General features: G+C 38.8%; 1 protein-coding gene across 1 annotated transcript; it reads right to left on the bottom strand.

Annotated features, from left to right (window-relative positions):
- Positions 1-6,390: 6,390 nt before the first annotated feature.
- Positions 6,391-41,117, bottom strand: GLIPR1L1 (GLIPR1 like 1). The gene is made up of 6 exons (XM_068971403.1): positions 40,941-41,117; positions 27,463-27,708; positions 23,820-23,920; positions 17,722-17,807; positions 6,567-6,593; positions 6,391-6,479 (listed from the first exon to the last, which is right to left on the bottom strand). The coding sequence occupies exons 1-6, from the start codon at positions 41,115-41,117 to the stop codon at positions 6,391-6,393; spliced, it is 726 nt and encodes a 241-aa protein (XP_068827504.1).
- Between the last annotated feature and the right edge of the window lie 9,821 nt (positions 41,118-50,938).

Here is a 50,938-nt window from a genome sequence, read left to right as displayed (position 1 = left end):
ATCTCCTATAGGATGGACTGGTTGGATCTCCTTGCAGTCCAAGGGACTCTCAAGAGTCTTCTCCAACACCACAGTTCAAAAGCATCAATTCTTTGGCGCTCAGCTTTCTTCACAGTCCAACTCTCGCATCCATACATGACCACTGGAAAAACCATAGCTTTGACTAGACAGACTTTAGTTGGCAAAGTAATGTCTCTGCTTTTCAATATGCTCTCTAGCTTGGTCATAACTTTCCTTCCAAGGAGTAGCCGTCTTTTAATTTCACGGCTGCAATCACCATCTGCAGTGATTTTGGAGCCCCCAAAAATAAAGTCTGACACTGTTTCTACTGTTTCCCCATCTATTTCCCATGAAGGGATGAGTATTTAACATATTATGTATTAAATTATAGATTATTCATCAGTACCAAAAGATATGTTAGGTTTCTAATAAGTTTTAGGGCTGGTGACTTTTTAAACATTGGAATTTTTGGCTATTCATTAGCCCTCAAAGAAGTTTTTACTTTCTTAATTTTAAAGTGATTTACACATTAAGGTTTTGAAGGCATGAGAATTGTTGGAGGATAGAGACAGAATCATCTATTTTAAAAAGGCATTGTGAAAATTAAATTTCACTATATTCTTTCATTAAAGTTCTTCTGCTGATGTACTTTTTGAATACTCACTTACTTTTCTGCTGTGTCTAACAGCAATATTGCTTTACTTAAAACATCAGGGGAATTTTAGTAAATAGGTTTTAAGCACCTTGTTTATCTCAGTTGGTTTTGGACTTCCTTAAGTTTTCAGTTTCTTTACACTGTTTTTGAAATTTTAAGGGAATAATACTCTAATTCTGTATCATTTCTGATTTTGATAAAAGCTAGCAAGTTCAAAAATACATTCTTTTAATTTATACGTTTGGAGAATGATCAGGAAATAAGGTTAAAGATACTAATGAGTGTGATTTTGTTATCTGTATGAATGTTGTTGGGAAGATATATGGTTTTTACCTTTGACTCTTTTTCTTTTTTCACTTTTCTATCAGTTCTCATTTGACTGATCTTTCCTATAATTCAGAAATTCATATGATGCTAATGGTGCATGAGAAAACTGAAAGGATGCTGCAGATAAAATCCAATGTTCAAGAGTGGAAAGATATACTTTATTAAAATGTAAATAAAGGACAACTGAAAAAGAAACTTGCTACATAAAAATCAAGGGATTAAAAGCATTAATAAATTTCCATTAAGATACATTATCATTTGGGCTTCCCTGGTAGCTCTGTCAGTAAAGAATCTGCCTGTAGTGCAGGGAAGGAACCCAGGTTTGATCACTGGGTCAGGAAGATCCCCTGGAGAAGGAAATAGAAACCCATTCCAATATTCTTGCCTGGGAAAACCCATGGACAGAGGAGCCTGGTGGGCTGCAGTCCATGGGGTTGCAAAGAGCTGGGCATGACTGAGCGACTAACCGTTTGGAAGAATCATTTAAAATTTCTAAGAAAATGAATATCACCATTAGCAAAACGAATGAAGGAGATGAACAGGCAATTGACCACCCAAAACAAACAGACCAAAACACAAAAGTGCCAAAACTGTGTAGTGGAAATATTCATACTGCCATCTATTCCTGTCACATATTTGATAAGGCGATATGTATGCAATCAGATTCCCGCATGAATTTGGGTCTCAGGAAATGTAACTTTCCTCTATCTAAAGGTCAAAGTCTTAAAACTGAGTATAAACCTGGGAATATTGATATAAAATTTTGACTTCTAAATTGACATTAACTCCTGTATTCTGGAGCTTAATGTTTATTTAGCATGGTTGCATGTGTGGTATAACTCCTAGGAATCCTTCCACTGAAGGACAGCATTCCCAAGATGGTCTTAATAACTCTCAAAATACATACGTGTCAATCTGAACATTGTTGTGAGAATGTTTAAATCTACTAGCAGTTCATGTAATGAAAATTAATAGCATCTATGTCACAGAATTACTGAGAGGATTATATAAACTATTACATGTGAGTTGCTAAGTGCTTGGTACATTGTAAACATTACTTAGTGTTAGTTATTACTATTATTAATATTGTTAATAAAAATATCTCATGTTCATTTTCTCTTGTTATATGGACAAGGACTAAATTATATTTTTAACAGCGTTTTACAAGACATAGTGTGCATTCTTAATATATATTTATAAAATTATTCTTATGCTAGTGGTTGATAGCTATTCTTACAATAGCTAGTGTGGTTTCACTAGCTACAAGGAGCAAATTCACCGTATGCAACTCTAGAGGGGCTCCTGGTGGTTTTTGACTAGGGGTAATGTCAAGTGGTATGGAGCTTTCTTGAGGGGAAGATGGGAGTTCCTCTGTGAGGGATGATGATGGAATTTGTTTGTTTCTTTCATTCCAGTATGTGAACTCAGGTGAATTTAATTAGAGATGGTTACGCTGGACTGAAAGAAGCACAAGCTGGAATCAAGATTGCCGGGAGAAATCTCAATAACCTCAGATATGCAGATGACATCACCCTTATGGCAGAAAATGAAGAGGAACTGAAAAGCCTCTTGATGAAAGTGAAAGTGGAGAGTGAAAATGTTGGCTTAAAGCTCAACATTCAGAAAATGAAGATCATGGCATCTGGTCCCATCACTTCATGGCAAATAGATGGGGAAACAGTGGAAACAGTGCCAGACTTTATGTTTGGGGGCTCCAAAATCACTGCAGATGGTGATTGCAGCCATGAAATTCAAAGACGCTTACTCCTTGGAAGAAAAGTTATGACCAACCTAGATAGCATATTGAAAAGCAGAGACATTACTTTGCCAACTAAAGTCCGTCTAGTCAAGGCTATGGTTTTTCCAGTGGTCATGTATGGATGTGAGAGTTGGACTGTGAAGAAGGCTGAGCACCAAAGAATTGATGCTTTTGAACTGTGGTATTGGAGAAGACTCTTGAGAGTCCCTTGGACTGCAAGGAGATCCAACTAGTCCATTCTGAAGGAGATCAGCCCTGGGATTTCTTTGGAAGGAATGATGCTGAAGCTGAAACTCCAGTACTTTGGCCACCTCATGCAAAGCACTGACTCATTGGAAAAGACTCTGATGGTGGGAGGGATTGAGGGCAGGAGGAGAAGGGGACGACTGAGGATGAGATCGCTGGATGGCAAGACTGACTCGATGGACGTGAGTCTAAGTGAACTCCAGGAGTTGGTGATGGACAGGGAGGCCTGGCGTGCCGCGATTCATGGGGTCGCAAAGAGTCGCGACTGAACTGAACTGAACCTAGTTTTAACCTAGCCTGCCATCGCCAAATAATCATATGTCTTGCAAAAATAGCTGAGAAAATATTGCAGATGAGTTACAGTTGTAAAGATACAAGGGCAAGCACGCACTGTTGGTTTTTAGACTCATCTTCCCAGCATAAATATCTCCTTAGCAGTATTTTTATTTATTTATATGACTGCATTGGTTTAGTTGCAGCATGTGGGCTCAGTAGTTATGGTGCATAGGCCCATATGCCCCTCAGCCTGTGGGATCATAGTTCCCTGGCCAGGGATGGAACCCGCATCCCCTGCCTTGCAAGGTGGGTCTTAACCACTGGATCATCAGGGAAGTCCTCTCTTTAGCAGTTTTTAAAAATTCACTTTTATGTCATCCTTTTTGGGTTCAATTTTTGTATATTTTAAAATACTGGATTGGATTAAAACATATAATACTCTACTGTAAAAACACACATGATACATATAATTAAATGATATACTCTTAGCTCAAGCTTAGGGGCATCAACTCCTGATTTATAAGGCAATGTCTTGGGTTTATTGTGTTTTCCTATGTCCTAGGAACCCCCTCAGTGTCAAGGAGAACCAGGAATATTAGTTACTCTGCAATATTTTATTTTAATAATAGGAAAAACTATTATTAAAAAACTACAGAGACTACTGTTTAAACCATCTTTTCACCATCCTTCAAGGGGTAACAATGGGATACAATAGGCCCAGTTAAGACTGATGAGTCTGATCACTTCTGGAAATTTCAAACATAGCTTAGTAGGACAAAAAGATCCCCAGAATAATGCACTGTTCAAACCCTGAGTTAACTGCCCTCGGTAATTTGAAAAGACTGTGTACAGAGCTGTTTGTCTAGTAATTCCAAACTGTGTGAAATTGGAGGGTCACTTATGGTCACTACTAAGAGCAACATCTGCTCAAAGAATTAAAGTGATGCCAGGCCTTTTAAGATATCCTGTCAAGAGCCTATGGTTATGATCACAAGGAAAAGACATCTCAGTCCAGAATTTTCTCTTCTTGTTAATGAGGGGAAGCCCCACTGGTAAGGCAGAGGCATTCCACCTGCCCAGACTTTGCTCACAGCTTCAGCATAGATGGAAATCTCTGCATGTAGAAATCCCATTATCTGAGAATTGCCATTACTTACAAGCTCCTGTAGCAGTGCTAACATAATACTCCCTGACAAATATATATTTTTTTCAAAATCAGAGGGTATAATTCTGTAAAAATTCATTTTTAAGTGTGGCCTGTAGAATTTCAATTCGTCTACCTAAGGAAATTTATATGCTCCTGGATAATTAAGGAGTCTAAAGAAGTAATAGAATAATTATATTAAAAATCAAAAGATATTTTAATTATTGAAAAAAGTTTAATTAAAAATCTACAAACAATAATAAAACAGAAAAGTATAGTATGTATATATGTCAATTTACATTTAGCCTATTTCAAACTGCAAGGGTAATTAACTATGAACTTAAATTTAACAATGCAATAGTAAGGGAAATAGCAATAATTTATTTTACTAAAATGGTAATGACTATCCATACCATGTTGATGCTGAACAGCACGGTGATGGTTAATTTTATGTCTCAGTGTGGCCAGACTGTGGTGGTTGATATTTGGTCAAACACTAGTCTAGATATTGTTGCAAAGATGTTTTTTAGATGTGATTAACATTTACAGTCAGTTGACTTTAAGTAAAGCAGATTTCCTTCCACAATGTGGGTGGGCTACATCCAACCAGTCGAAGGCAGACAGATTTCCCAAAGAAGGAATTCTGCCATTAAACTGCAATGTAGATATTCTGCCTGATTTCCCAATGTCAGACTCAAGAAGGCAGCAGCAAGTCTTGAACCTCCATCCTGCCAGCAGGCTCTATACATTTTGGACTAGCTAACCACCAAAATCATGTGAGCCAGTTTCTTAAATTTCTCCTCTCTGTGTCTTTACCCATGCCCTACTTCCTTACTTGTTGCTTCTGTTTCTCTGGAAAGCGTTGAGTAACACAAGCAGATCTGAAATATAAAATCACTTGGCTTCTCTTTTAAGATCACTCCACTATGTGGAAATTCCTAGATATTCATCAGTATATACAGTGTAACTCTCAATCATGTTAAAAATACATTTACATTTTATGATCATGTAAAAATACATTTACAGCATAAAAATATTATGATTTTTAATATTACAGCTGAGGGAAGTTGGTGGTTGCTTTAGTTGAGAAGTAAAAGATCTAGATCATTTATTTAGTACATGAAAGTGAAAGTGAAGTCGCTCAATCGTGTCTGACTCTTTGCGACCCCATAGACTGTAGCGCGCCAGGCTCCTCTGTCCATGGAATTCTCCAGGCAAGAATACTGAAGTGGGTTGCCATTTCCTTCTCCAAAGTCAACAATTTAACATAAGTGATTTAAAAAACTGAATTAGTTGAATAATCTGTTTTGTTTGTTTCTTCTTTTTCTTCTTTTTTTCTTTTTGTCTTCAGACCAAAAAAAAAAAAAAAAGCCAGAATGCACCAGTTCTTTGGTTTGTAGAGATATTGTTAATTATACTACAGATAATTTTGTACAGGACTTCAAAAGGTATACATACATCCTGTTATGTATACAAGGTATATTTAAAAATAAAATCTCCTAAAAGAGATGAAAATTCCCTAATTCTATCTTTGTGAGATTAACTGCTCACATCAATTTCCCTAACTATTGACTGTGACCATAATATAACATTACAGGCTATTTGAAACTTTCCTTAATAGCATTTTGTTTCTGAATAATAGTTGAGGGAACTCTTAAAGAGAACTACTGCCATTTAAGGGAAATACCTAATATCTGAAATGTTTAATTGTTTAAGTGTACTCTAACTAAAATGATAATCTAGAATATTAGAGAACAAGACTCTTGATACATGTAAAATAATTTTTAAATCACTTGTTTTGCTTTTTTTCTTATTGCTTCCCTTCTATATTATAGTACATCTTTTGAATTAAAAACACATCAAATTTAGATAACAGATAAAGCATTTAGAAGCCTTAGTAATTAAACAGATAAGAGTTACATTTAACCGTAATCTATTTCTTTATTGTCATGTTGGAGAATTTCTCTTGTACATCAAAGACAATTAAATTATTGTCAGAAGAACAGAAATTGCGTACAATGGATTACATGCTATCAGCTGATGTGTCCCTGATGGGTTCCAATTTGGATATCCTGTCAATCAAAACAACATTTAAGAGTGCAGTTTAGTTTCAAGGAAAGGAAGTAATTAAATAAATACTGAAAGATTTTGATACGTACTTTGAGATTTATCACGTTCTTTATTACCTAAAATAGAAAAAAAAATATACATTAAACTCATTCATTTGCTTTTCTGGCTTTTTGAATAAGATAGTCAACTTAGAAAATTATGCTTGGTTTTTTAATTTAAGAAAACTGAAGCTTCCTATGCAAATCCCATAGTACTTAAAAATCTGTATGATGCTTTCTGCCAAAGATGTCATGTCAACAAATATTTCAAGAGCATCTCACATATTGAAGGCAAAAGGCCTGAAACAGACAAAACTATATATAGTAGTGAACTTTATTTTTGACACTGCCATATCCATTTAAAGTCCCTGAAAAATACCATATTTCCTTCATAGTGAGGATTTGGGTATGAGGATTCTGCAGTTTATTATGAGTTTTTTTATTTCATTTTTTAAATTTCTTATTTTTTTAATATAAATTTATTTATTTTAATTGGAGGTTAATTACTTTACAATATTGTATTGGTTTTGTCATACATCAACATGAATCCACCACAGGTATACACGTGTTCCCCATCCTGAATCCCCCTCCCTCCTCCTTCCCCGTACCATCCCTCTGGGTCGTCTCAGTGCACCAGCCCCAAGCATCCAGTATTCATTTATTCACGTTTGTGTGTCTACTATGTATTAAGCATGATTCTAGGCTTTGGATACAATGGTTATTAGGAAAAAGTAAAGTTCTTTTCCTTATAGAAGCATCAGGGGAGAAAATCTATCATCAACTTTAAAATGGAATAAATGAATATAGGAGATTAAAATATACCATCAGAGAAAGTGATTAGTATGATAAAAAGGGTCAAGAGATAGAAAATAATGAGGAACTTAGTTATGGTCATAGCTAAAATTTATTGAGTCTACTTTATTTTGGGAAGATCCCCTGGAGGAGGGCATGACAACCTACTCTAGTGTTCTTGCCTGGAGAATCCTGTGGACAGAGCAGCCTGACTGGCCACAGTCCAGAGGGTCACAAAGAGTTGGATATGACTGAAGCAATTTAGCATGCATGTACTTTAGTTTGGTCCCAAATCACTCTGTATGGTTTATCATATTTAATCCTCTTAGTCACATCCTGGGTTAAGCCATCTGATTCCAAGGCCTATTCATTTAACCATTACACTGTATATCTGCCCCTCAAAAAGGAAGTAAAAAAGATAGATAGAAGTTGACTTTCTATAGAAATTGATCAATAAAAATCAAAAGTCATAGGACTTAATAAGTGGAATACAACAGATATAGTAGTGTTAAAAATAGAATGTCATTAAAACTTGGATAAAACAAAAATTTATGAATCCCCTCAAAACCTGAGTATCATAAAACATTTAAAGAAGCTAAGTTAGTAAACATCTGTAAACACACACACACCACAACAAAATAGTTTTACAGAAAATTTCTCCCAAACATTCAAAAAATAATGAGAATCTTACACAAACTGCAACCAAAGTATTAGTAGAAGTATTGTTCCCAACTTTCAACTTCTTTTATGAGGTTACTACAAACTTGAAGTCAAAATCAAATGAGGAGATATGGAGATGGGAAATTATAGGCCAGTCATAAGTCTGAAATTAAATCCAAAAACTATAAATAAAATGTTAACAAGAATTTAGCCTTCTATAAGGGAAACTTGGGAGTTCCCTGATAGCTCAGTTGGTAAAGAATCTGCTTGCAATACAGGAGACCCTGGTTCTATTCCTGGGTTGGGAAGATCTGCTGGAGAAGGGATAGGTTACCCACTCCCATGTTCTTGGGCTTCCCTTGTGGCTCAGCTGGTAAAGAATCTGCCTGCAATGAGGGAGACCTGGGTTCGATCCCGGGGTTGGGACAATCCCCTGGGGAAGAGAAAGGCTACCCACTCCAGTATTTTGGCCTAGAGAATTCCATGGACTGTATAGTCCATGGGATAACAAAGAGTCGGACATGACTGAGCAACTTTCACTTTCAAGGGAAACATCATGACTAAGTAGGATTTATCATGGGAATGAAAGGATAGTTTAAAATTGGATTCCAGACCTATCACTTAACTCCTAGAATCTCTATGAAAACCTAAATTTCACTGGTTAAGTTGTCTTTATTAACAGATACACAGCTTTTTGTCTGTTGATCACAGTTCAAAAAAAGGTTTAAAAATAACAAAAAGAATAAACAAACTGGAAACAGGTTACAAAATATGATAAAAGATAGATTATAAAAATTTTAAAAAAGCATATACCTACATCTTTAGATAACTTGAAAATATTAGTAAAATGGGTCAATTACAACATAACATTTATTCAAAGAGGAATTTGAAGCACATGTAATTTTTCTTTAAGTTACAAAAATTATGTCTAAAACAGTTTCCAAAAAGAAAAAAAATCATTTGACATAGTTTATAACATTAAGTTATTAAAGGAAAAACATTTGGGATCATTTCAAGAGATGCAGAGAAAAAAATCTGGTAAAATTTAGCATTTATTCAAGATAAAAGCTCACAGCAAAATGAGAAACAGAGAAAATGAGGACTAATTAAAAACAACCTAAAGTAAATGTGCCCCCCTGGAGTAGGAAATGGCAAGAGAGGAGCCTTTTGGGCTATAGTCCATGGGGTCACAAGGAATTGGACAAGACTGAGGGACTGACCCTTTCACCTTTTCATCAAAGCAAATATGCATAATTTAAAGATTGATTTTAAAGTGTGGAATAAGAGAATGATGCTACTGCTACAGCTTATGTGTGACATTGCACTGGAGAATTCACTGTTAACATTGTTACAGTATATACCTGATGTAACGATTAGAAGAACAAAGCTTGCATTTTTTACAGATAACATTATTGTCATGGAAAATCCAAGATGATCAACTTATTTGAAATAATAATGAGATTCAGTAAGATTCCAGGATAGTACAGTAATATTAAAAAATAATTTATATTTCTATGAATCAGCAAAAAATTAATTAGGAAATATAACTTAAAAATCAATCATGATGATGTGATCACTCACCTAGTGCCAGACATCGTGGAATGTGAAGTCAAGTGGCCTTTAATAACATCACTACAAACACAGCTACTGGAGATGATAGAATTGCAGTTGAGCTATTTCAAATCCTAAAAGATGATGCTGTGAAAGTGCTGCACTCAATATGTCAGTAAATTTGGAAAACTCAGCAGTGGCCACAGGACTGGAAAGGGTCAGTTTTCATTCCAGTCCCTAATAAAAGCAATGCCAAATGAATGGTCAAACTACCACAAAATTGCACCATCTCACACGCTAGTAAATAATGCTCAAAATTCTTCAAGCCAGGCTTCAACAGAATGTGAACCATGAATTTCCAGATGTTCAAGTTGGATTCAGAAAAGGCAGAGGAACCAGAGATCAAATTGTCAACATCTGCTGGATCATTGAAAAAGCAAGAGAGTTCTAGAAAAACATGTTTCTGCTTTATTGACTATGCCACAGCCTTTGACTGTGTGGATAACAACAAACTGTGGAAAATTCTTCAAGAGGTCGGCATATTAGACCACCAGACCTGCCTCTTGAGAAATCTGCATGCAGGTCAGGAAGCAACAGTTAGAACTGGACATGGAAAAACAGATTGGTTCCAAGTAGGAAAAGGAGTACGTCAAGGCTATATATTGTCACCCTGCTTATTTAACTTATATGCGGAATACATCATGAGAAATGCTGGGCTGGAGGAAGCACAAGCTGGAATCAAGATTGCCAGAATAAATATCGATAACCTCAGACATGCAGATTACATTACCCTTACAGCAGAAAGCAAAGAAGAACTAAAGTGCCTCTTCATGAAAATGAAAGAGGAGAGTTCAAAGTTGGCTTAAAGCTCAACATTCAGAAAACGAAGATCATGGCCTCTGGTGCCATCACTTCATGGCAAATGGAGAAACAGTGGAAACAGTGGCAGACTTTATTTTGGGGGGCTCCAAAATCACTGCTGATGGTGACTGCAGCCATGAAATTAAAAGACACTTACTCCTTGGAAGAAAAGTTATGACCCACCTAGATAGTATATACAAATGCAGAGACATTACTTTGCCGACTAAGGTCCATCTAGCCAAGGCTATGGTTTTTCCTGTGGTCATGTATGGATGTGAGAGTTGGACTGTGAAGAAAGCTGAGCGCCGAAGAATTGATGCTTTTGAACTGTGGTATAGGAGAAGACTCTTGAGAGTCCCTTGGACTGCAAGGAGATCCAACCAGTCCATTCTGAAGGAGATTAACTCTGGGATTTCTTTGGAAGGAATGATGCTAAAGCTGAAACTCCAGTACTTTGGCCACCTCATGTGGAGAGTTGACTCATTGGAAAAGACTGATGCTGGGAGGGATTGAGGGCAGGAGAAGAAGGGGACAACTGAGGATGAGATGGCTGGATGGCATCACGGACTCTATGGACGTGAGTTTGAGTGAACTCCGGGAGTTGGTGATGGACAGGGAGGCCTGGCGTGCTGTGATTCATGGGGTCGCAAAGAGTCAGACACGACTGAGCGACTGAACTGAACTGAACTGAACCTAGACAGTATATTAAAATGCAGAGACATTACTTTGCCAACAAAGGTCCGTCTAGTCAAGGCTATGGTTTTTCCAGTAGTCATGTATGGATGTTAGAGTTGGACTATAAAGAAAGCTGAGCACTGAAGAATTGATGCTTTTGAATTATGATGTTGGAGAAGATTCTTGAGAGTCCCTTGGACTGCAAGGAGATCCAACCAGTCAATATCAAAGGAAATCAATCCTGAATATTCATTGGAAGGACGGATGCTGGAGCTGAAACTCCAATACTTTGGCCATGTAATGTGAAGAACTGACTCATTTGAAACGACTCTGATGCTGGGAAGGACTGTAGGTGAGGGGAGAGGGGACAGCAGAGGATGAGATGGTTGGATGGCATCACTGACTCAACAGACATGAGTTTGAGTAAATTCCGGAAATTGATGATGGACAGGGAGGCCTGGCACGCTGCAGTCCATGGGGTCGCAAAGAGTCAGACATGACGGAGTGACTGAACTGAACTAAACTTAAAAATTCCATTTCTAGTATCAACACATATAGATCACCACGCAATCTAATTTGAGATGCAAGACCTTACGGAAAAAATGTCAAAGTGTAAAAGATATATAAATGAAAGTGAAATTTGCTCAGTCGTGTCTGACTTTTTGTGACCCCCATGGACTGTAGACCATCAGATTTCTCTGTCCATGGAATTCTCCAGGTAAGAATACTGGAGTGGCTTGCCATTCTCTTCTTCAAGCCATCTTCCTGACCCAGGGGTTGAACCCAGGTCTCCTGCATGGCAGGCAGAATTTTTTATGTGTGAGCCACTAGGGAAGCCTAAAAAAGATATATAAAAAGACCCAAATAAACAGTTTATATTATTTGAAAAGTTCAACACTGTAAAGTTACTTCTTCTTCAATTTATCTATAAACTCAAAATAACTCCATTCAGAATTTCAAGGTCTTCTGCAGAACTGATAAGCTTATCCTAACATTAATTTCCAAGAGCAAAGGGCCAGGAATAGGCAAATGACTTTTGAACAATTTGGAAATGGAATGAGTTGGGGGAATACCTCCTACCAGGTCTTAAAGCTTATTTGTTGTAGCCTTGGTAGCTTTTAAAGTGCTATCTTGGAGACCTACAGAATACAGCTGTCTAAATCTCCAGGATGAAATCATTTGTGATGGACAAAATCTCTCATCAGGCATAAAACATAAATAAAATAATCTTTTACTATTATTATTTTATTATTATTAGAAAAACAATGTGTAAGAGCATGAGACATTTGCCAAAGCAACAAAGACCAGAAGGTCCAGATTTCAGAAGAGAGGATCCATAAAGAGGAGGGTTGATGTTACGAAGGATGCTCTTTTCTTGAGGCCATTTGTTGATTCTGGGCCCAGGCCTAGGGCTTAAAAAGTGGGCTTTGTCCAAGAAGAAGTCACTTCTTGGTAAACAGAGAAACCAGCAGAGTGTTTATTGCCCTTAAAGAACTAGAGAGATAAAATTGGAGAATTGAGTAGTTCAAGATCCAGGTGGGAGGTAGAGGTGGAGGAAATAAGCCGAAGACATGCCCATTTTGTAACTTTGAAACTGTGAGAGGTAAGGGGCTAAACACCTAGGGTAAAGCCTTTGGAAATCATAGTAGCTATTTCAGTAATTTCTCTGTGTTAAAGCAATGAGAAAAACAGAAAAAAAAAAGCAGTAAGAATTGGAGTTCAAAAATCACTAGGTAAAGGCAGCAGTGAACACACCCGTCTCCCATTGGAAAGCCTTGGAAGTCTCTGTTCTTGGAACAGAGCAAACAGAGGTAGACCACGTCTTAGGTAAATTCTAAACCAGCTTTGACCAGGTTGTGTCTGGATTAAGATGACCCACCCTAACTCTATCTGTTCAGTAGAGGAAAAGACAGAACTCTCCTTTTTTTGTTTCACACCATATTATTAGGTATTTAACTTTTTAGGCACACCAAGTGTTTCCACAATCTACTGCTGTGGAACAAACTTCCAAAATTTAATGGCTTAAAATGGTTAACAATTTGCTACTATTTCTCACAGTTAACTTGGGTTGGCAGATTCTACTAGGGAATTTCTCTCCTATATTCAGTGTCATCAGGGTTCAAGGATGTGGCTGCATTTGGCTGTTGCTTGCATTTGGGGTTGAAACAGAAAGATGCCCTCTCCTCATTCAGGGCCTGACCTCTTCAGTGGGAAAGGATGGATTTTTAGATATGCTGGATAGCTTTCAAAAGAGCAAAAGCCAATGCTGCCAGTTTTCTTAAAGGTGTGGCCCAGAAATGGCACATCCAGTCCTTATTCAAGGAGAGGAGAAATAGTCTGGGTTTCTTGATGGGAGGAGTAGTGTGCATGGAGAGGAGGGAGGAATCATTTATGGTCATAATTAAGGATATCAAGAAACAGAACATGTTACCAAAATGGAGAGAAAAAACAATCTTGAAACTAGAAACAGACTCACAGGTAATCTGGATGCTGGGGTTTTTAAATAGGGAATTTGAGTGTGTAATAATGGAGCTCACTGTGTCAGAAGGGGACTGACCAAAGATATTGTACAAGAGAAAGGCAAGAGCCAGATCGCACTTGGGTTTGTTGGCCTCAATGCATAGAATCTGATTTTCCTTTTGTTGCAAAAAGAAGCAATTGAATTTTAAGAAAAGTGGTTTTATTTGATATTTTCTTTTGTTTTCTCTCCACCCACCCCACGGGGACTGAAACAACTTGGAACAGAGTAGGAAGAGAAGTGGGGAGGCTGCACTAGTTCAGGCAAGAAATGGCAGTGATCTGGATCCTGGTAAGGAAGAGAAAGTGAAAGAAAAAGACTATCAGTTTATCTTTGTATCCTGTAGACTAGAAAACTTAGCAGTTTACAAATATAAACCACTTTGAATGAAATCTCATTTTAGAGAGACCATGCTTCCAATTTATTTTTATTTTTTTTCTTTTTAAATTGGAGTATAGTTGCTTTCCTAGCTTCAGTCTTTTCCAATGGGTCAGCTCTTTGCATCAGGTGGCTAAAGTATTAGAGGGTCAGCTTCATCATCAGTTCTTCCAATGAATATTTAGGGTTGATTTACTTTAGAATTGAATGGTTTGCTCCTGCAGTCCAAGGGACTCTCAAGAATCTTCTCCATTGTTGTGCAGAAGCTTTTAATATTAATTAGGTCCCATTTGTTTATTTTTCCTTTTATTTCCAACATTCTGGGAGGTGGGTCATAGAGGATCCTGCTGTGGTTTATGTCGGAGAGTGTTTTGCCTATGTTTTCCTCTAAGAGTTTTATAGTTTCTGGTCTTACGTTTAGATCTTTAATCCATTTTGAGTTTATTTTTGTGTATGGTGTTAAAAAGTGTTCTAATTTCATTCTTTTACAAGTGGTTGACCAGTTTTCCCAGCACCACTTGTTAAAGAGATTGTCTTTTCTCCATTGTATATTCTTGCCTCCTTTGTCAAAGATAAAGTGTCCATAGGTGCGTGGATATATCTCTGGGCTTTCTATTTTGTTCCATTGATCTATATTTCTGTCTCTGTGCCAGTACCATACTGTCTTGATGACTGTGGCTTTGTAGTAGAGCCTGAAGTCAGGCAAGTTGATTCCTCCAGTTCCATTCTTCTTTCTCAAGATTGCTTTGGCTATTTGAGTTTTTTTTGTATTTCCATACAAATTGTGAAATTATTTGTTCTAGCTCTGTGAAAATTAAAAGCTTCTGCAAAACAAAGGAAAATATAAGCAAAGTGAAAAGACAGCCTTCAGAATGGGAGAAAATAATAACAAATGAAGCAACTGACAAAGAACTAATCTCAAAAATATACAAGCAACTCATGCAGCTCAATTCCAGAAAAATAAATGACCCAATCAAAAAATGGGCCAAAGAACTAAACAGACATTTCTCTAAAGAAGACATACAGATGGCTAACAAACACATGAAAAGATGCTCAACATCACTCTTTATCAGAGACATGCAAATCAAAACCACAATGAGGTACCATTTCACACCAGTCAGAATGGCAGCGATCCAAAAGTCTACAAGCAATAAATGCTGGAAAGGGTGTAGAGAAAAGGGAACCCTCTTACACTGTTGGTGGGGATGGAAACTAGTACAGCCACTATGGAGAACATTGTGGAGATTCCTTAAAAAACTGGAAAGAGAGCTGCCTTTTGACCCAGCAATCCCATCCCTGGGCATACACTCGAAGAAATCAGAATTGAAAGAGACACATGTACCCCAATGTTCATTGCAGCACTGTTTATAATAGCCAGGACAAGGAAGCAACCTAGGTGTCCATCAGCAGATGAATGGATAAGAAAGCTGTGGTACATATATACAGTGGAGTATTACTCAGCTGTTAAAAAGAATGCATTTGAATCAGTTCTAATGAGGTGGATGAAACTGGAACCTATTATACAGACTGAAGTAAGTCAGAAAGAAAAACACCAATTCAGTACACTAACACATATATATGGAATTTAGAAAGATGGTAACAATAACCCTGTATGTGAGATAGCAAAAGAGACACAGATGTATAGAACAGTCTTTTAGACTCCGTGGGAGAGGGAGAGGGTGGGACGATTTGGGGGAATGGCACTGAAACATGTATAATATCATATAAGAAATGAATTGCCAGTCCTGGTTTGATACAGGATGCTTGGGGCTGATGCACTGGGATGACCTAGAGGGATGGTAAGGGGAGAGAGATGAGAGGGGGGTTCAGGATGGGGAACATGTGTATACCCATAATGGATTCATGTTGATGTATGGCAGAACCAATACAATATTGTAAAGTGAAAAAAAAAAAATATATATATAAATATAAAAAATAAATAAAGATAGGAAAATATATATTTTAAAAAAGGCAATTCTGCCTTGAAGAAAAATATTAAAGAAAAAAAGAATCTTCTCCAGCACCACAATTCAAAAGCATCAGTTCTTCAGTGCTCAGCTTTGTACAGCTCTCACATCTGTACATGACTACTGGAAAAAAACATAGCTTTGACTAGATGGAGTTTCGTGGGCAAAGTGATGTCTCTGCTTTTAATATGCTGTCTAGTTTTGTCATTGCTTTCCTTCCAAGGAGCAAGCATCTTTAACTTCATGGCTGTAATCACTGTCCATAGCGATTTTGGAGGTAAAGAATCCACCTGCCCATGCAGGAGAAGGAGGCAGCAGAGGATGATGGTTAGATAGTATCAACAACTCAGTGGACATGAATCTGAGCAAACTCTGGGAGATAGTGGGGGACAGAGGAGCCTGGCGTGCTACAGTCCATGGGTTCGCGAAGAGTTGAACACGACGTAGGGGCAAACAGCAGCATAGTTGCTTTACGATGTTGTTTTAGTTTCTGCTATACAGCAGAGTGAGTCAGCTATATGTTTACATATGTCTTCTTCTTTTTGGATTTCCTTCGCATTCAGGTCGCCAAAGAGCATTGAGTGGAGTTCCCCGTGCTGTACAGTAGTTTCTCATTCGTTCTCTATTTTGCACACAGTGTTAATGGAGTGTATATGTCAGTCCCAGCCTCCCAATTCATCCCACCACCGCCCCTTTCCCCCTTGGTATCCATACACTTGTTCTCTACATCTGTGTCTCTATTCCTGCTTTGCAAATAAGATCATCTATGAAAATAAGAATAAACAAATGGCACCTAATTAAATAAAGGCTTTTGCATAGCAAAGGAAACTATACACAAGATGAGAAAACAACCCTCAGAATGAAAGAAAATATTTGCAAATGAAGCAACTGATAAGGTATTAATCTCTGAAATATACAAACAGCTCAATATCACAAACCCCAAACAATTTTTTTACTTGAAGTATGACATGATATGAGATCATACATAGCTCATAATTGAAAGATTGATGAGCTATTACAAAGTGATTACACCTAGATAACCACAGCATAGGTCCAGAAAGTCCTCTGGTATACTTTTCTAATGACTAACTCCTCTTTACTCTCCAAAGGTAACCACTATCCTGACTCTAAACGTAGATTCGTTTTGTACGTTTTTGAACTTTATATAAATGGAATAATTTAATATGCATTTTTGTGCCTGTCTTCTTTTGTGGCACAGCATCTTTTACAGTTTTTAAATTATCTCTTCTCTTCACCCCCTTCACTCAGTCCCCAAACAGGAATTTATGCTTATCCTTAAAAAGTAACTTTGTACTGGGAACTTGTCTGCTCTGAGAATCAAACATTTATACTTAAAATAAGTCTTTGTCCTGAGAACCAAAAGACTGATGAAGGAAGAAAAACATGTTGGCTGTAAATCACAATTAGTTTGGACACTGATTCAGGTATTACTTCTGAGTGAGGCACTATTTAATAATAACTAGTACAAGGAGGTAACAGGGAAGCAAACACAACTAAGAACAACATGCCAGTCGATAGCATTTTGGGTGTGGCAGCACACGCTCTGTTACACCTTACTCCTTCCAGGCTTTTAGCCTGAGAGAAAATACTCAGTGACAAAGGGAGCGATCATCTGGATGGAAATATGATCATTTATGACAAATGCTTTGTATCATCAAACAGCAGCAATCAAATTTCATCTTCTCTTATAACATTGAGGGTCCTAATTTAAAAATATAATGAATTTCTGGGAACTTTGTTTTCCAAGAAAATGCCCTGATTATTTTGTTTCCTGTTTTCTTACGGCAGAGTTTGTTTTCGCAAGTATCTCCTTCACACATAGAGCACGGTGTTCCAGTCCTGTAAGGGGGCGTATTTAGATAGTTTCCTCTGTAAAAAAGAGACACAGTGATTAGCTAAGTAGTTATTAATGTCTCTAATTTTGTGTATGCATTTATGCAAGTTGTTTTGGTCCCTAACCATGAATGTTGACAAAGAAAATAACGTCAGTCCCAATTTTGTACTTTTTTCTTTACAAAAGAAACTATAAACTATTAAAGAAACTATTAAAATGATTCTTTACAGGGTGTACCCAACCTTTCTAGCAGTTATATTCTTGAATATTCTCTAGGACACAAGTTAAAATGGGAATGCAATATAATTATGCATGTGACATCCACAGAGATTTTGCTACAAAGACTAATTATCTCTTGATTTTTCAATGGAATAAAGAAAGTTGAATCGCTCATGAAAACATATGTTTTATAGTTTAATTTAAAAGCACAGTATTATAGTACTTTGAGATGCACCAGAAAGATTTGGCAGTTATTTTGCCTAATTTCCAATAATATAAGCTGATACATGCTAACAAGGCTCTCTTTTTTTCTTTTCCCACTTCCATGTCTGTGTAAGACTTCAGAAAGTGTTATTTATCTAGAGTACACAAAGCAAAACATAAGAACATGAGTTGTATTCCTTTAAAGAATATGCCACAATTTATTTATTCATTCAGCTGTTGATGGACATCGGGTTGTTCCAGTTTTGGGGTATTACTAATAAAGTTACTATGAATATTTTGATCATTCAGACATGTCTTTATATGGACATATATTTTCTTGGATATATACCTAAGAATGGAATGAATAGATCATGTAGCAGGTGCATATTTAACTTTTAAAGAAACTGGGACAATGTTTTTTACAAAGCAGTTGTAGCACTTTATATTTCCAGCAGCAGTGTGTGAGAATAGCAAATGTTTAGCCATTCTGATTATTGTATAGTGGTATTCACTGTGGTTTTAATTTTGTATTTCCCTAATGATTAATGATTTTTGAGCCTTTTTTTCATGTGCTTATTTGCCATCTGTGAATCTTATTAATCTTTTGTCCATTTTTCTATTGAACTTTAGGGTTTTCTAGCTTTTAAATTTTTTTTAAAAAATTAATTTATTTTTTTAATTGGAGGCTAATTACTTTACAATATTGTAGTGGTTGTTGCCATACATTGACTTGCATCAGCCAAGGGTGTATGTGTTCCCCATCCTGAGCCCTCCTCCCCACCTCCCGCCCATCCCATCCTTCAGAGTCATCCCAGTGCACCAGCCCTGAGTACCCTGTCTCATGCATCGGACCTGGACTGGTGATCTATTTCACATATGATAGTATACAAGTTTCAATGCTATTCCCTCAAATCATCCCACCCTGGCCTTCTCCCAGAGTCCAAAAGTCTGTCTTTACATCTGTGTCTCTTTTGCTATCTTGTATATAGGGTCATCATTACCATCTTTCTAAATTCCATATATATGGGTTAATATACTGTATTGGTGTTTTTCTTTCTGACTTACTTCACTCTGTATAGTAGGTTCCAGTTTCATCCACCTCATTAGAACTGATTCAAATGCATTCTTTTTAATGGCTGAGTAATACTCCATTGTGTATATGTACCACAGCTTTCTTACTCACTCATCTGCCGATGGACATCTAGGTTGTTTCCATGTCCTGGCTATTGTAAACAGTGCTGCGATGAACATTGGGGTACATGTGTCTCTTTCAACTCTTGTTTCCTCAGTGTGTATGCCCAGCAGTAGGATTACTGGGTCGTACAGCAGTTCTATTTCCAGTTTTTTAAGGAATCTCCACACTGTTCTCCATAGTGGCTGTACCAGTTTGCATTCCCACAAACAATGTAAGAGGGTTCCCTTTTCTCCTCTCTAGCATTTACTGTTTGTAAACTTTTTAATAGCAGCCATTCTAACTGGTGTGAGATGGTTCTAGGTATTAAATCTTAAGAGTTCTTCCTACATACTTCGTATAAGGTCTTTGTTTCACAAAGACTTTCTTCCAGTCTGTGGCTTGTCTCTTCATCTTCTGACCAGTATGTTTGAATAGCGGTCATTTTTAATTTTAATGGCATTCAACTTACCAACTTCTTCTTTTATGGATCATGCTTTTGATGTGGTAGCTAAAAAATCTTTGGCCATCTGAAGGTCACAAAGGTTTTATTTATGTTTTCTTCAAAAAGTTTCACAGTTCTTTCCTTACAATTCGATCTATGATCCATTTTTAGTTAATTTTTGTAGATTGTATGTTTTGTAAATCTAAGTTTACTTTTTTTTTAATATGTAAGTGACAGAACACCAGTTATTGAAAAATCTTTCTTATGTTGCATTGCCTTGTACATTTTTGAAAAGTCAGTTGAACATATGTGGTCAACCATGTGTTGGGTTATTTCTGGGCTCTATATCCTATTCCACTGATCTATTTGTCTAACTTTACATCAATATAACTATATCATGATTTTAATAATTCATGAAAACAATAGTGTTACCTACCTACTTCAGATTTGTTCTAGTTGTTTTAACTATTCTAAGTCCTTTGTATTGCCTTATGAATTTTATGATCTGTTTGTCAGTTTCTACTACAAAAGCCTGTGGGATTTTTATTGGTCAATTCAGTGAAAAATTACATCTTTACAATCTTGAGTCTTTTAACCCATTAATTAGGTATAGTGCTCTAGTTATTGTCTTTGTTATTAATAATTTATCTCATGACTATTACATAAATTTTAGTATATTAGTTTTTCATGTCTTCTGCCAGATTTATCCCTAAATAATTCATATTTTTGATGCTATTATAAATGGTATTGTTATTTTAATTCAATATATGATTGTTCATTGCCAGTATGCACATGTAATTGTTTTGCATATTGATCTTGCACTCTGAAAAATTGCTAAACTTACTTATTAGTTGTAGAAGAGTTTTCATAGATTTCACTGAATTTTCTATATAGAACTAGAGACCAAGAAGTCAATAAAGAATAACCCATAGGTCACATCTGGCTTGTGGTCTGTTTTTGTGCAGTCAGTGAACTAAGAATTTTTTTAAAATTATTTTTATTTTAAGGGGTTATTTAATTCAAAAAAGAACAAATTGAATATGTAGCAGAATGTATGTTTCATGCAAAGCCTAATATATTTACTGTCTAGTACTTTACAGAAAAAAAATTTTAGTACTGATATAATGTTACATATAGGCTTTTCATAGATAAACTTTATTTGATATAAGACGTTCCCTTGTATTTTTAATTTTCTGAGAACTTTCATTAAGAATGAATGTTTGACTTTTCCTCAGTCTATTAAGATCATATAATGTTTATTTATAGGTTGATTAATATGGTGAATTACACTGATTTTAGAATATTAAAACAGCCCTAAATTACTGGAACAAACTCCCTTTGGATAAGATGTGTGATGCTTATTGTATTGGGTTCAGCTGCTAAATTTTGTTTAGAATCTTCATACCTATGTTCATAAGACATATTGAATAAGATCTAAATAGGTATTTCTCCAATGAAGAATGCAGATGGCCAACAGGAACATGAAAAGATGCTTAACATTGCTAATTATTAGAGAAATGCAAATCAAAACTGTGATTAAGTATCACCTCACACCAGTCAGAATGGCTATCATCAAAAAGTCTGCAAACAATAGATGCTGAAGAGGGTGTGGAGAAAAGGGAACCTTCCTACACTCTTGGTGGGAGCAAAAATTGGTACACCCACTACAGAGAGCAGCACAGAAGTTCCTTGGAAAACTAGAAACAGAGCTATCATATGATCCTGCAATCCCACTCCTGGGCATCTACCTGGAGAAAACCATAATTCAAAAAGATAAGTACCCTGCAGTGGCTTTTGCAGCACTATTTGCAATAGCCAAGACATGGAAGCAACGTAAATGTCCATCAACAGATGCCTGGATAAAGAAGATACAATCTATATCTATATCTATCTATCTATTAATGTCTGTCTATCTATATATCTGAATCACTTTGAGGGGCAGCTGAAACTAACACAACATTGTAAATCAGCTATACTTCAATAAAAAATTAAATTACTTCTGCACAGATTAGAAAAAAAGAGAGATTGCTCCGTAGTTTTCACTTTATTTCTCCTTTTGTAATTTGTGTCTCTTGAAAGACTATTGTTTGCTATAAAATCTGCAATATCTGATATTAGCATAGATCCTGCTAACTTTCTATGAATGTTAGCATAGTAAAACTTTTCCCATTCTTTTACTTGTAATCTACTTGTGTCTTTTAATTGAAATATACTTCTTGTAGGCAGAATGTAATTGGTTCTTGATTTTTTATCCCATCATCCAGTCTTTTTCTTTTATTTGGGTATTTGTATTTATACTATTATTACATAGATTTAAGGCTATCAGATCTTATTTATTCTATTTGTCTCATCTGTCCTCTGTTCCTTTATTTCTTTTTCTGCTTTCCTTTGGATTAGTGGAATTTTTTTAGATTTAATTTTACCTGCTTTGTTGGCTTATTTGATTTTACTGTTGGTTTGTTATGTGAGTAGCTACTTTAGGGTTTATAGTATGCATCTTTTACTTATCACAGTCAAGTTAATTCCTCTTAACCTTGAGTAGAAGAACCTTAAGGGAATTAGCATCTATTTTCTCCTCTCAGCCTTTATGCCATCATTATCACAGATTTTAACTTTACCTATGTTATAATCTTCACAATACATTTCAATTATCTTCGGTTAAATAATTATTTTTGAAAGGCAAAAATAAGGAGAAAACATCCTATGTATTTACCTATATTTACCATTTCCAGTGGTCAAACATATTTATTTCACTTTTATTTTTGAAAAAATATTTTCACAGAATATAGTGTCCTTAGACAAGAGTTTTTTTTTTTTCTTTCTGTATTTAAAGATAATTCTGTCTTCTCTCTTGCATTGTTTCCAGTGAGAAATCTGGAAATCCTTACCTTTGCTCACCTGTATGTAACACATCTGTATTTTCTGATTGCTTTTAAGATTGTCTCTTTATTACTGGCTTTGAAAGGTTTCATTAGAAGGTGAATTGGTATAGTTTACTTCACCTTTCTTGTGATTGGGGCTTGCCAGATTTCTTGGTTCTGTGAGTTTGTAATTTTCCTTAAGTATGCAAAGTTTTGGGCCATATTTCTTTAAATGTTTTTCTGTCGCTTCCTCATTCATGAAATCAATTCCCTCTAAAGTTATGTCACAGCTAACTGATGCTCTTTTATATCACTTTTTTTTTTCTTTTTTGGATTCTTTTTTCCCTCTGTGTATCCTGCCTTGGATGGTAAAAATAAGTGTTCTACAATTTCTCTGGTATTTATAAAAACTGTACTCTACCCCAAACTTTTAGGCCATCTATTTGTCATTCTTGTTTTTACTTGTTACTGAGAAGGAATGGAAGAAAATACAGAAAGAGGTATACACATTTGTACGTCTCCATGGCAACTTTCACAAATATCATGTCCTTTTTGCCAAACCTATATATTTGTTCTTAGCCTATATTTTAATCTTTTCTGCATTTTATTTTTACATTGTTGTTAAAGAGTTGGATTATTAACTGACTTAATCTTATTCCTTGTACAGATATGCTGAATTTGAGGTCCAGAATTTTATTTTTGGAGAGTCCCACTAGGCTTTTGTTTTATTTTATTTAGAAATGCAATTTCCAGCAAGGCAGCCAAAAATTTATGGTACTCTTTTCTTAGGAGAATGTGCCTCTCACTCTCATTCTCAATCATTTACTCATTCAAGTTATATCAGCATCTGCCAAACTATTTTGTGTTCAGTATTTAAATATTACTGTGGCAATGTATTTTATAATATCGATTTACTTACTTAAGAAATGATCTCCATCATTTCCTCTCTCAAGATTAAATCATTCATGATCAGCATAATTTTTCCACACATTCTCTTTTATTTTATCTCTTTCTTTTGATTAGCATTATAGAGGGAGACTGTGCTTATCAAAAATATACTTGTCTCTTTCGTAGAGCGTCATACTTTTGGAAACAATCATTTAACATATATTTCAACTTAGAATATTTTTAAAGCAAAATAACTTACGCAGGTGCATAGTTACATACGAATAGGGCACTGTCAGGGCTCCCAAAATTTGGACAAATTGCAACTGCACAACCAACTTTATAGGAATCGGCCCAAACTACCTATAAAGAAAGGAATTTTAAAATAAAATGTGCAAAACGACTCTACACAATCAGCACATTATGGGAACAGCCATAATTTTTGCCATGCTACAAAAAATGAATATACTTATATATTTATTGTCTGGTTTTTTTTTCTTAATTTCTAAGATTCAATTTAATTTATTAAAGCTGCATTCATGAGGATACCTAACTAGGTTTTCCTCACTGACTGTTTTCATAAATCAAAAAGTGTCATGGCTCACTGATCCAGGATCGCCCAAAGCAGATGATCCTCCTTCTTATGCATCGTCAGAAGGTCAATGGTAGCCTGGCTGCTACATCATAATGCCTACATTCATTCACTTCACCTCATCACATAATATGCATTTTATCATCTCACATCATCGCAAGAGGAAGAAAGGTGAGTACAGTATAATAAGATATTTTGAAAGAAAGAGAGGTCACATTCAGGTAACCTTTATTAAAGGATATTGTTATAATTGTTCTAATTTATTAATAGTTCTTGTTACTCTCTTGCATGCAGGTGTGCTAAGTCGCTTCAGTAGTGACTCTTTGGACTGCAGCCTGCCATGCGATTTCCCAGGCAAGAATCCTGGAGTGGGTTGCCATGCCCTCCTCCAGGGATCTTCCCGACCCAAGGATTGAACCCACGTTTCTTACATCTGCATTGGCAGGTGTGTTATCACTAGTGCCATCTGGGAAGCCCATTGTTAATCTCTTACTGTGCCTAATTTATACATTAAACTCCACCATTAAGTATATATGTGTAGGAAAAACATAGTAGAGTTTGATACTATCTGAAGCTTCAGGCATTTACTGTGTCCTTTACAGATAAGTGGGAGGAACTATTGTATTGAATTCTGCTTGTTAGCAGGATACCTGACATTTGAGTCCATTATCTCAGTTTTCCCATCAGAAGCCAAACCACATTCTTTGCAAACAACATCGATTCTGAGAAGAATTTCCGCTCTTAAACAGCGTTCTGTTATTGGACAAAGAATGATTAGAAGGGAGGCAGGAAACTGCTAATTTCTCTGTTCTGTTCACCTCTGAGAAAAATGACTTTCTTTAAGACTCTATATGTCCATTCAACTTGAGAAGATGAGTCAGTTTGGAGAATAAAGTTAGCTTTTTCTGTTGCCTATAGTGGAAACAGTGTCAGACTATTTTTTTTGGGCTCCAAAATCACTGCAGATGTTGACTGCAGCCAAGAAATTAAAAGACGCTTACTCCTTGGAAGAAAAGTTATGACCAACCTAGAGAGCATATTGAAAAGCAGAGACATTACTTTGCAAACAAAGGTCCGTCTAGTCAAGGCTATGGTTTTTCCTGTGGTCATGTATGGATGTGAGAGTTGGACTGTGAAGAAAGCTGAGTGCCGAAGAATTGATGCTTTTGAACTGTGGTGTTGGAGAAGACTCTTGAGAGTCCCTTGGACTGCAAGGAAATCCAACCAGTCCATTCTGAAGGAGATCAGCCCTGGGATTTCTTTGGAGGGAATGATGTTGAAGCTGAAACTCCAGTACTTTGGCCACCTCATGCGAAGAGTTGACTCATTGGAAAAGACTCTGATGCTGGGAGGGATTGGAGGCAGGAGGAGAAGGGGATGACAGAGGATGAGATGGCTGGATGGCATCACTGACTAGATGGACGTGAGTCTGAGTGAACTCCGGAAGATGGTGATGGACAGGGAGGCCTGGAGTGCTGTGATTCATGGGGTTGCAAAGAGTTGGACACGACTGAGTGACTGAACTGAACCGAACTGAATAGGGGCCTTTCTAAGAGCTCAGTGCCATGTCTAGGATTAGTTTAGCCAAAAAGTGACTTCCTCTTCTCATCAAAAACTCTCACCCAAAATTACCAAAAGAATTGGAAAATGATAGGAAATAATGTTTTTCAAGATACTGAACATCGGGCAACAATGAATGATGTCCCTGAGAGTTGGAGGGAAAAGACCTCTCAGCTTATTGTACTGAGTGAGTTTCCAGGCTGTGGCTGGGGGTTAGGGTGGTGGAGAAGTTAGGAGAAGCTTGATGGAATCACAGAGTTGAACGACAGAGCTGAGTGTCTGGGGAGACCAACAAGCAGGAGTCCAGGAGGGCTGAAAATCTTCTAGTGACACAAATGTGGAGGTCTGTAGGGGGTCCTCACCATCAGTTCATCAGAGCACTAATCACAGCATGCATGTGAAAAAACTACCCCTGTTCTGGAAAGGCATTGCATATAAAAACTAGAGGGAGGGATGCAGAAGCTTACATAGGGCCAGCAATTGGAATAGTGGGCTAGGTACCACTAGTAAGACTGGAAAATTTCATAATTTCTGGGGCATCCAGTAGAGTGTACAGAAAAAACCTGCCTCACTGATGAGAGAGAATTAGCTCAAGACTAAGTACAGCTTTAATTTCATCTAACACATTTCAAAAGCAGAAACCAAAAGGGACAGACAAATTCCAAATAACTATATCCCAGAAGACAGTTAAGAATACTTCTAGGTATATATATAAATCCAGCATCCAACATTTACAAACTTGGCAAGATTTACAAACTTGGGAATATACCCAGCATGAAAGGAAGCAGGAAAATTTAACTAATAATGAGGAAGGAAAGTCAGTCAACTGTGGGAAAACTTCAAGTGGCCTTCTACATGAGCAACTGGGCTCTGGGAAGAGAAGAGCGAAGGATAGACAGACATAGTCTTAAAAGAATGACTACAGTGGAATATTACTCAGCCATAAAACAGAGTGAATTTGAGTAAACTGTATATTAGCACATATATATGCAATCTAAAACGTGGTGCTGATGAGCCCATTTGCAGGGCAGCAATAGAGATGCAGACATACAGGACAGACTTGTGGACACAGCAGGAAAAGGAGAGGGTCGGACGAATTGAGAGAGTAGCATTGAAACATACGCACTAGCATATGTAAAATAGCTAGTGGGGAGTTTCTGCGTAACACAGGGACCTCACCCCCGTGTACTGTGACAATGCGGAGGAGTGGGGTGGGGATTGGGGTGGGAGGCAGGATCAAGGGGAAGGCGATTATGCAGACTTATGGCTGATTCATGTTGTACAATGAGACCAACACAACATCGTAAAGCAATTATCCTCCAACTAAAAGATAAATTTAAAAAATGGCTAACATTTTTCCAAATGTAATTTAAACTATAAACCTATACTGCCAAGAAGCTCAGTAAAATGCAGCACAAGAGATGAAGAAAACTGAAAATTTTTTTAAATTGCTTGAGACTTGTAATAAAGGAAAAAATTTAAGGCAGTCTGGGAAACCAAGACACATTACATACAGAGGAATAAATAAAAGAATTACAGTAGATTTCTTGTTGGAAACAGTGCAAGTGAGATAATGGAGTAAGATTATTAAAGGAAAAAACTTATTACATAGAATTCTATTCCTAGTAAAAATATCTTCGAAATAAACATAAATTTTCCAGATACTTAAAAGAAACTCTAAGGAAAGTGTTAAAAATTTGTCTTATGATTAAAATATGCACATGTAAGAATTAATAAAATCTGAGATATTTACCTGTGTATAATGGCCACAAATTTTGGAACATGATTTTGTATTAAAATCATAAAATTTTCTTTCAGCATACCACATATCAATAGCAAATTTTGCTGCAGATATGGTTAATGGACCTAACCAGAGATTTTCTCCAGCATATTGAAAAGTTGGATGGCATTCAAATAATTTTGATGAACAGGAATTGTGGCTGAATTTGCACTTTTTTGCCCATGCTTCAGCAGTCTTAGCTAAAGCTTGATCCCAACTCTGAAAGATAAAAATAATTTACATTGAATTGTGTAGATTTGTCTGGGTTAAAGTTATTCTAATGACTATAATAAATTAATTTTTATGTAATTTTTTTTTACTGAAACAGAGTTTTTAGTGTTTATTATGTTCACAATTATTTGTATTTGGTTCTATTTCAGAAGCACTTATTTAGTACCCACTGTATGTCAGTTTGTTTTTGTACTTGCACCTAGCAGATGACTTGGTCCAGTGAGACACTCAAAAAATGCAATTGAATGTGATTTAAAGAAGTTGGAGTTCACAATCTAGTAATTGAAGAAGGTTACACAGACATATCATAAGTAAACTATGAGAATACATAATTAAAAAGAGAAAAAGTCTCTTAGCACACTAAGAATGGAATTTCCTTTATTTGATCAAGAGTATCTACAAAAGAAAACCAAAATCCTATAATAAGCATTAATATTTAGTGGTAAAATATTGAAAGCTTTCCCTTAAGATTGAGAATGAAACACAATGTCTCATTATTTCTACTTAAAATTGTTCTGGGTTTAGGCAATATAATAAAAAGGGGGAGATGTAAATATATAAGACAAGATATAAAGTGCATAATGATTGGATTTTCCATTTATTTACAGATGGCATGCCTGTGTACACAGAAAATTCAAATGAATATAGAAACAAACTTATAAGTAGTAAAATTTATCAAAGTTGTCAGATACCAGGAGGAGGAATAGATACAAAATTGTATTTCCATATACACTCCAGAATCCAATAGCTTCAAAAATATCAAATATATATAATTAAATCTAATAAATCATGTAAAGAATTATCTCCAAACTGAAAACTACAAAACATTACTAAGAGAAATATTAATAGACAAATAAATGGAGAGATATTAAATATTCATGGGCTGGAAGATTCCATACATATTTTAAAAATATTGGTCTTGGATATATTTCTAATGAAAATCTAAGTGGGTTTTTGAAGGGGTTGAAAAATGATTATAAATTATTTATGAATTCAAAGAACCTACAATAGTGAGTTCAGTTCAGTTCAATTTAGTCGCTGGGTTGTGCCTGACTCTTTGCACACCAGGCCTCCCTGTCCATCACCTCTCCCAGAGTCCACCCAAACCCATGTCCATTGTGTTGGTGATGCCATCCAACCATCTCATCCGAAGTCGTCCCCTTCTCCTCCTGCCCTCAATCCTTCCCAGCATCAGGGTCTTTTCAAATAAGTCAGCTCTCCACATCAGGTGGCCAAAGTATTGGAGTTTCATCTTCAGCATCACTCCTTCCAATGAATATTCAGGACTGATCTTTAGGATGGACCGGTTGGATCTCCTTGCAGTCCAAGGGACTCTCAAGAGTCTTCTCCTACACCACAGTTCAAAAGCATCAATTCTTCGGTGCTCAGCCTTCTTCACAGTACAACTCTCACATCCATACTGGAAAAACCATAGCCTTGACTAGACGGACCTTTGTTGGCAAAGTAATGTCTCTGCTTTTCAATATGCTATCTAGGTTGGTCATAACTTTCCTTCCAAGGAGCAAATGTCTTTTAATTTCATGGTTGCAATCACCTTTGCTGTGATTTTGGAGCCCAGAAAAATAAAGTCAGCCACTGTTTCCACTGTTTCCTCATCTATTTGTCATGAAGGGATAGGACCAGATGCCATGATCTTAGTGTTTTGAATGTTGAGCTTTAAGCCAAATTTTTCACTCTTCTCTTTCAGTTTCATCAAGAGGCTCTTTAGTTCTTCTTCCCTTTCTGTCATAAGGGTGGTGTCATCTGCATATCTGAGGTTATTGATATTTCTCCTGGCAATCTTGATTATAGCTTGTGCTTCTTCCAGCCCAGCATTTCTCATGATTTACTCTGCATCTAAGTTAAATAAGCAGGGTGACAATTTACAGCCTTGATGTACTCCTTTTCTTATTTGGAACCTGTCTGTTGTTCCATGTCCAGTTCTAACTGCTTGATGTACTCCTTTTCCTATTTGGAACCAGTCTGTTGTTCTATGTCCAGTTCTAACTGTTGCTTCCTGACCTGAATACAGATTTCTCAAGAGGCAGGTCAGGTGGTCTGGTATTCCCATTTCTTGAAGAATTTTCCACAGTTTGTTGTGATCCACACAGTCAAAGGCTGTGGCATAGTCAATAAAGAAGAAATAGATGTTTTTCTGCAACGCTCTTGCTTTTTCAATGTTCCAGTGGATGTTGGCAATTTGATGTTTGGTTCCTCTACCCTGTCTAAATTCAGCTTGAACATCCGGAAATTCATGGTTCACGTACTGTTGAAGCCTGGCTTGGAGAATTTTGAGCATTACTTTACTACCATGTGAGATGAATGCAATTGTGCAGTAGTTTTTGCATTCTTTGGCATTGCCTTTCTTAGGGACTGGAATTAACACTGACCTTTTGAAGATGGTGGAGGGATAGGATGGGCTTTCTCTCCACAAATTCATCTAAAGATCATTTGAACGCTGAGCTAATTCCACAAAATAACCTCTGAACCCTGGCAGAGGACACAGGGCACTCAGAAAGGCAGTCCATTTTATTTGAAAGCAGTAGGACAATATGGAGAAGGCAATGGCACCCCACTCCAGTACTCTTGCCTGGAAAATCCCATGGATGGAGGAGCCTGGTAGGCTGCAGTCCATGGGATCGTGAAGAATCGGGCACGACTGAGTGGCTTCACTTTCACTTTTCACCTTCTTGCATTGGAGAAGGAAATGGCAACCCATTCCAGTGTTCTTGCCTGGAGAATCCCAGGGACGGGGGAGCCTGGTGGGCTGCCATCTATGGGGTCGCACAGAGTCGGACACGACTGAAGCGACTTAGCAGCAGCAGCAGCAGGACAAAATATAAAAATTAAAATAGAGACAAATTAGTTAGGGATAGGGGCCCATTCTGGGGAGGGGTAGTGAAGGAGATGTTTCCAAACACCAGGAAACTCTCTCACCAGTGGGTCTGTGGGGAGTTTTGGAATCTCAGACAGCAACATAACCGGGGGGAGGAAAACAACAACAACAACAACAACAACTCACAGATTAGGTGCCTAACCACAACTTCCAGTGGAGAAGTAGGCTAGATGCTCGCGTCCACCACCAGCAAGCAGCGGCTGAACAGGGAGACCGGGCAGCATTGCTTAGGGTAAGGACCGGGCCTGAATGCCCTGAGGAACATTTGAGGGAGCTAAGGTGAAATAGCAACCCAAACTGGGATAGCCAGAAAGAGAGAAAAAAAAAAAAAAGAGAGAGAGAGAGAGAAAGAGAGAGAACTTTCCCATGAAAAGCTCTAACCTAAGGCACTACTGGCCCGCTCACAGAACAAAGGACTGAGTGAATACCAGAGGAGAGCTAGCTGGCTGTGAACTGGCCCATGCCCCAGCAGAGGCAGAGGGCAGGCGGGCAATAGCCAGAGCTAAGGGGAGAGGGGCAATCTCAGCCCCAGAGACAGCATCCCCTACCAAATTTCAAGCAGGCTCCCAGTTGCTAACCAAGTCTTCCTGGGATCCTGGACTGTTGAAATCTGCCAGCTGGGTTGCAGCCAGAGATCAGCCTCCCAGAGGAGACACATGGCACACCAGAGACGGCGCCCCACTGCGCATCCAGGAAACCAAGCGGCTGGGACTGGGGAGGTGATAAGATGCACCACCCACCTGGGGAGAGTGCACTCGCCAAGCATCTGGTAGCTTGAGATGCTTGGACCTGGGAAGGGCACAAAATTCAGGTCCGACCGAGTCTGTGCCTTTGTGGAGTACCCAAGAACCTGAACCTGAGCAGTTTACACCTGAGATGTGTACACAACCCAGGGCCTGCTTTAGACAGTTCCCCTGCAGGGCAACCTGGAACCTGAGCAGTTTAGACTGGGAAAGCACACATGCCATGAGCAGGGGCAAACCTAGTGTGGCCCAGACACTGTAAGCAGTCCCCACGCATGCCAGTGATATTTGTTTGCAGTGTTCCTCCCTCCCCACAGCACGACTGAACAAGTGAGCCTAAATAAGTGACCACATTCACCTCCTTGTGTCAGGGTGGAAATTAGACACTGAAGGGACTTGCAAACAGAGGAAGCCAAAATATGGAAGAGGGAACTGCTTTGGAAGGTGCAACAGATTAAAACACTGTAGTTAACACCGACTACCTAGGAAGGGGCCTATAGACCTTGAGAAGAAGTATAAGCTGGAACACAGGAACTATCTGAAAATGAACTGAGCCCACACAGCCCTCAGGAGCTCTAGAGAAATATAGTAAAATAGATATATATTGCTAGTAACATTTTTTTAATTTTTAAATTTTTTGTTTTATTTTTATGTTATTACTCCTTTAATTTTCATTTTTATAACCAACTACTACCTTGTAAAAAAAAAGACCCTATTTTTAAAGCAAATTTCATATATATACTTTTATAATTTTTGTGATTTTGTTTCATTTTTTTTAATATTGTATTTTTGAGAGTCTAACCTCTACTCTAGATTTTTTACTTTGCTATTTTGGTATTTGTTATCAATTTTGTACCTTTAAGAATCCAATCTTCAGTACCCATTTTTACTTAGGAGTGTGATTACTGGCTTGACTACCCTCTCCCACTTTTGACTTTCCTTATTATCTGCCAGGTCATCTCTATCTCCTCCCTCCCTCCTCTCTTCTCTACCCAACTCTGTGAATCTCTTTGGGAATTCTGGGCTGTGGAGAACATTTAGGGAACTAATTACTGGCTAGATCTGTCTCTCTCCTTTTGATTCCTCCTCTTCTCCTCCTGGTCACCTCTATCTCCCCCCTCCCTCTTCTCTTCTCCATGTAACTCTGTGAACCTCTCTGGGTGTCCCTCACTGTGGAGAAACTTTTCATCATTAACCTAGATGTTTTATCATCAGTGCAATATGGATGGAGAAGTCTTGAGGCTACTGTAAGAATAAGACTGAAAACCAGAGGCAGGACGGCTTAAATCCAAAACTTGAGTACTCCAGAAAACTCCTGACTCCAAGGAACATTAATCAACAAGAGCTCATCCAAAAGCCTCCATACCTACACTGAAACCAAGCTCCACCCAAGAGCCAACAAGTTTCAGAGCAAGACATACCAAGTTAATTCTCCAAACGCAGGAAGATAACCCTAAGCATTAAAATACAGGTGGCCAAGTCACACTAAACCTACAGACACCTCAAAACTCACTACTGGACATTTCATTGCACTCCAGAGGGAAGAGATCCAGCTCCACCCACCAGAACACTGATGCAAGCTTCCCTAACCAGGAAACCTTGACAAGCCACTCATCCAACCCCACCCACAGGGAGGAGCCTCCACAATAAAGAGGTACCACAAACTTTCAGTATAATGAAAATGTACCCAAAACACAGCAATCTAAACAAGATGAAAAGGCAGAGAAATATTCAGCAGGTAAAAGAACATGATAAATGCCCACCAAACCAAACAATAGAGGAGGAGATAGGGAGTCTACCTGAAAAACAATTCAGAATAATGATAGTAAAAATGATCCAAAATCTTGAAAACAAAATGGAGTTACAGATAAACAGTCTGGAGACAAGGATTGAGAAGATGAAAGAAATGTTTAACAAGGACCCAGAAGAAATAAAAAGAGTCAATCAATAATGAATAATCCAATAACTGAGATTGAAATCACTCTAGAGGGAACCAACAGTAGAATAACTGAGGCAGAAGATAGGATAAGTGAGGTGGAAGATAGAATGGTAGAAATAAATGAAGCAGAGAGGGAAAAAGAATTAAAAGAAATGAGGACAACCTCAGAGACCTCTATGACAATGTCAAATGCCCCAGTATTTGAATCACAGGAGTCCCAGAAGAAGAAGACAAAAAGAAAGGCCATGAGAAAATGCTTGAGAAGATAATAATTGAAAACCAACCTAAAATGGGGAAGGAAATAGCCACCAACGTCCAAGAAACCCAGAGAGTCTCAAATAGGTTAAACCCAAGGCAAAACACCCAAGGACACATATTAAGCAAATTAACAAAGTTCAAACACAAAGAACAAATATTATCTTATCCTAAGATAAATAACACACAAGGAGATTCTCATAAGGATAACAGCTGATCTTTCAATAGAAACTCTTCAGGCCAGAAGGGAATGGCAGGACATACTTAAAGTGATGAAAGAGAAAAACTTACAACCCAGATTACTGTACCCAGCAAGGATCTCATTCAAATATGAAGGAGAAATCACAAGCGTTACAGCCAAGCAAAAGCTCAGAGAATTCAGCACCACCAAACCAGCTCTCCAACAAATGCTAAAGGATCTTCTCTAGACAGGAAACACAGAAAGGGTGTATAAACTCAAACCCAAAACAACAAAGTAAATGACAACAGGATTATACTTATCAATAATTACCTTAAAGGTAAATGGGTTGAATGCCCCAACCAAAAGACAAAGAGTAGCTGAATGGATACAAAAACAAGACCCCTATAAATGTTGTCTACAAGAGACCCACTAAAATACAAGGGACACATGCAGACTGAAAGTAAAGTGCTGGAAAAAGATATTTTAGGCAAATGTAGACCAAAAGAAAGCTGGAGTGTCAATACTCATATCAGATAAAATAGACTTTGAAATAAAGCCTGAGACAAAGGACACTACTAAATGATCAAAGGATCAGTCCAAGAAGAAGATATAACAATTATAAATATATATGCACCCAACATAGGAGAACAACAATATGTAAGGTAAATGCTAACAAGTATGAAAGGGGAAATTAAGAGTAACGATAATAGTGGGAGACTTTAATACCTCACTCACACCTATGGATAGATCAACTAAACAGAAAATTAGCAAGGAAACACAAACTTTAAATGATACAATGGACCAGTTATACCTAATTGATATCTATAGGCCATTTCACTCCAAAACAATGAATTTCACCTTTTCCCCAAGTGTACATGGAACCTTCTCCAGGATAGATCACATCCTGGGCCATAAAAGTAGCCTTCAGAAATTAAAAAAAATTGAAATCATTCTAAGCATCTTTTCTGATCCCAATGCAGTAAGATTAGATGTCAACTACAGGGGAAAAAAAAAAACTATTAAAAATACAAACATATAGAGGCTAAACAACATGCTTCTGAATAACCAACAAATCACAGAAGAAACCAAAATATTCATAGAAAGAATGAAAATGAAAACACAAAAACACAAAACTATGGGACTCAGTAAAAGCAGTGCTAAGGGGAAGGTTCATAGCAATATAAACTTACCTCAAGAAACAAGAGAAAAGTCAAATAAATAACCTAACTCTACACCTAGTTCCAGAAAAACATCTATTTCTGCTTTATTGACTATGCTAAAGCCTCTGACTGTGTGGATCACAATAAACTGTGGAAAATTCTGAAAGAGATGGGAATACCAGACCACCTGACCTGCCTCTTGAGAAATCTGTATGCAGGTCAGGAAGCAACAGTTAGAACTGGACATGGAACAACAGACTGGTTCCAAATAGGAAAAGGAGTATGTCAAGGCTGTATATTGTCACCCTGCTTATTTAACTTATTTGCAGAGTACATCATGAGAAACGCTGGGCTGGAAGAATCACAAGCTGGAATCAAGATTGCCAGGAGAAAAATCAGTAACCTCAGATATGCAGATGACACCACCCTTATGGCAGAAAGTGAAGAGGAACTAAAAGGCCTCTTGATGAAAGTGAAAGAGGAGAGTGAAAAAGATGGCTTAAAGCTCAACATTCAGAAAACGAAGATCATGGCATCTGGTCCCATCACTTCATGGGAAATAGATGGGGAAACAGTAGAAACAGTGTCAGACTTTATTTTTTGTGGCTCCAAAATCACTGCGGATGGTGACTGCAGCCATGAAATTAAAAGATGCTTACTAATTGGAAGGAAAGTTATGACCAACCTAGATAGTATATTCAAAAGCAGAGACATAACTTTGCCGACCAAGGTCTGTCTAGTCAAGGCTATGGTTTTTCCTGTGGTCATGTATGGATGTGAGAGTTGGAATGTGAAGAAGGCTGAGTGACGAAGAATTGATGCTTTTGAACTGTGGTGTAGGAGAAGACTCTTGAGAGTCCCTTGGACAGCAAGGAAATCCAACCAGTCCATTCTAAAGGAGATCAGCCATGGGATTTCTTTGGAGGGAATGATGCTAAAGATGAAACTCCAGTACTTTGGCCACGTCATGTGAAAAGTTGACTCATTGGAAAAGACTCTGATGCTGGGAGGGATTGGGGGCAGGAGGAGAAGGGGACGACAGAGGATGATATGGCTGGATGGCATCACTGACTCGATGGACATGAGTCTGAGTGAACTCCGGGAGTTGGTGATGGACATGGAGGCCTGGCGTGCTGCGATTCATGGGGTCGCAAACAGTCGGACACGACTGAGCGACTGAACTGAACTGAACAGAACGATGACCCTATATGCAAGGCATCAAAAGAGACACAGATGTAAGGAACAGTCTTTCGGACTCTGTGGGAGAAGGTGTGGCTGGGATGATTTGAAAGAATAGCATTGAAACGTGTATATTATCTTATGTGAAACAGATCGCCAGCCCAGGTTCGATGCATGAGACAGGGAGCTCAGGGCTGGTGCACTGGGATGACCCTGAGGGATGGGATGGGGAGGGAGGTGGGAAGGGAGTTCAGGATGGGGAACAAATGTACACCCATGGCTGATTCATGTCAATGTATGGCAAAAACCACTACAATATTGTAAAGTAATTTGCCTTCAAGTAAAATAAATAAATTTTAAAAAATAGAAAACTGACTTTTTCCAGTCCTGTGGTCACTGCTGAGTTTTTCAAATTTTCTAGCATATTGAGTGCAGCACTTTCACAGCATCATCTTTTAGGATTTTAAATAGCTCAACTGGAATTCCATCACCTCTGCTAGCTTTGTTCACAGTGATGCTTCCTAAGGCCCACGTGACTTCATATTCCAGGATGTCTGGCTTAAGTGAGTGATCACACCATCATGATTATCTGTGTTGTGAAGATCTTTTTTGTATAGTTCTTCTATGTATTCTTGCCATCTCTTCTTAATATCTTAATATCACTTAGCATAAGGTCCTGCAGATTCTTCCATGCTGTCACAATTGGCATGGTATTCTTTGTTTTGTTTTGTTTTTTGTTTTTTTTTCTTTAAAGGCTGAATAATATTCCATTGTTTGTATATATAGGCTTTGCTGATAGCTCAGTTGGGAAAGAACCTGCCTGCAATGCAGGAGAACCTGGTTTGGTTGGGAAGATCTGCTGGAGAAGGGATAGGCTACCCACCCCAGCCTTCTTAGGATTCCTGGTGCCTCAGCTGGAAAAGAATACACCAGTAATGTGGATTTTTCTTTATCCAGTCATTTGTTGATGAACTCTTTGTTGTGTCCATCTCTTTGTGACCCTATGGACTGCAACATGCCAGGCTCCTCTGTCCTTCACCATCTTCCAGAGCTTGCTCAAGTCATGTCAATTGAGTCAGGAATGCCATCCAACCATCTTGCATCTTGTGTCCAAAGTGCTGGAGCTTCAGCTTTAGCATCAGCCCTTCCAATGAATATTCAGGACTGATTTCCTTTAGGATTGAGTGGTTTAATCTCTTGCTGTCAAGGAGACTCTCAAGAGTCTTCTCCAGAATCACAGTTCAAAAGCATCAATTCTTTGGCTCTCAGTCTTCTTTATGGTCCAACTCTCACATCCATTCATGACTACTGGAAAAACCATAGCTTTGAAAAGACTGACCTTTGTCAGCAAAGTAATGTTTCTGTCTTTTAATGTGCTGTGTAGGTTTGTCATAGCTTTTCTTCCAAGGAGCAAGCATCTTTTAATTTCATGGCTGCAGTCACCATCTGCATTTTATTTTGGAGCCCCCCAAAATAAAATCTGTCACTGTTTCCATTGTTACCCCATGTATTTGCCATGAAGTGATGGGACCAGATGCCATGATCTTAGTTTTCTGAATGTTGAGCTTTAAGCCATCTTTTTCACTCTCCTCTTTCAACTTCATCAAGAGGCTCTTGGGTTGTTTCTATATCTTGGTTATTGTGAATGAATGAATATGGACATGCAGCTATCTCTTCAAGATCCTGACTTTTTTTTTTCAATTTTTTTGGGGAAGAAACCCAGAAGTTGGATTTTGGATCATATGGTAGTTTTATTTTTTAATTTCTTGAGGAACCTCCATACTTATCTTCATAGCTGCAGCACAATTTTAAATTCCCATCAACCGGGCACTGTGATTCAAACCTCACCAAAACTTACCTTAAAATTTATTTGTGTTATTATTAGTTATCAGCATAACAAATATTTGTAGGTAAGAAGAACAACAATCTGAATATAAAAGCCATTAATTCAACAAAAAATAGGGATGAAAAGATAGCAAAAGGATGCTAAATCTATTTACAATAGCAAGAGGATCAGTAGATATCCCCTTATTCTTCACACTAGTAAAGCAATTATCAGATCAATGACTTTGGGAGCTCTTGTTCTACTGCCTGTCAGTGAGCTAGCTGAGTTTGGGGGAACCCCTTTGCCCAGAGAGACAGGCTGAATCCTAATTCATTTTCTCTACAACCTGTGTAAGTATGAAATTAAACTTTTTGTTTCACTAAGCCACTGAGATTTCAGGGTTTATTTCGTACCAAAGCCCAGCCTAGCTTCTTGTAAAACTTACTGCTGGAAGTGGGGTGCAGCCATTATAAAAATCCAAATTCATACCACTTGAGACCTAGGTAGGAGGGATCCTTGCTCTTGGTCCAGACTTTATAGGACATTGCATATTACACACACACACACACACACACACACACTTTTCCTCATTTTAACCGTAGCACGGGTTTACTGTGACCCACAACACTGAATGTCTGCCTCTTTTGCCACATGTTTTAAAGCAAAAGGCTTCTGTATGTGAATGGTAAAAGGCTTGTGAATATTGTTGCTGATGACACTAGAGACAGACATCACTTCAGAGTCCAAGAAAGGGTTGAACCATGGAAGCACTTAGGTTAAAAGATTAACTTGTCAAATCTTTTATTTCAGCAGGAAAGCAGTAGATACATGAATAATATAATATTGCCTGGAAGTACTACTGAAGATCTGTTTCATCACTTATCCATATTCCCTGATTTCAGTTATAAAGGAGATATTTTGCAATGGTAACAAATTTCTATTACTGTTGAGTAGGGATGCGTGTAGTTCTTTTTGTCACCTAAGTGAAGAATGACATCAGTTCTTCACATTGGCCACAAGATGGGCATAAGTACCAGAATGGTAAATAATCTTGTATTCATAAAAATATTTAAGAAGACAATTAAATTTCCAAAAACATTAAAAATATTTAAAATACTTAAAATTGAAGACCATTCATTATAACTTTAAACCAAACCCTTCATATTATATTTATAAAATTATAATTTTAATAGAAAGTTTTGATGATTTTAGAAGAAATGAAAATTTACTTAATAACATCAATGAAAATGAGCAAAATTATTCAGACCAAATTCAAATCTGAGCAGATTAGATGAAATCTCTGAAACCATATATTCTTTACTAAATGAAAATTTAACTACTGAGCCACCAATGACATGTGGCCTTCCATTTTTATACTTTTTCTAGGTCACAATTGTTAGTGGCGAGTTTGCCTGAACTATGTTGGCAACTACAGTTAGCTGGCAAGCAGTGAGAATATTAATGGCAGGGGAATGATGGCAATCCCTGTGATTCAGAAACTAAATATCTGAAAAAAATGTGATCTATTATTCAGGGTGCAGATCATAAGTTGAAGCTGATGCTGAGGTCAGTAAACTGAACATTGATAGTATTTGGTGGTTGTTGTGTGGGTTCAACAAGTTATCATAAAAGTAAACACTGGCAAGTTTGGAAGAAGAAAGAGAATCAGGAAATGAAAGAGAATCAGGAAATGTGGGGCTTTTGAGGAATGGAAAAGAAACTGCTTCTATGTAGCATATTATAATAAGATTTTCAAAAGACTTTGAGAGACCAATTCTGTAAAACTTTCATGTGATTAAAAAGCCTCAGGGCAAAGAGATGTCTGTGACTCCCAGGAAATCCTCTTAAGTTTTTAAGAACTGCCTTAGCAAATGGAACAGGTTCAGACTGTAGTAATTTCCCCAAAATTCATGTTTCAAGGATACTGCCATTAAGATGCAAAGTAAAAGCACCAGAGTGAGAAATCAAAGAAAGATTCAAAAACTTCTCCAAGCTGCACTTTAAGCATGAGTGCAGTACTTGGAACTGACTGGAGGCATAAGGTTAAAAGACCTTCAGAGTTCTGGAGACAGATGTATTCCCAAAGATATTGTGAACCTGTTATGAAAAAGCAAATGAATGCAAGAGATCTTAAATGACACTTAGACTGTTGGAGAAGGCAATGGCAACCCACTCTAGCACTCTTGCCTGGAAACTCCCATGGACGGAGGAGCCTAGTAGGCTGCAGTCCATGGGGTCGCGAAGAGTCGGGCATGACTGAGCGACTTCATTTTCACGCATTGGAGAAGGAAATAGCAACCCACTCCAGTGTTCTTGCCTGGAGAATCCCAGGGACGGGGTGGGGGGCCTGGTGGGCTGCCGTCTATGGGGTCGCAGAGAGTGGGACACGACTGAAGTGAGTTGGCAGCAGACCTTACTGTGGGCAGAAAGCAGTCTGAGAAAGCTCTATATCCCTCAAGAGAGCAGAACTCCCAAAGTCTGCTTCAGATTGGTCCAAGGAGAATGATGCATAAGGAAGGATATTTTTAAAGAAGATAGAGACCGCAGAGAACAACGGAGAAGGGAACTCCTACCCCCTCTAATCAAATAACTTTTCTGACTTCCTGTAGAGCAGATCTTCTGACACCTGCCCTAAAGATTTCAGAATTGCTCTGAACCAATGTTTGCTGTGTGGTTCCCACTTGTGCGTTTTCTGAATGGATAAATGTTTGATATAGGCTTGTCTATGTGTTATCATTGCACACTGTTTCTGTGCGGGACAGACAGTCACTAGGCCAAGAGTATCCACAACAATCCACCACCCGCCTTGGCCCCAGCAAACCTGCGTAAAAGGGAACTAAGTCTAGGCAAGCGACAGCTTCAAGTTTCCTTTCTCGTTCACTCTTGTCACTACCTTGGAAGAGACAGCTCGGTCAAGGCGTAATTTTTAGATGCGTGCTGAAAGTTCCAGACTGAGTTCATACAAATGAGTCCATGAAACTCACTGCCCAGATACCTTAGGATGAACCAGAGAAGTAAGATCCTAGCCTAGATTCTCCTCACCATGTATTTCATGTCGGCTGCAGGGGGCGAGACGTTGCTCCGCGCTTCATTGTGAAATCTGAGGCACTCCTCTATAAACGTATCATCCGTGATGGAGGGAACTTTGGGTGGCGATTTACTGGCTACCAGACAGAGACCTAAGGTCCACAAATAGCTCAGTTTCTTCCTGAGAATCATGGTGCGACGCAGAAAACGCTCTGATTCGCAGACCCGTAAAGGCTCAGTCAGTCTGGCTTTTCCGGCCACTGGCGTTCTGGCTGTTCGGTTGGCTGACTTCTGGAGAGGGCTTGAGGCCAGTGTGCGCATGCGCGCAGCGGGGGCTCCAAGCAGAGGCGCGTGACAGAGGGTCAGTTCGCCTGTACAAAGTCTTAGGCGCGGGATAAAGCCTTGAGTCGCTTTGTGGTGCAGTTTTACCCATTCAAGCACCCATTCAGGGTGCTTTCTGGGGATCCAATCCGGAATCACTGCAGAGGGGCCCTGGATTGTAAACCAGTTTGCAACATGCAGGCAACACATCTATGGAAAAGGGCAACGTGTATAGGATGCCGACAGTGGACCGGGCCTGTGCAAGCAAAGCCTTAAAGAGTGGTCGATCCATAGATTCAGCTTCGGGTATGGCTTTAAAAAAGTTCATTGTTAGGAATAAACTTCAGCATCATATTGTGTGTTTCCTTAGAGACTGGCAACAAAACTCGAATAGGCATTTTAAATACTTGATGACATACAGATCTTAATTACCTTGTCAAACACTTATTTAATAATTTGCTTCTGTATTCTCAGCTGACGAGACTGACTGCCCCAAACGATAAACATAGACATGTGGAACAGTGGACAAAATCGTTCCTTCTTTATAGGTAAATGTGGAACAGAGCTACCGTTTAGAGACTAGCAAACTTCAGTTAAAGGACTGCTTTGGTTGGGATGCTGAAGACCAGGACAGAGTACAACTGATTGCTTATTTTATCTAAGTTGTAATACAAGTCAACTTCATTTGGCATAATGTTTTAAATCCATTATATGTGATACTATTTTTCAATAAGAAACCAGCATTTTACACTGTGGCCTTAGATGATACTTTCCAGTATTTCTGTGTTTCAAAAAAATGTCTTTATTTGATTATTTGAGGTTGTTTATAATGCCATTTAATTCAAGTGAACACATATATTTACATTTATTGATATTGTAGTCAATTGACTTTGCCACTGAAAGAAAAAAATTGATACAACTAGTTATTTGTTAAAATAGAAAGCAGGAAATTAAATTATAAAATAGGGGAAAAGAAAGGATTCTAATGGAAATTTAACAGAGCAATAGGTGGGTTTTTAAGCTTTCTGGTTTTTTTATTTTTGGTTATTGATTACATTACATTTGTGGTCAGAGAATATGAACTATGTGATATAAAGCCTTTGCTGTTGGAACACAGATGAAAAAATAGATAAAGAGAATAAAGAGTCAAGAAGTATCCACATATATATCCCAGAACTTGTGTACAACAGAGGTGGCATTTCTGATGAGTTTGGTGATAAGGACTTATCACCAGGTGGTGCCAGCAGTAAAGAAACTGCCTGCCAATGCAGGAGACATAAGAGACACAGGTTCAATCCCTGGGTCAGGAAGATCCCCTGGAGGAGGAAATGGTAACCTATTCCAGTATTCTTGCCTGGAGAATTCCATGGACAGAGGAGCCTGGTAGGCTACTGTCTATAGGATCCATAGGGTTGCAAAGAGTTGGACATGACTGAAGCAACTTGTTATGCAGTGTGTATATAGTGAAAAATATAAGACTTAATCTCTTCCTTACACAAAAATAAATTCTGTATTAAGCCTTAAATGTGAGAAAAACCTCTACAGGAAATAAGAGAGTATTTCTAAATATTTCTAGAATCTTGTATCATGCCTCTGTGTATATTTATCTTCATATTCAGACATTTAAATTATATTCTTAACACAGCATCCAGAGTGATTCTGTTGAATGTAAATCAGATTATGTCACCCCACTGCTCAAAACCTTCTACTTTATTACATTAACCATTAAGATCCTGAACAATGCACCCTAACTCTGATCTCATCTCCTACTTTTCTACCATTTGCTGTCTCTATTTCACAAAGTTTGGCTCCTTTGTTGTTCCTGGAAAAAGCTAAGATGCTCCTGTACCAGGGCATTTGCTCTAGTTTGTTTTGGCTAAATTCTTTCCCCAGAAAGTTACATGACTCATTTATAACCTCTATTAAATATTTGTTCAAAGAAAGTGAAAGTGAAGTCGCTCAGTCGTGTCCGACACTTTACGACACCTTGGGCTGTAGCCTACCAGGCTCCTCAGTCCATGGAATTTTAAGGGCAAGAGTACTGGAGTGAGTTGCCATTTCCTTCTCCAGGGGATCTTCCCAACCCAGGGATTGAACCCAGGTCTCCCACATTGCGGGCAGATGCTTTATCATCTGAGCCACCAGGGAAGCCCCAAATTATATCTTATCAAAATATACTTGAGAGAGTAGTTTTGCATTACCCATTCTAAACCTATCACTTCATATTGGTCTTTTTTCCTGCTTTATATTTCTTCATAATCCACATCCTCACATTTTATGATATAATTTATTTATCAATATATTATTATCATCAGTTCAGTTACTCAGTTGTGTCCGATTCTTTGCGACCCCATGGACTGCAGCACGCCAGGCTTCCCTGTCCATCACCAACTCCCAGATGATGCCATCCAACCATCTCATCCTCTGTCATCCCCTTCTCTGTCTGGCTTCAATCTTTCCCAGCATCAGCGTATTTTCCAGAGTCAGTTTTTCATATCAGGTGGCCAAAGTATTATTATCGTGAAAGTGAAAGTGAAGTCGCTCAGTCGTGTCCGACTCTTTGCGACCCCGTGGACTATAGCCTACCAGGTTCCTCTGTCCATGGGATTCTCCAGGCAAGAACACTGGAGTGGGTTGCCATTTCCTTCTCCAATTATTCCCCTTCAATTGAATGGGTAGGGATTGCTTATTATTATTTTGTAACTACTGTATGCCCAGCATTTCAACAGAAGAGTTCAATATTTGATGAGAAAATTAATAAATGAACCCTTTAAGACTCAAATTAAATATTAGTTACTTTTATGAAGTCCTCTAGTTAGAAGGAATCTCCTGTCATTAAAACAGGTAACGTCTTATTACTTTATTTCTCTTTTCCCCTCTGCATTAGTTAGAGCTGTCCAGAAAAAACAGAACCAATAGGACATATTCCGCCAACCTCTCTTTACAGACACACATACACTCAGAGATTTTAAAGAACTGGCTTACACAATTATTGGGGCTGGCAAGACCCAAATCTGTAGGGCAAGCTGACAGGCTTAAGATTCAGTAAGAGTTGATGTTGCAGTCTTCAGTCTGCTAGAAACTCAGGCTGAATTTTCATATTGAACTCTGGAGGCAAAATCCAATCATCTTTGGGAAATTTGGTGTTTGCTTTTAAGGCCTTCAATAGGTTGGATGAGGCCCATCCATACGATGAAGAGTAATCTACTGTACTCAGTTCAGTTCAGTTCAGTCGCTCAGTCGTGTCCAACTCTCTGCGACCCCATGAGTCGCAGCACACCAGGCCTCCCTGTCCATCACCAACTCCCGGAGTTCACTCAGACTCACGTCCATCGAGTCATCCCCGATGCCATCCAGCCATCTCGTCCTCTGTCATCCCCTTCTCCTCCTGCCCCCAATCCTTCCCAGCATCAGAGTCTTTTCCAATGAGTCAACACTTTGCATGAGGTGGCCAAAGTACTGGAGTTTCAGCTTTAGCATCATTCCTTCCAAAGAAATCCCAGGGCTGATCTCCTTCAGAATGGACTGGTTGGATCTCCTTGCAGTCCAAGGGACTCTCAAGAGTCTTTGCCAACACCACAGTTCAAAAGCATCAATTCTTCAGTGCTCAGCCTTCTTCACAGTCCAACTCTCACATCCATACATGACCACAGGAAAAGCCATAGCCTTGACTGGACGGACTTTAGTTGGCAAAGTAATGCCTCTGCTTTTGAATATGCTCTCTAGGTTGGTCATAACTTTTCTTCCAAGGAGTAAGCGTCTTTTAATTTCATGGCTGCAGTCACCATCTGCAGTGATTTTGGAGCCCCCCAAAATAAAGTCTGACCCTGTTTCCACTGTTTCTCCATCTATTTCCCATGAAGTGATGGGACTGGATACCATGATCTTTGTTTTCTGAAAGTTGAGCTTTAAGCCAACTTTGAACTCTCCACTTTCACTTTCATCAAGCTTTTTAGTTCCTCTTCACTTTCTGTGGTAAGGGTGGTGTCATCTGCATATCTGAGGCTCTTGATATTTCTCACCTCATGCGAAGCGTTGACTCATTGGAACAGACTCTGATGCTGGGAGGAATTGGGGGCAGGAGGAGAAGGAGATGACTGAGGATGAGATGGCTGGATGGCATCATGGACTCGATGGACGTGAGTCTGAGTGAACTCCGGGAGATGGTGATGGACAGGCAGGCCTGGTGTGCTGCAATTCATGGGGTCGCAAAAAGTCGGACACGACTGAGCGACTGAACTGAACTGAACTGAGTACAGTAGATTACTCTTCATCGTATGGATGGGCCTCATCCAACCTATTGAAGGCCTTAAAAGCAAACACTGTGTTTGCTCGTGTCCAACTCTGTGACCCCATGGACTGTATAGCTTTTCTGTCCATGAGATTCTCCAGGCAAGAATATGGGAGTGGGTTGCCATTCCCTTCTCCAGGGTATCTCCCCGACCTAGGGATTGAACCTGGGTCTCCTGAATTGCAGGCAGATTCTGTACTGTCTGAGCCACCAGGGAAGCCCAAACATAAGCACCCACCTTTCAAAACCGTCTAATGACTTCCTGTCACACAAATCAAATTCAAAATCTAGATGTGACTCACAAGGCTATGCTGAATCTAGCCATGGCTGTTCTCTGGCCGCCAGCCTCCATTCTCCCTTGGCTCACTCTGCTTCAGCTCCATCCATCAGCTTGAAAGGATGCCCTCTCCTCATGCCTTTTGCACTGACTGTTCCCTTTGCCCATGAATTCCCCTCAGTGAAACCATACCTGATCATACGGCATCTCCTACTCTTAATGTCTATCTCATTGACCTCTTATATTTTTCTTCACTGTATTAGTTGTTATCTGACATTATTTATTTATTTTTGTTGCCTCTATGAGATTGTAACCCTCACTAAAAGAGTGGCTTTTTTCTTCACTGCTATATGTATGTGTGTATATATATATATCTCGCACCTAGAACAGGTACTGAACCCTTATGCCCTCAGTAAATATTGTTTAATGAATTAATGAAGAAATGATCACTCTTTAGCTTACTAAACATGTTGTATATAATTGTAAGCTTCTTTAGAAACCATATCTTATTTGTCAAACACATATTAGGGGCTCTAAATACTTTAGACTAAAAAAAAATTTTAAAGGCAATCCTGGATAGGCATATATACAGTACTTTTTCTAACATTGGGTATATTTGCAGATTGTAGTTCAATGGATGCTTTCTGAGTTTCAAATACAATCTAGTTTGGATCTGCAAACTATTGAGGTTAATTTTATTAACTAATGTGACTAATTTTATTTTGTGTAAAAAGATATTAATTGGCAGTAATAACGAAAGAGCTTTTGTAATGAATTGTTTTGAAAAGTGGCAAACAGTACAATTTATACAATCAACCCATCGTCCAAAGTTCTTGCTTCTTACTAGATGTTTTCTGTGTCAGAAATTCTGAAGCAGTTTAGGTGTACTAAATCTAAGTGTTCGGAGCTGGGAAAGAGACATCTTAATGTTATTTCGCTGATTATCTATTTGTGGAATAGGCAGTTAGGCACCAGAAGTTTTGGTCTTTGATTACGTTTTGAAAGTTATTTTGTTCTTTTTTTTTTTTCCAGTTTATTTTTGCTTTTCTTTTTCTATGGGGGTAATAGGTAGATGAATTTTTATAGATAGGAAAGAAACAGGAGTGATTACCTTATATCTATTGACTTCATTCATTTTATGCTTTAAAAATGCATTTGTATTTTCACTTACCAAATGGTTTTAACTTGCAAAGTTAGACACATACATTTGGAGGGGAGCTAATTTTGAATAGAAAGCAGATTAGAAAAACAACTCCATTTTATGGGAAGAGAGCTGGATTAAGTTTACAAAGATTTTAGTTCCGATTTGGGTATCTGACATTTGGGAGTTTAACTCAGGAGAGTTACAGCATGTTAGAGTAGATTGAAACCTTGAACATATCTCAAACCAGACCTGTCGTTTTACCGATGAGGAGCTGATGCCTAAAGACATTGTGTGCAGAGCAAAGAATAAAAAGAAAGCTTCCTGATTCCTAGGCTTTCATCAGTATTTTAATTTGTAATTATATATATATATATATATATAATTATATAGTGATCATATATGTATATGTGTAAATGTCCACATATTGAAAGTAATATCTTGTCTCTTTCTTATACTGCAGTCTTGACTTTTTAAATAATTGCAAGCTCCTGGAAAGCAGACATTCCAGAATCCGCTTAAATTTCTTTCCTTCTCAAAACATCAGCCGGGGAGCTGAACCCTCGGTCTGTGCCCTATAAAATATGTTAAACAGAACTCACTTTAAATAAGAATTTCACAAACCGCCGCGGGGCCGACTTTGGCCCTCTTCCGGCGCAGTACAAGCTAGAGAAGTGCGTCTGCGCAGCTCTCTGCCAAGGCTAGAAACGCGCCGGAACTGGTCTCCTAGGATGCCTGGACGCAGAACAGCTCTGGGGCTTTTCCGCGAGTCCCGCTAGGAGTCCGGAGCTCCTGCGGCACATGCCCGGCAGAGGAAACGAGGGCAGAAACAGCTGGGGGCCGGTAGGTGGGGCCTGCGGAGCTGGGGCCTCGGCCAAAGATCTATCTCCTTTTCTCCGGACGTGAAAGAGGTCCCGGCCCGGCGCGCAGAGGCCTGTTGTCAAGGCAACCTACAGACGCGGGTCTGAGTTAGCCAGAGCCTTTGCTGAGAGCTGTCTCTTTTGTGGTTCCTCCCCTCTGAAACGGCCGCAAGGGAGTTCCCTCGGTGGAATTGCTTCAGTTTATACCTTTTCCAGCTCTCCCATCTTGGACTTACTCTTTCCCTGCGTTGGTTGTGTCAGGTCAGGTTGGTTGCCGCTTGAATACTGCCCTAGTCCATGAATCTCAGGTAGGAAGAGGGTGCTAGTACATTGCAGGTGCTCTTAAGCATAATCTCAACTTTCGGGGGAGTGATATGAGGGCAGTTGCTCTGCTGTGTTTGAAATTAGGAATGATCCTAGGTTCCATCAGACACCTGGATCTTTATCCCCTGAGCTCCGAGGTGGACTTGATCCTCACCTGCGTGGAGTTTAAATACGAAATTGCCTTTACACATCTCTTTTCCTCTCTCCTTGCTTATGGACTGGATTTGATCCTTCGCTTTTCACTATGTTCTGATTTGGTATAAGCAGCCTTATAGCCCCTAATGCCGAAAGAGAAGTGATGATAATTGGAGCCGGACAAAATCATCTTTAAAACTGAGGGAAGTGGGAGGTGAGTTCAGTTCGTTTCGGTAGCACAAGAGCTAACATGGAAAGACGTGGTTGTGTTAGTTAACAACCCAGCATTCATTACATGCTAGAAATAACATCTCATGACTTGGCAGCTGTTTGGGTGGAGACAGAAGCCATCAGACCTTGCTCTTTTCTCCTCTTGCTACCCTATCCCCAGCATACCCCAACTACATATTCAGTGCTTTAGGGCAAAGACAGCCCTTGGTTTGCAATCCAGGATTAGCTCTAAGCCATTTGTTTAAAATGCTGATCCTTTCACCACCAAGTTTAGGTTTCTGGGCTTTCCTGGTGGCTCAGATGGTACAGCCTCTGCCTGCAATGCCGGAGACCGGGGTTCGATCCCTGGGTCAGGGAGATCCCCTGTAGAAGGGAATGGCAACCCACTCCAGTACTCTTGCCTGAAGCCTGAAAAATTCCACGGACTGAGGAGCCTGGTAGGCTACAGTTCCTGGGGTCACAAAGAGTCGGACACGACTGAGCCACTTCACTTGACTTCACTTTAGGTTTCTGGTGTTTCTTAGTCTCTGCAGCTAATTCCCCTCCTTTTCCCTATTGCTGGTACCGGAAATGGTGTAGCACTGAAAAGAGGTCTGAAACCTGTATGACTTCAAACTCCGCAATAACTAGCAAATAATTTGGCAAAGTAAAATTCAGTTTTCCGGGTTTGAAATTCAGAAGGTTGAGCTGTTTTATCAATGCTGCTGCTGCTGCTTCTGTTAGTCGCTTCAGTCATGTCCGACTCTGCGACCCCATAGACGGCAGCCCACCAGGCTCCCCCCACCCCCACCCCCGCCGCCCCCCGTCCCTGGGATTCTCCAGGCAAGAACACCGGAGTGGGTTGCCATTTCCTTCTCCAATGCAGGAAAGTGAAAAGTGAAAGTGAAGTCGCTCAGTCGTGTCCGACTCTTAGCGACCCCATGGACTGCAGCCTACCAGGCTCCTCCATCCATGGGATTTTACAGCTAGTAATTGTTATTCTGAAGTAACACATATCTGAATTGACGGAATTCACTTTAACACATATTTAATTTCCTACTGTTTTCCTGTTAAGTGCTGAGCTATAGGGTGAGGAAAACCAGTAGTAATCGTCGCCTTTTTTGAGGATTATAGTTAGAGTGATGAAGAATAATAGCTACTCTTCTTTGTGCTGAATACACTCTGAACACCTTATCTAATTTTTTGAAGGCTGAATTTGTAGAGAGGCATTATGATCATGTCATAATTAAGTGCAGAGGTGTGAAACTAAGGATATGTTTCAAATGTATTCAGGTATTTGATTATGCACTAGTTTATTTATTGACTTTAGTAAGCATCTGCTATATTAAAGGCATCAGATACTAACCTTCGTGGTCTTGATTGTTTATTTGGGAGATAAAAAGAGCTAATTACAGTGAAGAATGATGACTGTCATGCCTGGGGAAAGGAAAGAGGAGACCATGGACATTTAGCATATAAATTTTGTGGTTTTTATTATTTTCACATACGGTACGGTGACTTAAAGTGGCCTATAGTGATTTGAAATGGCTACAATGTTGTGCTGTGCTTCAGTCGTGTCCAGCTCTTTGCAACCCTATGGACTGTAGCCTGCCAGGCTCCTCTGTCCATGCATTTCTCCAGACAGGCATACTGGAGTAGGTTGCCAGGGGATCTTCCCCACCTAGGAACAGAACCTGTGTCTCTTGTGTCTCCTTCATTGGCAGGAGTGGTTTACCACTAATGCCACGTGGGAAGCAGGACGATAATGTTACTAAGGTATAAATAATGTGAGGCCGATGTATGGAGTCAGTCAGGTAGCTGATTGTTTAGCACCTCTGTTTCAACTTGGGTTTGATGGCCACTAATCATCCTGGCAAATCCAGAAGCACTTGTGAAGTGACTGAAAGTGCTGGGTCTCTGCTGCTCAGGCTTTCTTTCTGGTGAGTGGGGGCTGCTGTCTAGCTGAGGTGCACGGGCTTCTCTTTTGTGGAATACGGGCTCTAGGGCATCTGGCTTCAACTGCTGTGGCATGTGGGCTCCGTAGCTATGGCTCCTGTGCCCTAGAGCACAGGCTCTGTATTTGTGGTGCGTGGGCTTCATTGCTGCATGGCATTTGGGATCATCCTGGATCAGGAATCGACCCTGAGTCTCCCGCATTGGCAGGCAGACTCTTCACCATTGAGTCACCAGAGGAGCCACAGTTTCTTCCTTCTGAAAGCTGTCTCTGAAAGGAAAGCCATTTGCTAGTGCTGTCAGGGTGTTCTCAAATCTAATGGTCTGGGATGCTTTCAGAATAAGTCTGCTGTTGATCGGTAAATCTTCCTGACTTTGCTCATGCAGTAGAACCCCAGGCTTAGGGCAAGGGATTTTTTCGAGAGAGGGCTATGGTAATGGGTGTCAGTGGGGAAGATCAATAGCCAAGAGTCGGACGTGACTCAGCACCTAAACAACAAC

The sequence above is a fragment of the Capricornis sumatraensis genome, chromosome 4 (assembly GCF_032405125.1).
Source record: "Capricornis sumatraensis isolate serow.1 chromosome 4, serow.2, whole genome shotgun sequence".
In the NCBI taxonomy this organism is placed as follows: domain Eukaryota; kingdom Metazoa; phylum Chordata; class Mammalia; order Artiodactyla; family Bovidae; genus Capricornis; species Capricornis sumatraensis.
Note: the sequence above shows the minus strand (reverse complement) of the source record. Positions and strands in the feature narration are given on the sequence as shown.

Excerpts from the sequence above, each read along its gene's own strand:
- GLIPR1L1 (XM_068971403.1), bottom strand. The coding sequence starts at position 41,117 with ATGATTCTCAGGAAGAAACTGAGCTATTTGTGGACCTTAGGTCTCTGT. Across the intron at positions 27,709-40,940 it reads CAGCCGACATGAAATACATG|AGTTGGGATCAAGCTTTAGC; the intron begins GTGAGGAGAATC and ends TTTATCTTTCAG. Across the intron at positions 23,921-27,462 it reads TTTGTGGCCATTATACACAG|GTAGTTTGGGCCGATTCCTA; the intron begins GTAAATATCTCA and ends CTTTCTTTATAG.